Source organism: Montipora foliosa, chromosome 8 (genome assembly GCF_036669935.1).
Source record: "Montipora foliosa isolate CH-2021 chromosome 8, ASM3666993v2, whole genome shotgun sequence".
Taxonomy (NCBI): Eukaryota; Metazoa; Cnidaria; class Anthozoa; order Scleractinia; family Acroporidae; genus Montipora; species Montipora foliosa.
The window spans coordinates 3,618,866-3,690,286 of NC_090876.1; the positions used below are offsets into that span (position 1 = coordinate 3,618,866).

The window sequence follows — 71,421 nt, forward strand, 5'->3', positions numbered from 1 at the left end:
GGAGGCGAGTGTCCTCACTAGTCAGTACACCATCCTCGTACCCTACAACGTAAGCGACACTTGTGACTGCCTAGTGCTTTTTTTCATTTTGTGGAATTAGTAGTAGCCAAATTTTGAGCGCTAAACCCTAAGTTATCAAAATAGTAATTCCTTCCATTATTTCCTTCAACGTATTTTACAAACACCCTACTCTTCTTTGCCTTGCAGGTGAATTTTCAAACAAGCCAACAACATTGTTGGAAAGTAAACAAAAACAAGAGGAACATTAATTGACTCAAAATGTGGATTTTTTTCTGGATGTATAAAATAAGATAGAATCAAATTAATGAAATATCATCTATTTATGTGGTCATAGTCCAATGATGGAAAAATCATTGGTACTACAAAATTGTGGAAGAAGGACATAGAAGATAAGGGGTAAAGTGGTTCATCCAAGGAATGCGCTAACAAACCAATATTAAAACGGTTGCAAGCAGCGAGATGAACCAATCAGAACCTGGTAAAACTCGCGCGTGTAAATGTACCAGTCTCAATCGGTTCATTATTTTGATCAACTGAAAATCGCTCTTGTATGGATGTATGGAATCATTTTCGAAAAAGTGCCTCAAAGTTGAAAAAGAATTGTGATCAAGTCATGGAAGTGAGGATAAAAGGAACAAGGGCAACGGTTGTAAAGCTTAAACAAACAGAATGCCTTGTGAAATTCTCGTTTTTTAATAATTCAGTAAAACAAACGTTTCAGTTAGGACTTTAGAATCCATCTCTTCATGCAAGAACAGGGATAAAAATCAGGTGAAAGATGCACAAATGGTCTTTCCCTGTTACTTATAGATTTAGCCAAAGCTAAAAGCGGAGCTCCCGGGTTATTTAGGGGTTTAGTTTCTTAGAAATTTGAACTAATCACTGAGTGAAGTAATGCAAAACCAAAGCAATTCGCTAATTACTTTCGACACTCAATTGAAAACAGCTCTACTACAAACTCGGTCGACATATCACGCAAAGTCAGGGAATCGAACCCGGGAAAATTATGCAAAGCGATTTCTCTCAATGTTGCGCCAACCCTGGTTTCTTCTTCACGTAATAATCAAACCTGGTTTTATTGGTGGCTTTTTAAAGCGGCCAGTTCAACCAGTTTAAGGATTATAAAGCTGTTACTCTGAGTACTCTAAAATTGAGCAGCTTTTAGTTACTTAAAAGTATTGTAAAACTAAAACTTAATTTACTCCAAATTGAGCAGCTTTTAGTTATTTATTGCTAGGAAGATGAAGATATTTTGTTTGAAATAAATAAATTTTATTAATTCTTTGATGTGTTGGTGTTTATTGCCAACTCATTCTCGACACTCTTTATAGGGAAGTGCTTCGCATGGAAACCCGCGTCCCGTTCGCACCCCGTCCGCCCTTTTGGGTCTTCGTTTTATGGTATTAAGTGCTACTGTTGTGTGTTTCTTTTTTTTTTTTTGGAAGTCAAACCCAATAAAGCTGTTAAAAAAACAAAAAAAAGTCACTGCTATATACGATTATCATTATTTCATGACATTGACAGTTGGAAAGGAATTCTGGGAATTGAACATTTTTCTTTTAAAATTCAACCCAGATCTTGGAACGCGAAGCTACGATTATTAGCTTATATTACCCGTCACCGCTCCTAACCACTCAACCACCGAGTCACCGCTTGCTTCAATAAAGTCTTACACACAATGATCGGGCTGTAAACGTGCGCAAACACTCGCTAGCAAATATTTTACACAACTAACAAGAAGGTCAGGCCACACTTAAAAGAAAGCTAACCATTTTGAAATCAGCGCTTAGGCTTCATCATTGAGTTATAGTGTTCCTATTCTTGATGCCAGGTAACAAATATTACAGAAACTTGTCCTTGTTGTGGTCAAGTGAATAGAAGCTGTTCCCATAAGCCGTGAAGCCGCGTTACGTGTTCAAATCCTGTCCAGGGACTACTTTTCTTGTTTTTTCTTTTTATTTGCTACCACAAGTCCTGGAACTTAGTCCAGTGTAAAAGACATGTAATAGACCAATTTCGATATTAAAATTCAGTTCTAAACAAAAGACATCATCTCGAGGCTCTGGGGAATTAACTCATACAAATCCTTACATTTATTCCCCAGAGCCTCGAGCTGATGCCTATTGTTTAGGACTGAATTTTAATCTATCAAAATTGGTCTATTATGATTATCATATATTCAACACTGGGTGATATTATAAGATTATCAGTAATTCCACTCTCGAGAGCATGTTTTTATAGACTGGGAATTTTTGTGGATATGGACCACAAAGCCTGGACCCAGTCGTTCAAAGGGTGGATACCGCTGTCCAGTGGATAAGTCATACGGGAGCCTTAGCAATGGGAACGGCAACGAGAACGCCGTTATTGTACTCACTTCGAGACTATTCCAAGCTTTTTAGTTCACCATGAGAATTGTGTGGCAGTCCCTCAATAATGAAACCGATATGGGTCACGATTAATTCAGGGGAGAAAATTATGAAAATTTATCTCAAGTGCTGACTTTCTCCATAAAACCTCAAATGAACTAAAATGAAAAACGTACGTCCAGAGCGTGCAAAGCTATTGTTTTTTTTTTTTGCATTAAATATGCAAATTTGTGACGTTCCGTTGCCGTTGCCGTCGCCGTCGCCGTTGTCGTTGCTTGAATACCGTTTATCCGTTGAGTACTGCAAACGAGACTAATGTTTGTATGCCGGATAGGCGTTTAGTTTCTTTGGAACCGGGGTTCCGCGTCGGTGGGGAAGTGGACCACAGAAAAGGGTTTTATCAACGGATGAATGAAGGGGGTAGTTTCTAAAGAAACTTTGGTGCTGCGTCGGTGGGGAAGTAGAAAACAAAAAATTGGTTTTATCAACGGAGTTGATAATGTAAACTGGTCACCGTAAAGAGATTCTAAAAGCTAGCGTTTCGAGCGTTAGCCCTTCGTCAGAGCGAAGTTACATTATCAACTCCGTTGATAAAACCAAATTTTTATTAACGGAGTTGATGTACAAAATTAGAAAGCTCACGTTTTGAACGTTTGGTCTTCGTCAAAGTGAAATAGGGAAATTGATGGGTTGTTAGTGTTTTAAACAATGAAAGATGGAACTACACTGTTGATGGTGAGATAGATAGCTGACTATGTTTTGAGGGGTTCTATCCTCGGTGACTGGACTATCTCGTGTCAATAAAGATCCGCCTTGCGCAGTCGACCACCACGCCCTTCCCAGCTGACGCGTCTGTGTCACGTCACGATTCTTTTGGTAACATTTACGGAAAAAAGGGGCAATTACGCATGTGCAACTTCTTTGTTCAGTCGCTTGTTAAAGTCTGATCATTCAGTGTTGTCAACAGGGACCGGGTATTCTGTTCTCTTACTATTCCCAGATAAAATGAAAATGACTGAAAAAGACGGAAAATCCCAGGATCCCCAAGCGAACGCAAAAAGTTAAATGCCTTCCACTGTGTGTCTGGGTCGCGCTGGAAGACTGAGTTCCCAGTGATAGACATTTTGAACCACGGTTCAAGGAAGATAGAGAGAACGTAGCTGCTTCCCCATAGAAACTATCCCCGTGACTCGCATGAAGTGTCAAAGTGTCAACGAGAAAAAATCCATTGCAAACAAAATTTTAAATACGGAAATTTGAGATGCGGTGAAGTTTCTAAAAAAATTTTGGCGTCTTCTTAATCATGACCAAAATTCAGGCGGCAGAATAAAATTTTCTATCAAGAACTTAACTACAGATATCCGATTTCTAGCATTTTCATTAGCTCGCCGGATACTCCGGCTTGCTACTCCGGCTTGCTGGATATAGTATATCTATCACTTCATATCCAGCGCGTCCTCGTTGACTAATGATCGTTCATTATCCTGAACTTATTGCTTTCTAACTCCGGGTTTTGTTGCCCCTCAATAAAAGCAAAAACTTTTCTGACGACATGCATTCCTGGCCCTGGGTTTTATCGGGAAAGTGACTTTCAGTTTTTTTTTTGGTTGAACATTGGTAAAGGGGCAAGTGTGTTGATTTGTTCCATTCGCGTAAAAAAAGTACGTTGACAAAGCGATCGAGAAGGCAGTTGAATCCTTGGCTCCTTTCAGTGTCACAACTAATGAAATTCATTTGAATGTGTGGCGTTTAAAGTACACCAACCGGAAACATTTGTCAAATCTTGCAGGTGAATTAGTTTTTTCAATTGACTGACGCCTTTCGAGAACTGTCCGGTTGAAAATGGAAATCGACTTGCACGAATAAGTAACGTGCTTTCGTGATAGATATATGTTATACTGGCTCGATGTTTCAATCAAGTTCTCCAGCTCCGGCTAACCATTTAAACCATAAAACAGTTTATTTTGAAATTGTAAAATAACTTGACTCCGGTAATTATAAAACTTTCAAACACGACCGACAGACAGTCACACGGAATGAGTCAAAGACACAAATAAACTTGAGGAATTGCAAATTTACAAACTTAAACGCATATTGGGATTAGGCCATCTCCTTTTATTTTTGGTTAATGTCGAATGCGTTTCCTGATATTAGGTCGGTCGGTCGGATTGAAAAAAAAATTAACCTAAAAAAAAATCTCGGAATTGGAGGCCTGGTACCCCAGAAACCAGGAAAACAACAAGACGTGAACCCAAAATCAATATGGCGGAAAAGTTGGTGGATGTTGTTGCAAAATTATGACAGCGTGGGAAAAAGGATCAACCACCGAAACACCTATGCGACAAAAAAATGGTCTAAAAACATCGTTACCTTTTTATTTTCTTTTTGAAAATGCCAAAAAATTTGGGTCGGTCGGACGACGCTAAACGGAGAAAAAAGAGGGGATGGCCTTACAGAGGAATAAATATAAGAACCTCAGCCGAACAGCCGAAGTCTCTTTATTGCTGCTAAGATTTCCAGATTATTGCAGGTATAAACGTTTCCTACGAAGTTGCTCTTGTGTGTTATTTCTTACGCAGTTACTCTTGTCTATTATACAAATTTGTAGGTTAGATCCACAAGGTTCCGGTGCTTTTCCTTTGTGCAGTTGGCCCATGCAGAGAAAGTGACAGTTTTAGAATTAATTGCGACCGGGGAAATATTCAAATTTAAAGGAAACTTCCGGTTGGTTTCAACCGAAATGACGGAATTACTTCGAAACGCAATCCTAATTTTTTTGAGGTTGAGAGTCTCCTCAGTTGTGAATGCTTCATTAGCAGAAGCGAAAAGAACTTTCACCCCAAATTTTCGACTGAAAATCTGCTTGGGGTTCAAGCATCCACTGGCACGGGTCAGTCGTCGAGAGAATCTCATCTAACTTCTCATCTAAATCAATCTAAATCAAAAGATGGGTTAAAATATCTCTCACTTTTATTTCGACAAAGAATGGACAATGCCCCGCTAAAAACAGAAATTTGAGCAAAATACAAGGCTCATTTCGGCTCTAATTCGGCCGTGCATCGTCGATTTCCCGCCACGTTTCTCAAGTCAATTCGTTTGTCTGTCAATCAAATTCACAGTTACCATAGCAATAATAATATTTTGGGGATTGTCTATGTAAATCTCGCATGTGATTGGTTGTTGTTGAAGTCGTGTTGTCGCAGTTGCAAAATGGCGTCTTTCTCGAATATGTGACCCGCCCCAATGCCCATGGCTGAAAAAAACACCAAAATGGAGAGGGGCCACTCACGCGGATATCTTGTTGTTATCTTGGCGATTTTTACTCGTTCCCGAACCAACGGAAAGTGTCTCAATTCTTCTTCTCAAAGGCTTGAATTAACAAGAAAATGCCTCCTCGTTTGGCTTGGAATAAATGGAACAGTGTTTTCAGAGAGTCGAGCAAGGTGTCATTCAATACGGTTTGGTACACCAAAAAAGGCCTCTTATAGGGTGTGCGAATTTCTCATTCGCTCATCACCGAGTGGTCGGCAGCTCAACGAAGCCACAATGGCGAATGTCTCGGAAGAACACTTCAGGAAGGACTTGTACGTCGATTTTTTTCTGTTAACTGAATGAAGAACCTCTCCGTTCTTCTTTATGGACGAAATACAAGGGAAACACGGCGCTTTCAAGTTTGTAACGAGAAGTTTTAACACAAGTACGTGCAAGCATTGTTTGTATAAACTAGTCGCATGGAAAATTGTATGCATATTTTAGCGTTCCTTTCACGTTTGAATCTGTTGAACAGGAAACTTCTGTCGTCGTTTGAGACGGTTGGAATGAGTTTCAAGCATCGTTTTCTATCATAGTCTTGTCGTGTTTACGGAATGGTGAAGGAATCAAGTAAATTTCCCTATTTGGGATATTGTAAATTCATGAAATTTGTTGATTAATATTCGATATTCTCTTGTCGTTTCTAATTTTCGGAAATGTATTCCTTTCGCAGTAAATGTTGATGCCAAGAAGGATTCAGCGAAATCTACGAACGTCATGTTTGAAGGAAAGAACATTCATTCTTCACCGTTGGATGGAAAATTACTGTGTAGTTACAGTGAAAAGCTTTGTAAGCAACGGAGGCTCAATGGCTACGCTTTCTGTATTCGTCATGTGTTGGAAGACAAAAATGCCCCGTTTAAACAGTGTCAGTTTGTGGCAAAATACAACGGACATCAGTGTACAAATCCCATACCATTCGCCGAGGAAAGAATGTAAGTTTTTGGAGCTGATGTTTTTCTTTCGCTTTTACTAAGATGCGTTCTCTAATGTTCGTTCTCAGAGATGGTTGATCTTTCTTGTGATGTGGCTGATTATTTTCTCGCTTTAACGACTCGATTTGACTATTTATACTTTAACAGATACTGCAACAGCCATTTACAAGTTCTGGGAATTGTTCCAAAGAAGACTCGACGGAAAAAACCAGAGGAAACTGGTGAAAGCGAATTGGATTCATCGCCCACTACTGCTGAATTGAAATTGCGGACAGATGTTTTAACGACTCCTTCTTCGACAAACATGTCCCTTCTTCCTCCCCAAATCTTTCCTTTTCGTTTAAAGAAGCCTAAAATCCAACCCCAGCCGATGAACTACACGAATATTCCTGATATAGAAGAGTTGAGAGAAAGTCGAAAGAAATGGCGTAAAGATAAAGGCGATTTATTCACAATTTATGGTAAGATTTTTCGTGGTTTTTTTCACCGTTCACGGTGATACGATTTTCGTGTTGTAAAATCAGTTTCCTCAGCATCTCCATAAAGTGTCGGAAGACAGAGAATTTAGATCATGTTACGAACGTTGGTAGAACCCTATTTTCGTCTGATTGCTTGCTATCCTTGGATATTTTAGTAGTTTATATCTTGACCATTTCAGATTTATTTGCCCCAACAAGCTAGAAATTTTGCGTAGGATTAGGGGAAAATTTGATGTGTATCCATATGTGTGGATCTTTTAGTCTTTTCATTTGATCCAATGTCAGTTAACGTGTTTTGATAGTGAGAGAATCCACCAGTTTTAATGCCACGTTTCTATTTTCCGTGAATAACAACACCGATATTCTTTAATCATTTCTCTTGGCTATTGTCTTCTTGACATTTCCTTTGCACTAGATAATTTCCGAAAATTCATGTGACATTCACGAATTTTTCATAAAATGTTGATTCACTGTTTTCCACTGTGTTCATTGTTTTTCACTGGAAGGCCAAGGGTCCAGTAGATAACCTTAAATGTTTTGAATTCTGAATTTCACAAGGTTTCCTTTCTTTGCGGGAAGGATTATCTGAGGCTTGTTCTTGTAAAATCCATCAATACTGTTGTTGAAATCAAGCCATGCCTTAGGATGTACCTTGAATCTTTCAATGCAAGGACTTTTTCTCTCTCGTTGTGTTTTTGTTGATTCTGGATGGTGTAAAATTTTCACACTCCAAGCTTGTGAAGCAGAATTATTGAGTTCTTCAGGATTGATCGATTTCCAAATAGTACCAACATTTCAAATCTTCTTACAGTTTTTAGCAACTTCACTGTGTGGACTGTGATCATGTAAAACAAAGATGTGTGTACCCAAAGGACACTCAGTGATATTCTTTTTTTCTGACTTCATGCAGACATGACTATATTGAAACCATAGGTCTAAGTCATTATTTGCCTTTTTTTTTAAAAGACATGTACAGTTCAGACGGAGAAAGTTCAAGTGAGGGTGATGAAATGCCTTGGCAACAAATGTGGCTTTCTACGGACAGTGATCTTGATTTTGATGCTTTTAGGGGAGAGAACAACTGGTAAGTGTCTTGTGACTGTGGAAAAGGTGGTGGTATTTGCCTGGTGCAAAGCTACCAGAACAGAGGGAGATGTGATACAAGCTTATCACAGTGACTTTGTTAAAAATTATCCCCAATTAAGCATCCTGGTAATGTTCTTGTGGGATCAACTGTTCCAATGGCAACCTTTGTGTTTAAGTTTTCCTGGAGAGCACCATTCTAATCACTTTTGGTCAAGACACAGGTAATTCTGGAAAGAGACATCTTTGGCTTTACATGTTCAGTGACCATGGATCTGATTTAAAAAGTTAACAAAATTGACTGAGATTACTACCTTTCCTTTTCCACCTGGTCAAAAGGGTTGATTGACCAAGTCAAACAAAAACGGCTTTCCCAAAAGAAAAGGAAAGAAAGAGTACACGGTTCTCTAGGCCTCCGTTTTTTTGGTCAGCAGTGAGGGTAACAGTCTCTGGTTGGGGTTGTGAATCATGGACTTCCAAGGCCTCTACACACTTTGGGTAATCTGAAACAATGGTTGCTAGTGGTAAAAAAAGCAAACTTAATAATGACTGTGGATGTTTCTCAACTAGTCTGCCTTGATGCTGAAAAAGAAAACCAACAATCCAACAACCTTAAACGGTAAAACCTTAAGAGAACACCACCTCGTACCCTTGCCTCACTGCAGCTTGAAGTTTGTAAGTAAAGTGGTTAGTCTCTAGGGGTACAGTAGTTTCTTCCTTTGAGTAAAAACTATTGCAAATATTTCAGTAAAATTGAAGAATGCTGAATATGTTTTTTCAGCTTGGAATCTGACATAAGAACAGCAAAGATTTCAAGACTGAGTACACAGTTACGTCGGCAACTTCATCAGCTCAGGCGAACTCTACGGATACGTGGACGGTATCATAAGGATGTGGTGGCATGTGGTAGTGTTTTGGTGAAGGCTATTCACAGCAACAGCTCTGCTTGTGTGGATTCCTTGCTTGAAAACAGCAAGAGATCCAGAAAAACTAGGTTAGAATTAAGCAATTCTTGGTTCTTTTTTGACCATTTGATGTTTTCAGATTTTAAGTCAGTTGAATGCATTCTACCACCTTGTGGCATCGGCCTCAAAATAGTTGATTTTTCATTGGAGTAATTACGCCAATTTCTGCAAAAATCCTCAGTAATGTAGCAGTTCTTGTAACCTGCTCTTGTTTGGTATTGTAAGAAGCTTCTGTATCTTTTGAGTCTAAGTCATTGATGCAATTGTTTAGTCTTTTGTTTTGACTTGGGTTTCGAGCCAGTCACATACGTTATGAGAGTTGCTACCTGACTCATAATTCTATGCTTACCAGCACTCGTATTTGCTGCAAACTCAAATAGAGAAAACTGAAATGGAAAAAGGTGACTAGGATCAGTCAGATCTGGCCATGGAGCTACCTAAGGTTATGTGCAATGATAGTTGTCCCTGTAATCATTGCCCAGAGCATTTGGGGTTGTATCAAGCAATAGATTGACACATACGTGAGGATTCTACAGAATGCTTATTGAAAGAAAAGACATCTTGCAGAGAGTCCTAAGCATGTAATGCTGCTGTCTGCTGCTTGACTTTATAAAATGCTTTTGATGTCATGTACTTAAAAATGGTAAAGCATTAGGATATCTTGTATAAAGCATATAACAGTGAGTGGCTTTCAAACAATCTTCATTTTTTCTGTCCACAGAGCAAAGCCATCAAAGTGTCTGAAAAAAATCTGTGCATTTTCACTAGATGATGTCCAGTGTTCCAGTAAGGCTTTCCCGTACACTAAGTTCTGCAAGGATCGTATCTTTTTAACAATTCAGTACAGTGCAAGTACATTGCTAGAAATTAAAAAGAATTCCAGGTTGTCCCTGCAACAAAAGCCAGGAAACTAAACCCGTAAATTTGGTTGTCTTGATAAATGCTTGATTGCCCCATTAGGAAACCCCCAACAATTTAATACATGCTGTGTTAAGATGCAATCACATGGTGTTTGAGCTTGAGTATCCCATAGTTCTAAGTGTGTGCCTGTGGTTTATGTTGCTGAAGTGTGGGTTTCAGTTTTAGCATTGTCAAAATGGAGTCTAAGATCTCCATCGCCTACATGTTTGTGATATTGTCTCCTGCATTTTCCTATCTGACAATTTTTTGCAAAAACCACAGATATTCAAAACACGGGAAAATGCTCGACTGCAAAAAATCAATTATTATTAACTTAACCCTACTATCGGTCATTGCCACTAGAAAACTAATAAGGGAAACAAATTGTCTATTTTTTGGTTGTCCTTTTTTTTTTCTTTGGGCAACCAGGCTTTTCATTCTACCAAAAACTTGTCACCTAGTTAACTTTCTGGTTGTCTGGGATGGCCGGATGACTGCTAATTTTGAGCACTGCAAGTGAAATGCAATGCCAAGAAGAGAAGGGGTGAAACAATTGTTATATCAAAAAAGTCTAACCTAAAATTTCAATAACCGTTTAGATTTACAAAATTCACTTGCTAGCGTTTGGCAGTTTGGTTACTTTATTTTTTAAACCATTCACTCCTGAAACACCTCCGATTGACAAGTAAAAATTGTCTGGCATTTGACAGGATAAAATCTATCGAGTCTTAATCCTGGGAATCAGTAGGCTAAGGTGGGTGTGTCTAGAAAGTCATCCTCTAATTTCAGTTGTTTAGAAGATGTCCTTGTAATGAACCATCAATTTAAGTGGTATCAAAATACATTTACGTTGGTTGTGCATCAAATGCTGGTTAAGGCCAATCAAGCGTCAAACAACCTGGGCATGGCTGCTGATGTTTTATAGCATTATCCTATAGGTTTTATTTAACCTAAACACCTGCAGATAGGCGGCACCGTGAATTTAGCAGCTCAAATTTTGGAAAAGAGTTTTTTGAAAGAAATCAAAAGAAATCCAAAGTCGAGTCTTCTCCAGCCATTGTTCATCAAATGTAAACTCACTACTAACGTTGAAATAGAAAATACTTCAAAAGTCTTACCCACAATTTTAGCGCTTTAATATAACGAACATCGTTTCACCCTAACCTTAACTTTTCACCCTTGAAGTGGCTGTCGTTGATGATGGTCTCCTGAAAAGCAAATCAAGCAGTGAATTTTCTGTGTTTACCGACAACAGAAAGCTATGAAATCTGGTTCCAGGCTAAAATGAAGGGTGTTTGGAACAAAGAACCATCACAAGTGCTTGATATGTAGTAATATTATTCAGCTATTAGTGTGCATCTTTTTAACTCAAATCTTAATATTCCAAATGTTTGTTAATGGAGAGGACATAGTTTTTGACTGGCTTAACTCTTTGACACCCAAACTGGCCTAAACCGGCCATAGTTAGTATTTGACTCTGTCTAACGCCAGACGATTTTACTCGTCTGTGGAGAACCCCTGGGAGTCAATGGGTTAAGTAACCCGTTGACACTAAACTCCCTAGGATGCCCCTAGTTGATGAGTAAAATCTTCCGGTGTTAGGTAGAGTGAAATCTGTGAAGTCTCACTCCCAGGGGCTAATGGGTTAACTTTTGTCATGAGTGACATAATGTAGACCTGTGGACTTTGCAGTTGGTTTTTCTAAATTGAACTAACATTAGACATCATGAATGACGCCAAACAAGTTCTGTATGCTCAGTGCACTGCAAAGTGGCCTGGTGGACTCCAGTGTTCGGTGCCTGTATTTGATGTCATCCACGAAAGACCTCTTTGTGATGAGCATGCCAGGAAAAAGGTAAGCAAACAAAGTAGTGTGTTTACTTAACCTACAAAAAAAATCAATGTATTGATGTTATGTACACGGAGATCATCTTGTGAAAAGTTTACTGTTATACTCACTGTGGCTGATCATGATGTTTGAAACATCGAAATGTGTTCCTTACGCTCAAAATTGTGATTTTAGTTTTTTAATAATTATTATAATAGCAACAATATTATTGTGCTATCAAGACCATTTGGAAAATTAATGGAATAGCTGTCAGAACTTGGTTTCCTATTCAGAAAGGGGAATGCTTTCCTATTAATGGTCTGGATACAGCTTTGCAGCTAGTTCATTAGCTGTATACCATGTTGTACTAAAATATTGCCAAAGGTACTACAGTATTTTGTATATTTGGAGTAGAATTTCAGGGACACCCAGCGATAATCTTCTGCAAAATGTGTGTTCAGGAGAGTCAAACTGTTCTAAGAATTTCAGTTCTACGTTGTCAAACAGCTATAGAGATTTCTTTACTAAACAAAAGTAGTCCCTTACATTTTCAGAAAGGATATTTTTGCAATTTTTGGCACTTGAAAAGGTCACCTAGCAATTTTGGTTGAGCAAATCGTAGCAATCTCTGAAATGAAGATATTACTCCCTAAAATTTTCGGACACTTCAATTTTCAGCTAAGATATCTGAACAGGTCAAATTCTTCTAGGTGATAAAAACATATCTTTAGACAGTCTTTATATGTTACAAGTAGGCTAGAAATGTCTCTCAAAGGCTTTTGGCTTAAGGTGACTCAAACCAGTTTCAACAGTTGTGAGAAACGTTCTTTTTAGAAGGATTGACACTACAACACTATATCACTTAACAGCTATGTATAAATGGTATCATATCAAACTCTGATTATTGCTGAAAAAGATTCAGTCATTTTTGTGACTTAAAAAGTTACTTTGGGAATAGGAAAGCCCTGCAAAAACACCCCATATCGTTGTATATTTATCTCAAAATCAAACTTTGTGACCCCCATTTTTTATTTTTGAAATGTAATCAACATGCCAGGATGGCACTTTCTGCAAAGTTAAAAAAAATTATGTGGAGCGGGTTCAGAGCCTCCTTAAATCCTCTCCACAGAATTTCTTTAAACTTTGCAGAGAGTTGCATTTTGGCCTGCTGATCACTTTTGTGCAATAAAAAGTTTGGGTCACCAAGTTAGTTTTCCAGATATGAGCGTCTAAAGCTTAAATATAGGGTGTTTTTGCAAGGCTTTCCTGTTTCCATGGTTACTTGTTACGTCAAAAATATGACTGCATCTTGTTCAGCAATAATTGATGTTTCAGATGGTACCATAACATTGCTGTTACGAGATTAACTGTTGTAGTGTCAGTCCTTCTAATAACAAGGTCTCTTTCAAGTGTTGAAACTGGTTTGAACGACCTTAATTTATTCGTTGGGTGCCCTTGAAGTTTATTCTGTTAATTCTGTTCGTTTTGCTGTAGGGTGCAAAATCAGCAGTATGCATTTGCGTTCTTTCTAAAAACCAAAGAGGTCTTAAACGAATGCCTAGGTAACCCAAAATAATGCACATTGTTCGTATTCATGTTCCTGAATAGATTCTTAAGGATATGCCCTGAATTTCTGTGTAAATCTGAGCTTTACCATTGTTCTAACCTTCCTCTAGGAAAAGTACCAAGAAGCACAAGCTCAAGCACAAGCCGCTGCTGCAGCTGCAAAGTCATCTCAAGGAACACTGAAACCGCCAGCCAAAAAACAGCGGCGCAAACCACAGGCAAAGGCCCCATTATTTCAAAAGGTGGCTAAACAAGCTCGAAGGCCTGTCAACAGGAAGCCAGTCGTTCCAAGGTCAAACAAGAATAAAGTAACAAAGACCACAAACAATTCTCAAAGACATGTTGGTCTGGACAATACATTGAGTTCTGAAAACTCCTCTGGAATGTTGTCTCCAGATATTAGTTTATCAATATCATCAGATTATTCTCATGGAAGTGCTTCTTCACCAATGTCTCCAGCACTCGATGACTACCAAGAATATGGATCACCATTATTTGGGGCACAGCAAAGAGATCAGATTCTTCTTGGAGATCTTGAGGAGGAGGAGGTGGAGGAGGAGGAAAGTCTTGGAAGAGATTTCCCAATTGTATCCAATACTGGTAACAGCTCTTCGTTAAAGGGCCTGTATTCAACCAAAAGCCAACATGGTGTGCCAGCGTCTGTGATAACTCACACTCCGGGATTGATAAACAGTGGTGTAATACTTGATGCCATTCAAGGAAACATACCAACTGAATCCCCACTTCATAGCAAAAATAAACCAAATAGTTCCAAAGTGAGGGATGGAAAGAAACTGCAAGACACAAGTTGCCCATCTATGCACTCTGTCACAAGTATTCTCTCGTCACATGTTAATCGTAACAACTTGAAAGATGAGAACAAGAAAATTAATGAACTTACATTGAACAAAGACCCAATGTTTTCACCTCCACATGGACTTGGAAATGAAGTAAAGTCACAGAGCAATGGATTGAGCTCTGCTCGCCTTCATTCTCCACCAATGACAATGGATGCTATCTTGTCACCTACACAAAGGTCTTGGTCTGCAGTTGTCACTAACACATCACCAGCTTCATCGTCATTTACATCACCCCTTAATTCCACTCAAACTGGATTGTCCAGATTGGTTTCACCACCCTTTTCCCCACCGTCGATGTCCCCACACATCTCACCCCATACCACTCTTGGAAGTGTATTTACATTTGACAGAACTTCACACTTACAGCAGTCATCTCACCTAACTTCACCAACGTTAAGTCCTTCCAGCCCTTCATTCCTTCAAGGTCAATTAAAGCATGCCGGTCCACCTTACCAACGCCATAATGATCTTGACAACTCTGAGGATCCCTTTCTTTTCCCAGTTGACAGGGAACAATCTTTATTTGGTGTTCCTTTTAATCAGAATCATGATTCATCATTGGGTGACTTGCGTTTAAGGTAACTGGAGCCACGTTTTCAATGTTCAAGAGTTCATCTACGTGGACCTTTAGAGGAACAAAGGTAATATCTGTGATCACTGAAAAGATAGACTGGATTTATTATTTTAACTTAATTCATTGTGCTTCCAATCAAGTATCTGTTCTGCACTGTGCAAAAATATGATTATATGGTCACATGTACAAAATGGAAGGGACATTATTGTGTTATTTGTAAATAGACTTCACTGTAAAATACCAGTATGCCAACCTTGTCTGTGACAAATTTATGTCCAAGTGGAAACATGGAAGAAAGATTTGACGTCAAATTGTTTGGGTGAAATGAAGTGATTGATTGCCCGACATATATGGATGTTGTTAAGTCAGAAATAGTCACCATTTGCAGCTACTATGTACTCAATAGACGTTTGAACAGACGTTTTCAAAGGTTATTGAAAACTTCTATTTGAGCAGTAGTATTTAGTGGTTTTTGTGTTTTTGCATTTTTTTTCCCTTAAAATTTAATGGTCCTTGCTTTGAAGCAAGCTTGGATGGTTGTATGTGTAACCTATTGTAAGTGACTCATTTTTTGTTCTTTAAGTTCAGAGTATTTGTTGACTAAAAATTTTGCATGAAGTAAAATGGCCTTAGCCTATTTTAAATAATGCAATTTAGTAAAAAAGGGTTCAAATAGTTTTTAATGTGTGCAACAGTAACTTTCTTAACGGTATCTTTCCAGAAAGTTACAAACTCTGTTGCTTTAAAATTGGCTGTGATTTAACAAAGAAATACAAAAAGTTCACTTGCAATAATTAGGCATACTATACATCTCATCAACTCTTTTCCTGTTTGCCTTTAGCTCCTTTGCAAATGCTTAAAGCTCCGGCAACACGTTGTAACATTGTTGGAAGAACACGTCCCAACATTGTTATAAGAACGCTTCTAACAGTGTTGGATACTCATGTAATATTGTTGAAAGGGCGGTTACATGTTTTAACATTTGTAGCATGTTGGAGAAAATGTTTGATTGAAAGCAAAACATTCTTTCACAAAAAATGTTATGCATGGTACACCTTCTAACTTGTTGATCCAACAAATGTTTTGTAATTAACAAATATTATTATTCTACGGGGGCATGCTGGATAATATAAAGTGATAGATAAGCAATGAGGTGCGTAGCGCTAAGTTGGCTATATAATGCAGCAAGCCTGAGAAGAATAATCTTTTCAATGTGTTAAAAACTCCATGATGTTCCCGGGGCTAGTATTGTTGACTAAAGCATTGATTTCTGCCTCAGTCAGTTCCGGTCCAAAATGGTTTTTGTCGGCGTTATTGCTGACGCGTTCCTTGACCATATTAGGTACACCAGGTATATGAACTGATAGCCTGTGTCTGGCGAGCCAATGAAAATGCTGGAATTTGATATCCGTAGTTCAGTTTTTAATAACAATGTTTAAACGTGTAGCTGGGGCTTAAGTTGCGCCTTCGGCTGTGATGATCATACAATACAAGCTTCAGGCCATGGAAATTACAATATGAAATGTTCTGTTGATGAACTTTGAATCTCCTTTCCAACTCATGCCTTAAAGGTAGTTAATTCAATTGTCATATTTCAGGTTTTTTGAACATGTTTTGGTTTTAGACCAAAATATTTTTTTTAAATCTAGAAAATATTGTTTCAGTTCTGGTTATCTTTGTCAGATTACATTAGTCATTAACACTCCAGGGGCCACGGAGTATGTTTGAAAGCGGGGGGCTAAGTTTTAGTGTGGATCACGGAACTTTGAGGGGAGGTGGGGGGGAAATGTTTGGGAGAAAACAACTCCCTAGGAAAAAAGTGGGGGCTCCCCCAGCCCCTCCCTCTTCGTGGCCCCTACACTCAACTCAAAACCAGCCAGTCAGAGAGAATGAATGAACATCATCTTTTCATAACCAGAGTGCCCAAAACTTTTAAAGGACCTGCTGCTTTTGTTTTCTAATTTAAAATGACCAATATTTCCTTTTTGACCTTGGTGTGCATTTTGTTTGAAAGACTTTACAGTGCGACGCGCCTTACTGTGGCCACCTAACGATGTTTTTTTACACATTGTCCGCCAATCAGGATGTGTGAATTTGATTGACAGTCACGCCTCCTTGCAAAGGTCGCACAGTTGTAAGTTGAACACCGGCGCATGGGTTGTTGAGTTGACGTATTTACACGTAATTGTCAAATGAGAAAGTTTGTTGGGTGGCCACGGTAAGGCGCGTTGCACTGTAAGATGAGCCCTGTCTTGGCATTATTCTTTTTTGATAGCATTTTTAGATGTAAACTTCGAGCTCAAACAACACCTTTATTCTTACATGTAACTCATGTCATTGCAAAAGAATGTACATCAAATAGAATTAAATAAATATGAAAGGGTATATTGGCCCACTGAAATAACTAAAAAGTTAAAGAACTGGATAGCCAAAGCTGTCATCCTGCTGTTAATTAATACCGTGAAAATAACATTTCTTGCTTTTGGAGCAAACAAGTTTTAATTTATCAACGCTAGGCTTGTTTTTGAAAGCTTAAAGGGCTGGCTGATTTTTCTTTGCTAGTAAGTGCCAGTGTACCATAATTTCTTTGATGTTAAAGTAATACTCTATGTAATAGGGAACATTATTCACTGGACGAACAGACATTAAAATATATTTAATATGGAACATTTGTATAAAGAACAGTAATAAAGTATTTTCCGAGATGATGACCATCTATTCGTCAAATACAACCAGCAAGGAATCATTTACTTTTGGCTTCCTTTTCTTTCAAACACCTCCACCCCCTTCCGCGGAATTCAACCCCCCTGAAAATGAGCGTTCTTTTCTTATGAAATCTCATGGGTTCGAGGGCGATTAATTAGGCCCGTTGTAAACGTCGCATTAGGGAGTTTAAGATCTGCGACGCGACGGTAACGAAAACGTCATTTAAAATTCCAACTTCAGGTTAATTAATATTTTTCGTCATTATGTTGGCTTATCTAACTTTTAAAAACTAGTGTAACTTTCCAGGAACTGAATTAGGAGGTGCGGTGTTGAAGCTACGACAGAAAATTCAAATTCACTGCCTTGTGTTCACGTTCTCTGAAAAACTTTAGAATCGGTAATTTCACGTCGTAGATTTGCAGAAAACGTAAAAGAAATGTACAAAAATGAAAAATGTACGCGCAGAGCGTGCAAAGCTATTGTTTTTGCTCATTAAATATGCATAATTTGTGACGTTTTCGCTGCCGTCGCGTCGTAGATCTTAAACTCCCTATTTTACATGTGCCGAATCTAATGCAAATGAGAAATTTTATTGTTTTCGCGCATTTGCATTAGATTCGGCACATATCAAATGCGACGGTTAAAGCGGACCTAAGGATTAATTTCACGCTTATTTTCAAAGTTTTCACGAATTGCCCGAGTCGCGAAGCGATAAGGGCAATTTGGAAAACTAGATTACATGTACTTACATATACTTATCAACAGAACGCTGAGGGGTTATTTCAACTAACCTCTTAATTGTTCTGTTTATGAAACCGCAAAGTTTCTTTCCCTTCTCTTTCTCACCTCAAAGTAACTCTGTTAGAATTAATATCGAGAACCGTTCTTTTAAAGCGCCGACCTTTTAAAATATAAAGTGAAAGCAAAAGAACTTTGAAAAACAATGCCTTCAAAGACAAGAGTCAAAATTTGCATCTGGTCAGATTTCTTCTCTGTCCTTGTGTGGGTCCATTTCCATTAGTAGGGCTAGCGGTCACATGGTTCATGTGGGATACAAAACTAGCACTCCACATTACACTCCAATCCGTTAAGTCTGTTGAAACATAAGTGCTACACGGCCAACGTTTGTAAAAACGTAACCCTTTCTTGTACTTTACGAAATGTCGCCCGTGCGTTAAACAACTTTTACTGAAACTTAAGTCTAACTTCGCTTTTTCTCCTTGTTGAAAATTAACACGAGAACTCATAACTTGACAAGTTTGGTTATATTAAAAAAAGGAAAAATCTTCTGAAGCCTTGTCATCAAGTAAACTTCTAATAAGAACGCGTCTTCCAACCAAGAGGTGTTTCTTCAAAAAGTGGCATCTCCTTTGTGGAAGCGCCGCCCATTCAAACTATTAAATGGAAGAAAAAGCAACGCTTTACGAAAAAGCCTCAGCGCGTGCTTTCAACAACTTGAACTGAAGCGTAAGTCTGATTTTTTTTTCTCTTATTAAAAAGATAACACGACAATTCTATGAATTCCAAGTGCTTTATTGAAGCTTCTGTCAGGAAGGAGTCAAAATTTGCATCTACGAAAGGCCGCCGCGAATGCTTTTAAACAACAAATAAACTGATCTAAGTCGTTTCCTCAAGTTTTCCTGATCCAAAATGTAGCTCTGTATTGTTCTGGGGGTCCAAATTCGCTAGGACACAGTCCGCGTCTCTAAAACATGCGTGCTTAAGCTCCCTAATTTTTCCTCTTGCGCCAACAGTATCGCTAGCTACACAGGCTAACGCAAGCATCGAACGCAAACGCAAGTAAATTGCAATACGCACGCGCAATTGAGCACAGTATTCCCAAGATGGCGGACAAAATTTTCACCGTTATCTTGCGTTTGCGTTACACTGGTTCACACCAGAGGGTTTACACGTACCACGCATATGCAAACGCAAACGAAGTTCACACGTCCAATGCAAACTGAAGGGAAATAAGACACGCAGGCGCAGTTCAAGTTTTCTTTCCAAGATGGTGGATGCGGATGAAACCTTCAAGTGCACGAACTGCACTGAGTCGTGGAGACATGGAAACGATCTAACTTGTATGTGTTTTTTTTCACCTTGCGTTTGCGTTTCCCTGGTTCACACGTGTGAAATGCAAACGCAAGACAGGGGCACCCAACGAATCTGTTCCCCAGAGGAATCTTGCTGGCTGGCAAAAATACAGGTGTTTCGATGAGCTGGCTGGGAAATTTTGTTATTGATAAAGGTTTTGCCTGGGAATTAATGACTTTTTCTTGCATTTCAACCCGAGCTGGCTGTAGAAACTCTGAAGCCTGAGGACGACTAAAAGAGAACCCCTTCCCTCTCCCAGAGAATAGTCACAAAAATACGACGGCTGGTCAGAGTGATTGTGCTTGCGGAAAAAAACCTGTTTTGTCCCGCTTTTGTTCGGTCGTTTTGGATCGATGGATTTGAAAGCGCGCGGAATTCCTGGCTGGGAAACCCACCAATTTTATCTAGCTGGCTGGGAAATTTCTTGTGTGTCTTGCTGGGAAAAAGGAACAGATAATGTTTTCCCAGCAACACTGAAAAACACCTGAAAATGCCTTAATAACATTTATTTTCATTAACTGGGGTATAATAATACATTTTACAACAAATTGGTCGTTGGGTGCCCCTGGCAAGAAAATGAATATTTTTCCATTACTTGCGTTTTGCGTTGAGGTAGTTCACTCGTTTGCAGTTGTGTCGTACGTGTGAACCAGGCTCAAGAAATACCAAAGCAGGCGCAAGCAAATGGAAAATTGTCCATCATTGCGTTTGCGTTAGTTTGTAGTTCACATATGTATTTGGTTGCGCTTGCGTTTGCGTCGCTTGTGTGAACCACCGCAAAAGATGGTCAAAGATGCTCTTGATGAGGGTCGTGAAGGGATGGGGGGGGGGGGGGTGGGGGGTCCTAATCCCATTTCCCAGCAAATTGTTTTTTTCAAATCCCAGCTCAAGTCCCCCACAATCCCAGCCTGTGTTGCTCAAATTGAAATCCCATTCCCATTTTCTATTGTTTTTGTTTCATGTATCCCAGTCCCAGTGCACAAAATCCCATTTCCCAGCCTCTCAAAAAGGCAAATCCCAGCTCCTATTTTACCCCTTCACGACCCTCCTTGATGAATCGCCGTTTTGTATTCGAGACGCGATATAATCGGGTGGGGGCTAATTTGTGCAAGCGTCTGTTCTGAAAACGGGCAATAGCCGGATAATGGATCTTGAGCAACTCATCTTGTCTAACTAGTCTTCGAAAGCGCACTAATTAGAATAGTTTGTAAAAACGTATAATACGTTTTGTGCCCTTTATTCTAGACGATTTTCACAGGAGAATTAAAATTTGTACTCAAATTTGTGCTAGACTGATTGTGCGTCTGCCAAATTTGTCCTGTTTTTAAACCAGACGAGATGAGTCCAGAGGCATTGTGCTTCTGGGAAAGAAATCCGGGAATTATCTATCGCCGGATGGTCATAAATTCGTATTGCATGTAAACCAGCCGGCATGACGTCACTTAGCGTATTGTAAAGAAGTCCCACAATGCATTCTGGGTAACAATCATATTTAGAAAGATGGCGGGTCTTTCAAACAAATAAACAGTGCGGCTTCTCCTCGTGGTCAACATTAGTGTTACAGCAGCTTTGCTATGCCCAAAAACGTTTGTATCCTCGGAATTGTTAAAAGAAGAAACAACCTAAGTAAAGGTGAGTCTAAATTGTGTCAAAGCAGAAAAGTAAACATTGTGAATCGTAGACATTCAATGTCACCGTTCCTAGCTTCATGTGGCTTAGTAAGCTTACATCATCATCTCAAGCATCTTTCCTTCGAAATTGTCAGTTCCATTTTCACTCTCATCGAGCAGACTTCAAATTGTTTCGTCGTGATAGCGAAAACCTGATGAACAAAGTACGAACATATCGTAGATATTCACGTGCAAATTCAACGAATTCATTACAAGAGTGTTGTGGTGTCTACTGATTAGGTCTCAAAGCTTTAGTTTGATCAACATTTATAGTTGAACCGGTTACGTAGCCTTTTTCTTTCTCGCGTCAAAAGAGTGGTGGATTGAAATAAGCTTCTTTAAACTGTTAGTAAATTTTATCATCCCAAGATTAACTTTTATGCTTTTGTGACTACTGAACAATCACAATTTTATTACTCGATTGGTTGTCGAAGAACTTCAAAATTCCCTGTAGATCTCAATTTGCTTGCTGACACAGCATGCGAACCAGTGGTCATACAAGGTGGAGGTGCGGGTGGTCAAGTAATTTTATTTGTTTCATATTTAGTTTTTGTGGAACAAAGGTGTTGTTAATAAAGTTTGCGTATTGTATGCGGTGCTGAACACAGGCGCCCCAAGCTCATAACGCGATTTTGCAATGCATAACTTTTTTGTAGTAAAAGAGATAAATGGTGAAAAGAGTTAAAAATGAAGTTCAGTTGAAAAACTGAACGTATTTCTCTCGCAATAAACTTTCCCTACCTCAAATATGTTGTCCACTTTTGTTTTGTGTCGATTCATTAGCCATTGCTGATATAGTGAAATCACTACTCGTTTATACACTCTTAAGCGAGTAGTGATTTCACTATATCAGCAATGGCTAATGAATCGACACAAAACAAAAGTGGACAACATATTTAAGGTAGGGAAAGTTTATTGCGAGAGAAAGACGTTCAGTTTTTCAACTTGACTTCATTTTTTAACTCTTTTCACCATTTATCTCTTTTACTACAAAAAAGTTATGCATTGCAAAATCGCGTTATGAGCCTGGGGGGCCTGTGGGCTGAAGTGAGAGATTAAACCGGCAACGGTATAAAATTTGCTCCTTTTCACGATTTTTAAAGTTTTCCTGTACAAGTGATATATACGAATGTATAAGCGTTGTTGCCGTTGTTAAATGTCTAATGGTTCAAGACAAGGACGCCTTGCCAGTTCTGCAAGTTTGCAAGTCTTTTTACCAGACTTGCATTAAAAGTTTAGATTAAGGTGAAAAATGAAACTTAACACAGACAATCGTTGGTTCAGAACATTCTCCAGTCGTTCTCTGGAGTAACAGAAATTTGATGATGAAATACGTTTCGCAATGGTGAAAAGGAAATTCATCTCCACCCGGAAAATTTAGCTAGCGACAGGCAGTGCTTTTGTCTCAGCAGACTGAAATACTTGCTGTTGGTTTCCTTATTAACTTGACTCTTCAGACTTTGCGGTTTAATTCACGATATGTTCTCTTTGTATTTTACGTTAATTTTCTATATTGCTCTTGTCTACAACTCGAGTACCCACGCCTTATCTCTTTGTTTTCGGCTTCATTAACTTTCCTTAGTTTGAAAGCAATGTTAATGACACCCTGGAACCATTAGCAACGTCGATGTGATCAAAGAGCTTGAAAAAAAGCTTTCCAAAAACTGATTCTTGTATGTGGCCGAGGACATTTTCTACGAGAAGTTTTGTCTCAGTGCCGACTAATGCCAAGTCCTCGACGGAAATTTCTGGTTAAATGTTCCCAACCGTCTTCACGGGGTAAGCCGATTAGTTAGATCAGTTGCGAATTGTGTTGCGGAAATACTACCTCCGCACTACTGACATCAAATTCTTGGCAATTGTGGTCCAAAAAAACATTTTTAAAACTTCCTTGTTAAACTCGTTGTTTTCCTTAGGAACAAATGCGCCTCTTTGTTTAAGGGTTGTAACAGTTTTTAGTCTTGTATGCCCTAGTTAGATAAGTCTCGAAGAAAATGAAGGTTAGAAGTACCAGCGCAGCAACAGAGCAGATTTAATTATTTCCATAAAGAAATATAATACTTTGCCAATGACTTCTCTAAAGCAATGGTTATTCCTTGTAACCTATTCTTTTCAGCTGGAAATTTTGCAACTTAAAATGAGAACATGTATGATTCTGTTTCATTCTCTGAATCGAAGTTCGCCTTTGACAAAACAAGGAACATTTGTCAACAACTATATTCTTGTGCCTTTCCCAAGTTTATTCCGGATTTAGGTCGTTATTTTCCTGAAATAAATATTCCTTTGGGTTGATATGACAAAAATCAGCAATCTGAAATATACCAAATGGACGACGTACTTATACCGTGTTGTTTCTGATGGCATCACTCGCAAATTTTCAACCGATTGGTTTAGCGTATTAGGCACATAGCAAAGACGTAGACTCGCTTACCTGTCAAACTATTGTTTCTCCAGTTGACTTTTAACGGCGTTTCCGTTAACTGCCTTCGTGAATTTGAAAAGTAGATGTCATTAGCTTATGGCGCATTTTACGTTTTAACGATGTTAAGTTTGTAAAATCACAATTAGCGGGCGACGTCATTATCAGCCTGAAGATACGGTTTTGTACGACAACTTTGAAATGACTATTTTCTGACTTGAATTCAAATAAGTTGTGGGAAGTAGCTAAGTAAACGGATTTTATCGTGGAAAAAGTTGCTAGACATTCACTTGCGACCGGGCGGTTTTGCTGGATGCGGAACCTCTGCATTGAACCGTAGAACAAGTTATCATAAATTCTTATTTGCCACACTATTAACCATTCCATAAAAAATAGAAGTTTCATGTTGTATCGGTGATGGTGTTTCTATGGCATAACAGGAAATCGCTGTCAGTTATCAAGGCTATCATGTGATTTGATTTTTGAGACGACTGGCGCACGACCACGCAATGGACCAACTGATCTCGAAATCATGAATGGACCCACACTAGTTCGGTCAGAACGACAATCATGCATGGGAGTCCTGCCGAAGCTTTGATTTTTCTCCATTCAGCTCTCAATTTTAGCGATTCAGTATATTATCTGCTTTTGTTTCTTCTGAAAATTATGATAAAAAAATTCGGAAGCTTTTGTACTTAATCATGTTTCAATGATAGTCGTTATCGTTATCTTTGCATGGGTGCCACCTTAGCCATTTCCGAGTTCATGTCTGTCTCCTCTTGAAAATGAGTCTAAGAGCAAATTTTTTGTGATGTTAATTAGTTTTACTTTAGATATGAATGAAAAGTAATTTTCATAACATAAACTTCCCACTTAGACTCGCTTGAAGAGGACGCAGACATGAACTCGAAAATGGCCTATTTTTAGGAAAGGAACTAGGCGTTCCAGCGCTGGAGCACTAATTGGGGACACTGTAAACTGAAATCAGGGATTACGGCAAAACAAGTCAAATGGAAAACCGGGGAATTCGGAGAAAAACCTCACGGTGCAAAATAGAGAATCAACAGACTCAACCCACATATGACGCCGAGGTTGGGAATCGAACCCAGGCCACGTTGGTCGGAGGGGAGTTCACTGCGCCACCCCGGCGCCATCTCTGCACTCCAAAATAAAAACGATAGAATGAACAACGAATATCCTTTCATTGTTAAATCATTTTTATTCTTTGTTTAAATTGTGATCCGGTGAACCGATTCACGAGATGTGAGCATTTAGGCTGAGCTTTATATTTGGATGTTAGCTCAGTTGGTCGAGTTGTGTAACTGCGGCTATCGCACTGTCACGGGTTTGAATCCTGTTCGAACCTGGATTTTTTCAGGCTCCCAGTTTCATTTCATTTCATGTCGTGTAAAGGTAGACAACTGACAAACGGAAATAGCTTTAGTCATCACACTTTTTATTAATCACACAACAAATGATAGTTTTATTTCCTTCTTACGTCGTACTGGCTTAATTAGATAACGACGCCTTTGCGGTCCCTATTTTCTGGTCACGTAGCGATTATGCACCTGTCACTGTAAACCCCCGCCCCGGGGAAACATGGGGCATGGGTGGAGCTTTGTGGGGTCTTTGGCTCTTTGCCTTGCCCGAGGGGGTGAGGGATTAATGCATTTTTTTTTTTTTGCGTTGCCTTCCCAGAGAGGTGGGGGATTAGTACATTTTGGCTTTGCTTTTCCCTTTGGGGTGGGGGGTTAGTACATTTTAGTCTGTTGCCTTGCTCGAGCAAGAGGGAGTAAGGACACTTCAATAACCCTGTTGGAAAGGGGTCAGAATATGCACAGTAGGAAGTAGCAAAGATTGACAGGCCTACACAACTCTTTAACGGTTGAGACTTTTGTAGCGTATTTTCGGTCTTTGACCTCTTTAAAGCTTTGCTCCACGAGCATGTCTTTTAGGGATTTTTCCCTTTCAAAAGATATGAGTGGTGACTCTTTGAAAATTAGCCGTAGCGAAGGGTGTTTTTGTATGAAGTGCCAATTTTTTTAATAAAGTATGTTTAAGGTTTGGCACTGCCGGGTGATACTGTGTCACAAAGGGCAAGATATCTTTAGGGCTTTCAATCCTTCGCTTCAGCTCAGCGCTGATTCCCTTTCTGTGAATTTGATGTCTGATAGGAGTGCCTCAATCACACGTTTTGGATAGCCTCTAGCACGGAGACGTGATTTGAATTTGTAAATGTTCTCTTCAAAAGTTGTTCTTGAAGAATTAAAATCCTTTTTTGACACCTGGTGCATGGGTGGCTGGAGGAAAAAATGAGTGTACTGAAAGGTTTCAGTCGGCTTGAAATGTGTTTTTATATCCAGAATGGATTAATTTTGAAAGCGTTTGCCTTTGTATACAACAGTGTCTTCAGTGTTTGAGATCTCAGCTGTAAATTTGATGGTAGGTGGTTGTGAGTTTGCTTGTGTGATCAGGTTTGCTCACAACCCACAACGAAAAAATGTCGTCAATGTATCGTTTCCAAATCATTGGCTTTATGACGCTTTTGATAAGAATCCGTGTCTCAAGATCGGCCATAAAGATATTTGCAAAGGCATCGGCCATTTCAGTACCCATGGCAGTACCGTGAATTTGTAGATAGTTCCGGTTTCCGTTGAACGGCAAAGAATTCTCTTTGAGTATGAGTCTTAGCATTTCTTTGATATAGTTTGTGGGGATTGGAGGGTTATTTTGGTGAAAGTTTTCGTATGCTTTGCACCCTGTAGTGATAATTACCCTCTTCCTGTGGTATATTTGTATATAGACTTGTGACGTCCATCGATATCGATACAAGGAAAGGTCGTTTTTACTGTGAATTTCCTGCCGGAAAAGTTGAAGACATAATGGACTGCTTTGTCTCCTTTTATAATGATGTGTCCTGAATGAAGCTAGAAAATTTGGCACTTGTTCCAATGTGAAAACGTGTTGACCAAACGTTGAAGTATTCAAAAATGTTAAAATGTCAATCACACTTCTGAAAGTAATGCTGCGAGTTTAGACAAGGAGTTTTTTGTCCCCTTTATGTGGGGAATTATCCTCATTTTTTAGCTTGTAGGGGAAATTTGATTATAACCCGCTATTGGAAGGCCAATATATAAGTCGATATAGTCCTTGTACAAATTGTTTTACTCTTTAAATTGGAGAAGTCCGGCTCGTAATCCCCTTAAGGTTTTCCTTTCAATATTTAAAATTAACATGAAGTGACAAAAATCTTCCTCAAATATTATGAATTGCTTCTCATACATGGGGCTATATAAAATGAGCATTAAATGAGCTTCCTCTCAGATATAATATCGTGGCATCTATTGACCTGTACGTGGTCATGATTTGGATCAGCAAACCAAACCAGTTTTGGCCGATAGCCACAAACAAAAGCACCTAACCTTAGATTAGGATTGATCTAATTTAAATTCCTACACAAACCTACAGTAGAAGCCAATCTTCTGTCTCTATGATTTAAAGATATATTTTAAAATCAACCAGTGAATTGTTACTCTGAGGTGTTCTGCAGTTACAATCAACACGCCCTTTTTTGTGTAGCGACTGTTTTCTACGGCAGGCACAAATGCAGGGGAGACACTTTTGGTAACTTTTAGAACTTGCTAAGCTGCAAAAAAATAGGTAATGTTGACAGATGATTTGAACGTGTTGGGTTTTTTTCTGTTTTGGAAGCGTTAGCCAACAGAGATACTACAATCTTGGACAGAATAAAATGGAACAGCAAACCCCCATTTCTCCCCAAAGCAAGGATGAAGCCACGCAAAAGCCAAAACGCGCCATTTTCCCAACCTTGATTTGGGGGGGGGGGAGGTGCAAATTTCCCATCTATTTTGTCCAAGATTGTAGATTCAACTGAAAAATGTATGATACGAGTCAAGTCCGGCTCATGGACGCATCCTATAATCGGGAATTATCCCACGTAAAGAATTCAATTCAAGCGCTCAATTTTGAGGTACAATTATTATTTGACAAGTGCACAAAGCTTGAACAAGAAAGTCTGATTAAGATAATGTGGATTAATGTATTTTAAGGATAAAGATTGACGTTTTAAAGTGAATTGTTTTTCTTTTCGAGCTTTGAATAAACATCGCTCGGTTTCTGCAGCATTCCCGAATAAATAATGTTTACCTTATCTTAAAAGAAATGAACAGAAGAGTGGCTTAAAAGGTGATAAACAGGGGAAGCTCTGTCGGAAACTTGACACTTGGTTTTCTCAAGTTGTAAGAGATCATGATCCCTGTAATTTGTAATTATAAGCACAGATGTTCTTGGGAAAGAGATTTTTCGTTGCCTTGAAACAAGTTCCAATAAACAGACATATATTTTTTTCCTATCCAAGGAATCCTTCAGGATCAAACTGGCACAACCCTTAGGGAAACAGGCACCTATTTCCCCATTGTTTTACGTCTTTCTGTGATTACAGCTTCCGTCGACGAACAAACCTAACACGAACCCCTGCTGTTTAGTTTGACCCCGGTGCAACTGTTTGTACTTTTAGAAACCTCGTACCACGTGGGAAGCTGTCGATTAGGCTCTATCTCTTTTCATAAAAGTTTAAAATGTTCTTTGTTTGGATCAAATTAAATTACCTTCCTGGTCATATTATTTTAAGGCTCGTTTTGTTTGGAAACGTTTCGCAACCGCAACTATTATGAAACAATTCACCCCCTCAGTTCCTTTATTGAAATGTTTGTTGTAGCGCTCAATTACAACCCGTGTCAAAATTTGTCATGAATTTTTCCGCAGTCTCGTCGAACCACCTGCAAACCAATCAGCGCGTGTTTTGCACTGATGCTTTTCTTCAACTCCTGTCGAACCGTGTCGGAATTGTTTTGAAATCTTTGACTCCAGTGCCAGTCTGCGCCGATCGATCGCGTTGAAGCATTGCGTGTTCGAGCCTTTAGCCACAGAATTTTTGCGCGCGTGATGCCGCCGTATCAAAGCTAATTGACTTTACACTGCTACGTAGTAAAAGTGTGCTTGGTTTAATCCTGTCCTCTGTTGCTCAAAGCATCAGTGATGAGCTCAGGTACAAACAGATGTTTGCTGTTCTTTTCACTCTTCGTCGGTGGAAGTTGTCTAACAGTCGCGAAGACAGCCGATCCGTGCTTCCAAGATTCCTTCTGTTTTCATCTCAGCGGTATGTTTTCAGCTTTTGTAATGCTCAGCTTAATTTGTCGTTTACAGGACTGAAAGGAAAGCTGTTCGGTGGAGTTAAGGTGAAGAGAGCTCGGTCGTTTTCTGGAAGAGAAAAACAGAAATGGTCTCCAAGCAAGGACATTAAAGAAGGTAAGTTAGCAAGTTTAACATTTTCAGCGTGTTATCTTTCAACAATTTTCTCTGCGATGGACTACCATAGTATATAAAGTTGGTGAAATGGCTGTTCCATTTTCTGAATTTTTTACAGCTGGCAATGCTCATTGTCACGTCCCGATTCTCGATCTATGCGTCTATTCGATATTTCCTTTTTTTCGCGGATGTTATAAATTTATAAGAAAAATGTTGAAAACGCCCTAGGCAGAGATGCTATTTAATATCGTCATGCGAGTCACCCCGTGCTGTGGCGAACCGAAAGTCATCGTCTATTTTCTGGCTTTTCTGTTTTGTCGAAAAACCCATGTTTGAAGTTATTCGAGACTACTGTCACGTAATCCAAGGAAGGTTTAAGCAAATTTAAATAATGATAAAACTTACTCAGCTGTGTCAAGTTTCGCTTGAATCGTTAAGTTGAAATAAAACGAACAAAGACCAGGTTAAGCTCAATTAATGAAGCAGGCTAAAATGCACGGCTAGCAAAAGATCTGTTTATAACAACTGGTAATTGTGACACTTTCGTGTTAAATATGTCTCCCCTAAAAAACGCGGCGTTCGTCTGCTTGATTTTTTACTCACAGCATGGTCTCCCAGAAGACAGCTTTTTTCGTGGATCAAAAAGAGCAGGCAATCACGCGCGAAATAACGCGCGCGTTTTGCGTTGAGTGAGGAGTGATTTGTGCATTGTTGCTTGACTGTTGATAAGGAGCTTTTAATTTTAAGCGTCTTGAGTTTACTGACCGCAGAGCTTAACCGTATCTTCCGCAAACATAAAAGCTAAACAAAAACTTATCTTTAATTTGGTGCACTCTATTAGAGATTGTGGGGGAAACACAAAGGTTACATTTTTTTATTTCCTTGACTCAGGCATTTCAAATAATGTACCTCTCCATTCCTCATTAGACAATAACTTTCCATATACCTATCACTGGAAAATTATAAGAGGAGGCGCATACGAATTTTTCTTTTAATTTTCAATTGTAGTTTTACTATTTATGTAAACTAAAGTGCACATTCGTCGTGATTCTTCGCTCATTCTTGCTCTGATTTTGTGACTTGGAGCGGTTACAACAACAGACATGCGCTAATTGGGTTCAATGATTGAATGCGAGAAAAACCTTGTCAATTTCATGTCGATTTGCAGAGCAACCAGTGCGAGATTTTTTTTTTTTCAGATTAAGGTATCATCTACAGATTAATCCTTCCCACAAAGCTGGCCTTTGGTGGGAACTGTACCACACTGAACGCTGTGATTTGTTTGGCCGCACGAAACTTAAATACTGGTATTGTGGATTGCCGCGCATCTCGTCAGTAAATATTATTTTTTGCTTCTCGGATTGCTCCGGGCAGTTCTCACCACCAGCCAACGAAAATGGCTGCCCTTTCTACTCCGGGCTAATGTCAACTTATTTCAGTGATGGGAGACAGTCAAACCTTCCTCGTACGCTATACTAAACGTCAAAAATGTAAGTGATTGCAAATTTGCGACTTCAATTAGCTTTTAGAAGCGAAGATCTGTTGATGGTTCGAGAACTTGCCTGCGCACACACTAAGTTGGTTGTAAATGTTAAAATTAAGCTTCATGTTTTATTTCGCGGCAAACACTAATCTTTGAAATTGATCATTGCGATTTGGTTTTTCTTTCAGCCGAGTGTAATTAAGCTAAAACGTCTCTACTACCGTTTGCCCAATTGGTATTTCAAAAATTTAGCTTCGTTTTTTTTGTGAAAAATAAAAGTTTTCAAGGCGGGAAGTATTACTAAGTACTGCTGTTCGCGTTGTTTTCATGGCCGAGATCAGTTTGATATCTTACGACAGTGAAGTGCTGCATTTATATATATTTCGGCAATCATTTCATGATTGTTTATATCGCAAAGCAAAGGGTCCCTTATCGGTCTTTTTTCAACCTACTTTTCATGAAATATTAAGTCTACAGAATCGTAGTGTGTGTTCCACGCAATGACAGGTTTGGCATGAAACGGTTGTTGTTTCTGGGAAACCTGTAGTTATGTACAGTCCTCCCGCAGTACTTTTGACACATCAACATTGGTCTCTGCCAAGAATACTGTGGAATTAATTTTCGTTTTTACCACTTGCCATTTGATGCCGTTTGATTGAAATTTAATCTCCAAAGTTACATTTTGCCCCAAAAACTCTTATCAAGCTTCGTATTTACATATAAGCGAGGTGACTGCAAGTTGTTTCAAAAGAAATTTATTCTTGTCAAGTTAAGAGAATCGATCGCCATTGAAAAGTTTTCCATAATACATTCGCTAACCCCATCATTTATATTTTCTTTTCAATTTGTGCTTAGATCAAGCTTTAACACTGTCCCTTAAGTATTTTTCAGACAATAATGTTTTGTGTGAAGAAATAAATCGCAATACTTGACCACTTCGTTTGTGTTGACGTGAAGCAAGATTTTGCTTTTGGAGCCAGTTACTTGGTTTCCTCTGGATGTGCAGAGCATTGCATTTTTACAGTAACGAATGCTTATCCGACAATTTTTCTTTTCGGTTTGGTCCTTGGTTACGCATTGAAGCGAATTCAGTACAACAATGAAACACCCTGTATTTTAATTAATACATGTACTATCCCATTCACGGTCCCTGAAGCGTTGGTGGAGACGAGTTGGAGATATTTTGAGTAGCGGTATCGTAAGCGTTGACAGGTAAACAGACTTCCTACATATTTTTCTCTGGCATTGCCAAAACCCTTTGTCGGACTTCCTCGCAGTTTTCAAAACATTCCTTTGAGTTGTCAATTTCATGCTCGTTTCAGCAATTAATTGAGCTTTCCATGCTTCCCATTGTTTGTTAAAGATCTGAAGTTCAGTCACTTTTGCGCTGGAGCTATAGCGTTGAAATACATGTAACCTCAAAGTACTCTCCTTTCCATGCCAAAGACTTCTGTTGTTTTATTTTATTACCGAGTCACGAGTTCCTTGTTTTGGCAACTGATGCCAAGTACCGTAATATCTGCTTTGAGAATAGACGCTTTTTATTTTTGAGATAAGTTCTTATAATATGCTCAATCCAAAAATAACATGATTTCTGAGAAAGGTGAGCTGTGCGTAATATTCATGTTATGAACAAAACCCTCTTGACTCTTGGGGTTTAATATTAAATCCTTTTATACATTACCTCCAAAAGGAGTTGTGCAGTTGTTGTAGTTATTTTTTTAATTGCAAATTCCCACGCAAAGGCCTTATCTGAAAATATAAACATTGCGTGACCTTTTTATCTGAAACTTTCTAGAGGCAGTTCAAGCCGAAGTCTGGTTATCTGCATCTTAGAGTCAGTTTAACTGATTAATGGTTCAAGTTATCACTTAAAAGTTCTACAGGCTGTTTTGCAAAGTGCTCCTCCTCCAAGCCCATCGATTGTGATTTTCTGGAAGCTCTTTTTACCAAAATCATGTTAGAACTAATAGGCTGCTGTTAGTGCCAAGAATTATTATTTCTTTGAGTGTTAAATATTTTTGTGCTAGTCATGCTGGCTATATTTAAAGTCAATGTTTTGGATACTTCAAATTTAACAACTAAAAAATTCTAGTGGTTATTCTTGAACCACTGAAAAGGACTGGCCTTTTGGAAATAAATTATTCTGCAGAGTTGAAGAATGAAGTCAGAAACAGATATTTCTAGTTCAACCAATCAGTAGTTTGTCCAAGACACCACTTATCATTGTGCTGTTAACTTCCTTACTTTATAATTCTTGACAATTCATGCGTGAAATCCTCTTATGCCGAGCAACCAGCAACTATGTTGTATCACTTTCTGAGTGAATATAATTATTTACATGAAGAGCTAAAAACAAATTGAAGTGGACACTTATTTACCTTAAATGAACAAGTGTGGCTCTTTTAAAGTGAAAATACACAGTATGTGGAAATATCTTCCTTATCAAAAGAATACCACTCCTCCTCCGGAATACCAAAAGGCAGACATGGAAATGTTCCTGAAAGTGGCAATTTGGTCATCCGTTTGACTTGTCTGTGGTGCACTGAAAACAGCAAAGCATTAGAAATGCAGTCTGAGCATTCTCATCTCAAGTGAATTTATTGATGGGTGCCCAAGCTATAAAGCAGAATCCACTTCTTATCACAAGAAAAGTGCAGCCAACGTCCTTCCAACCCAGTGTCACAGGGCAAAACTCTACCCAGAAAAGAGGGAAGGGGGGGAGGGGGGAGTTTTTATAATGGAGGGGACTGGGCAAGTGAAAACTGATCTAGGCGAGTGTGATTTAAAGATCACTCACCCAGATGGCAAGTGTTTTCCAATCCTGGTTTTATTGAGATTGTGTAAATACATATAATCTGCGTGTCATATGATGTCATTGATATTTCTTTGTGTCTTAAATTTAACCGAACATAAGCAATAATGTTAAAAAGCGAAGCTGAAAGTGACAGTTTCTCACTGTTTGTCCCTTGTATGCTCACCGGAGGGTTCTTGGCCTTGATTAATTCTTTTTTGAATAGAGGTAGATATAATGGACCAGAAAAAGTCTCTCCCCACTGAATTGAAGAAACAATTTGGAACAGGTGATTAGCAGTCGTTTTTAATTCAATAATCAGGATTCGTACGCGTCTTGAAAAACCTTGAAAACCCTTGAATTTTGAGAGTGCATTTTCAAGGCCTTGAAAATCCTTAAAAATCTCTGCTCTTCATTCCTGGTCCTTGAAAGTCCTTGAATTTTTTTCTGACCGGCATTTTTAATCTTACATTATTTTCACGCATGTACATGTACGTTATGGAAAATGAGGAAGCATTGTACTGTCAGACCATTTCTATGGGTAAATTCATCGACGTAAATAAAAAAGAGGTCCTTGAAATTTCAAAATTTGGCCCTTGAAAGTCCTTGAAAAGTCCTTGAATTTTTGGTCTGAAAAAGTGTGCGAACCCTGAATAATAATCCAAAAATTTATTTAAAAGAGTTGAAGAATATGGTGTGCTGCCAGCTGATGGGCTGCAGCAAAAAGAAACTTTGACAAGGTTCAAGCATGTACCACCATTAACAATAAATATAAGTTTTGATTCCTGGCCTTTGCGATACCAGAATTTGTTTTAAATTAAAAATTGGAAGTTTCTAACCTTTTAAATCATTTTTTTTTACCTCTTCATTTTTATTGCTACAACAAGTTGCAAAATTGTTGAGACACTCCTGTTAAAAAAAACACCTTTTCTAGCTTCCAATACCTGTCGTATATGGAATTTCAACCTTTTAATTAATTATATTAATGTTGACTGTTTAAGTTTTCAGAATTTGTTGTCTTGCTAGCAACATTAGAGAGCTTTAGCAACCACCATAGGAACAGCAACGAGAACATCATCACAAAATGTAAATTCTCATTATTGTAATCACTTCACAACTATTCCAAGTTTTTTAATGTGAGAAAGGTATTGCAGACCCTCAGAAATGAAAACGCTATGATGGGCGCTTTATTTAGTGGAGAAAATGAAAATTATTTATCTTCAAATACTGACATCCTTCATAAAACCTCAAATTTGGTCATTTCACGTTGTTGTTTTTCTGACGACGGCAAAGAAATAGACAAAAATGAAAAACGCAGGTGTAGAGCGTGCAAAGGTATTGTCTTTGGCCACTAAATGTGCAAATTTGTGACGTTCTCGTTGACGTGGCCGTTGTCCTTGCTAAAGCTCCCTATTGATAAGGGGGGAGGGGGTCTACTGTGTGGGAAATGATAGGTAAATTACGCCCCAAGTAGGTGAAGTGTCTCCACTAATTTTGCAACTTGTTGTAGCGGTATTATATTAATGAGGGTGCACGCTGGGCTGACCCAGTGGTGAGAGAACTTGCCTCCCACCAATGTAGCCCTGGTTCGATTCCCAGACTCAGTGTTATGTGTGTTGATTTTTTTGACTTTCTATTCTGCACCGAGAGGTTTTTCTCTGGATACTCTGGTTTTCCCCTGTCCTCAAAATCCAACGTTTGATTGGATTTGATTTGCCTTAAGTAATTTGTTGATTTCAGTTTACAGTGTCCCCAATTAGTGCTACAGTGCTAGAAGACTAGACACTTATTAATACTATATAACTTCTTTCCTTTCTTTTCCCAAATTACTTCAATTGATCATTTTTACCCCTGGGGCAATTTTACACCAAACATTGTTGCTGTTTCTTTATCTTTGAAGTCATAATGATCCTGCAGTTTTTTATTTTCCAGTTTGTGTTTCGTTCTTTTTATTTCAGAGTTCTTTTTTCATTGTCAAGTGAAGATGCAATAGTACAGCAGCTAAATATCTGATAAAACTGTTTAACAGATGCTCTTTCACTGCACTTTCAAATTTTATCTATAAATTTACAAAGGCTAGCTAACTTAAGAATACTAAAAAATAGACTGAATGAATCTCTTAAAAGGCAACACACAAGCAACTCTGATTACCTTGATAGGAAAGTTTTACATTGACAGCTTCAAGGAGTAACATTTAATAAATTTTGCTTTAATTAATTAGCAAATGTGAAATTATTTCACTAAATTTAGAAGCAAATTAAATCACCTTTAGCCTAATTTGACAGGTAATTACGTATGTCCTTTGCTGATTAGAATTATCGACAGCAATTACCTATATAATTCTTGTTTTTCATTACTTTTGTTAGCATATGTTCCAGATGTTTCTATTCTATATTATTTGTATCTTTCATGTCTTTAATATTGTATTTTGTTGACAAGTATGATAGTTTGTAAAGTCTGCTAATTGTACATGTACTTCATTGTAGTTATTTCAGACAATACAGTAGATTTTCATCTGGCTTGCAAGCTCATGATAAGCTAGAAATGGTTCAATCTTTGAAATGTTGTAACTAATTAATTATTGATCAGTGATGCATTATAATTCAGTGTCAATATTCCTGTCTGTTTTTTGCAAAGATTCCGTCAAGTCTTGACTGTGCAAGAGGTATTTCATGTTAAATACCTTTTATGCAAAGTGCTTATAAATTTGGTATGTTTGCAGTTTTTTTGAAGTGTATTTTAGAAAGCATGATTTTGGGGGAATTTAAGGGAAAATATGAAAAAGAAAACTGGCTAAAGTTTTATAAGGTTGAACAGGAAAACATTAGAGAATTTATATGAGAGAGATGTTTACCTTTTGTACTATTAATAATTGAGAGATTTACGTCAAAGGCACATGCTTATTTAGCAATTCTAATAAGTTCAAAATTTGGTTGGAGCGAAAGCTGATTCTTGTCACCCTGAAGTGAGTATTCAAGGAAGTTGAATAATTTTGTGTGGAGTTTTGTAGAAAGATATTTTTAGCCAACCTAGTGATTCCAAACCTCCTTTATATAACCTTTCATTGCAAAACAGATCATGAAAGTATGCTTTTAACTGGTTTAATCAAAAGTGTGGAGCAGTATTCTCCTCTTGTGTCATTTACAACAATGGTCATGTTAATATTAAAAGGTGACTTGTAAAATTAAGCTACCGAACAGTACTTTCTTGTGGTAAAGTTTTGTATGTTTTACAGGCTATTTCAGTTATTTGAAAGTTACTCAGGGGCATTTGGTGCAAAGTTCTTCCTGCTGTCTTCTTTTGATGTGTAAATGAAAATGAGTTTATGAATAATGTTTTCAATATGGTTTTGGGTCATTTGTTTATGGATAAAATCTTTCCCTGATTTTCTCATTCAGATAGATACAAGCTTTAAATATTCTTTATTATAAATTTGTGTATTTTGGGTGATGAGGTGAACATGTGAGTTTGCCCTTATCGTTGATTTCCATAATTATATACTAGAATATAGTTTGGCTTTTGAGTTAACTTAATTCTTTGAAAACTTCAATTAAAATTATATATTAATAATTCATTTTATTAAAAAAATGAAAATATGTATGTTTCTATTTAATGTAGTTTTGGCGTCCTTGTTGCATGTTAGTCTCAGCTCTTTGATCTGTTGAGGTCTAGTTTAATTTAACCAAAAAATAAATGATGAGGTTTCATTAGATTATTGTTGAAAAAATAGTTCTAAAAACTTTTTAGCTATTTGTAAGGCTGCAATTTGCTTCAGCAAGTTGAGAGCGTACAGGAACCACATTGTCGCAAGATTTCATGCACGTCGTTCTTCTGAAGATACATACAAAATTATATTAAATAATCCAAAAGAAGTGCACCCGTTGTAGTTGTTTAGAATTGACACTTGATAATTTACTGTCAAACCCCAGAAATTTTACTTGATAATGGGGAGCCCCTGATGGGTGAAAGGGTTTATACTAAAACTGTGGATAGCGCTGAACTTGCACGCTGATTGGCTACTTAAACTCTGGATATCTTTGCTCTTCACCTCCGAGCAACCCTCCGAGCAATTCAAGTGGAATTTGGGCCTGAAAATGTTGTAATCTTTGCAGGAATTTAAATCATCTTTTTGTGCTCACCTCAGTGTCTGTGGTTAGTGGTGGATATTTACTAAGCCACGAAATGGCGAGGTAAATATCCACCATTAGCCACCTCCACTTCGGTAAATAGTTGCTAATTATTACTGGTTTAAAGTTACATGTATCGCAGGGCTTGCTAAGTTCAAGACTTAACTGATGAAGATGACGACTTTTGTAGCCATTGAAATAATATTTTTTGCTGTGGCCCAGGCTGTAGATGAATTTGCGATTATTTGGCGTTAAGATTTGGTTCTACAGTACATAGTTTTGGTCAACGTTGGACCTCTGATTTTTTTTTATTACTATCTCTTTAGACACGGCTACTACTGTCAGTGATTCGGAGGCCAAGGGCCATGGGCGTCGACCCAGAAGACGCACAACGTCAGATGTTGGAGAGGATGTGGAAAAGGCAAAAAGATTGCAACAACAAGGACACTCAAGTGAACATGACACACAAGCTGCCCAGACACTATCTCGTCAGCAAATAATATCTATGGTAAAGAAGCGTTTTGGACTTAAACCAGAAGAGAATGGCAGGAATAAACCAAATGGGATGCAAGAGGATGAAGTGGTAAGCTGAGTGGTCAAACTCCAACATTACAATTTTGGCTGCATTGAAAATTTAAATGCTCTTTACAGTAAGTGTTGTGAATTTGGAGTTTTCAATTGTTGAGTTTTTGTTTTGTTTAATTCGTCAAAACACAACAAAATCTCAAGTTGGAAATGACAGCTAACTTATGCAATGAACTGCTTAAGATTAAAAAATAGGGAGAAAAAACATTGCGCGATACCTTCTTCTGTGCATAAAACATCCATTTCAATGTTACAAGGAACATCATACTGGGAGTACATTTCAGTAACTTTCACTTGGATGAGTGATAGTCAGTTCATGCTCAGGAAATTGAGTTAAAATTAAAACTGATGGTGAAAAAAAGAGATTGTTAGAAAACATGGATGCATTGTGTTTTTTCTGTTCTTAAAAGTTTCATTGTGAGAAACTTTAATCCTCTTAAAAATAAGATTTCATTTTAATCTAACCACATGTGAAGCTAAGAACTGCAGGACGTTATTACTTGTAACCGAGATCATTAGCATAAAGTTTATTGAAACGCTGAATACAATGTAGTGAAGGGAACATGTAACATACTGTTAAATTTAGTCTTTCCAAGCTCTTGAATTATTGTTTATACCCAAAAGGGAACACAGATGCCCAAGTCTAGGGTTTGAACTTGGTTTATTTGCTATTTAAATTACGTTAAAAACATTATTTTATTTCATACAATTTCTAAATGTGATGAACATTTGAAGGTTATAAGCACTCTCAAACTTCAACCACACCTGAGTCAGATTTATCCTTTAACCTGTTATGCTAACAGTTCTTTAAATTTTAACATTTTTTCTCCTATTTTTTATTTTCTTGCCTTGAATGTTGAGTTTAACTTTAGATGCTAACTTTTCAAGGAAGGTAGACTGCTAATTATTCAACCATGGTTTTGTAGTGTTAGTTGTTATCAAGTTTTAAAGAGGCTATGTCAGTGCAAAATGATTTAATTATTATTATTGTATGACACCCAAAATGCCCAAAAAATGCAATGAAACATTGCAATAGCCACTTTAAACTGTTGAACAATATTTATAAAAGAAATACAGCAAAAGAAAAGAGAAACTTGGATGGACACAAACAGACAAGATTAAAAAGAGATCAAGCATTTGGGTAATCTTGAAAAAAGTTGGCCCAACATTTTTCAAGTTTATGGCAAATTGCCTAGACAAAGGTCGTTTTTGCTCTGAATCTTCTTTTTTGTGATGTAACGATAGTTTTATCATTAAATTGGAATTCCACATTACCATTTTTGAGTTTTAAACTCATGATTAACTAAAGGTTGCTCCCCCTAAACACCTGAAAATAATGTCACATAACCCCTTTAAGTAGCCATCTTTTCTCACTGCAATAGCTCTTAATTTTTTGATGACAACATCCTTGTATGTGAATTTGTCAAAATAACTAAACAGATTGTTATTGTTCATTTGACAGCCAGCTGTTCCCCCACCTCCAGTGTTGTCTTCTTCTCCGAAACAGCAGCGTTACCAGCTGCTGTTGGACAAACCTGGAACGTACCCTACAATGCCACGAAAAGAGGAAAATCATGTATCACACACTACTACCTCAACACCTGGTACCTAATAGATTCTGACTCAATCAAGTGTTCCTGTTTTGATGTTGTTATTCATGCCTCATTTTGGTTAATGCCTTGCCATCTCTAGACTAAAAAGTAACAAAATTTCTGTGAATCTTGAACTAATGGGTCAGGCTGGTTATTTAAAATCTTTTTCACGTAACTTTCTTTGTGGTGATGATAAAGTAAGTAAACAATCTCAAAAGGACATCATTTAAGCCACTACCAGCAGATGTCTGCCATTTTACTATTGCTTGCAAGGAGCCTTTCATTTGGTGCCTTGCATGAGGTGCTGCTATCATTTGATGTTGAGCAGTATTCAAGAACAAAGAGGGGAAGTAAAAATGGTGGCTAATATGTAGAAAGGGGTACAAAAGTATATACCTGTATGCCAACATCAAAATCAAAAATATTTTGTAAGCTTTTTTCAGAAAGACCTGTTTTGTGAGTCTTGAATTAATTTTTTATTTGTGCTTTTGTCTTCTCAGGGGTGGTGTATTTACAGTTTGGGGATGAGATTAAACGGGCCATGTTGCCAGCTGGTCTGGATGACATGTCACAGGTGCAAACACTGTTTAATCAAACATTCTCTGACAAGATCAAGGAACATGGAGGCAATCGCAGGACCATATATATCAAGGATAATTCCTGTGGTGTATTTTATGAACTGGACAATGTCAGGTAGTATGCTAAAATCTTTTTAGTATCACCCAACTAGTGGACTAATGCAAATCCTGCATTTTGATTGGCTACGCTACTGGAGGACTATTTAATTAGTAATAGTCCTCGAGTAGCGAAAAGCGTGATGCTTTCTTTCATTTAATTCCCAATTAAATATTTCTTTGACTTGCATTTGCTAACTTTATTATTGCCTTTTCTGTCCGACTAGTTTGGTGATACTAAAACAATTAGACCCTTCGCCCTTGCGGGCCACGGGTCAATAGCCCATTCGGCGTCGCCTCGTGGGCTATTGACCCATAGCCTGCAAGGGCTAATTGTTAAGTAGTCTTGGCATGTATAGAATTGTGAAAGTTACAGAAGTTAAAACAAAAAAAAATATTTTTTTCTTCATTCCTTTTGGCACTGTGTTTTTCTGAAAGCAACGATAGATGACAACCGTTTCCCATCCACAATGTAAAAATTGTTATTCACTTTTTCCTTGGTCTAATCCTCCCTTTTGCAGTGCTCATTCATGGACAATGTTGTTTTCCATACTCACAGAACTTTCTCATTTATTGTGTGCCCCTTGCACCATTGCCAAATACCGGTAATTACCTCAAGGAAAAGTCACCTATTAATTTTGTGGAAACCTGTTTTGTATTAACAGCCGTAGGAGGCTTTCGAATTCTCTACTTGTTCATCATTTTTCAGTGATCTGTCAAACAAGTCTCATCTCAAAGTCTTGGAGACTAGGCCTTTCCAGAATGGTCCATTGTCTCATCCAGTAAGCAGCCCTACAGCTGTCCATACTGGTGCTCAAGTAACAAGCACTCCTTTACCAAATCACAGCTATGTGCCTCCTGCCAATGCCATCCATGGTGGCAGCGGCATCAAGTATACCCGGACAACCACAATGACGCGACAGCCGGTGAATGGAGGTCCAAGTGTAACTACTGTTACAAGGGTCGTTAACAATGGTGTTGGTGAAAATGCAGTTGCACGCACGGCAGTGTCTGAAGGATCACTAATGGATAGGAAAAAAGTTCCGCTGCCTGGACTTGGTACAATGCTTAAACCAAGAAGGTAACTAAAATAACCCTAAACTTGGAAAACCTGAAGACACGTGAAGTCTTCATAGGAATGTTGAGTGTGTATTCACCAGGCATGGAAAAGATCATTATATTCCAACCAAAAAATGACAGTTTTTTACCCTGGGAAAAACTAACATTCCATTGTTTCTAGTGTTTAAGGGTTTTCTGAGTTGTCATAAAGTAAACATGTAAAGTATGGAGGAGTAGAAAAATCGTCTCTGTGTTGACAAAAAATCTACGTTTTAAAGAAACTCTGGTACTGCGTCGGTGGTGGTAATTCGACCTTTAGTTTTGCCCATTTGAAAACTTTAAGTTGATACTTGCACAATATAAATGAATAAAGTTAAAGTTAAGTTAGGTCTTAATCAACTCGTTTCAATTGATAAAACCAGAGTTTCTTTGTGTTGAGTGAAATGCTCGAATTTTCTTGAAAATTAAATCCAAAACACTTTGAATTACGAAACTTTTTTGCAAATTAAATTATTGTAATAATAATTTTTGTTACTGTAATTACTGTAGCCTAGATGGCCTAACTGCATAAGTTACTTTGCAAGAGGTCATGAGTATAATCCAACACTTGAGAGAAAGTACTGCTTTAGCGTTGACAACTTCAGAATGGTTTGTCTTTCTTTTCTCCTCAAGAGGAGACGTTACAGCCCCATCTCCATCGCTTGTCCCTCGCTTGTTATCCACCAGAAGAAAGATTTGCGAGCGGCTGGATTTAAGCTTCAGCCCTTCTCAGAGCTCTAACAAAGGGTTTAAAAGCAAAGCATCAGCTCAGAAATTTTCCTTTAGTGGTTAATTTACCTTTTCCAGAGGTGTGATCTGCCTTTGTTTATGCCATCCACCAACTCTGCTTCAAACTGCCATTGTTATGTTAAAAAAGTCATCAGTGGTGAATGAAATCTTATTGGACAATTTAGTGTGTAGTATCATGGGATATTTTTGCGAGTCTCGTGGTATTTTGGTGAGCCAGTAGTGCAAGTCAAAATACAAGAGACTAGTAAAAATCTCCCACAATACTACACACTAAATCGCCCAATAAGCTATTTATTATCCAACTTTTTCACACCATATTTTTAGCAAATGAATTGTAAACAACCGAGAATGTGTGACAGATTTCTATGTGAAAAGCATGGGGCAACGTCAGCGTGTCAACTAGTCAAACCAGTTAAATTCTGCTGTGCAAATAACTAACTGTACAAATATCATGGAATATTTGTACTCATCTTGTGCATTTTCAGTACAATAACTAAATAAATACAGTTGGATAATAGTAGGTGATGCTATCATCAATTAACGCCCGCGTCGCCAGTGGAGGGTAGGTGCCCAGGAAGCCTGGGGGCTGAAACCGAAGTCACATCCCCAAGGCGCTAGAACACCCGACTGGCCTGCCCAACCCGCAACCAAGCCACGAGCCCCCCGCGCCAGGCCCCCATAAGGCACCCGTCACACTTGAGCCAGATAGCTCAGTGGAAACAAAAATAAATAAATAAAGAAAGAAAATACAAAAAAAAAAGAACAACACACAAAAAAAAAGAATACAAAAAAAAAAAAGAATACAAAAAAAGAAGGAATACAAAAAAAAAGAACAACACACACAAAAAAAAAAAGAATACAAAAAAAAAGGGGGGGATAGGGAGGGAACTCCGAGAACCACTAAACTCCTAATCTGACTCACAACGCCACGCCAACAGAGCAACAAACACGCTGCAAGCACATTGGACAACAACGCATGCACTAAGCAGGAATACCGCTGAACCATGTCAGCCCCAGGGCTCCCACAACCTAAAGAGTGCTGCAAACGCTACGAAAAACGCTAACAAACGCTAACAAACGCCTGCAAGGCGCTACTGACCGGACTAGCTCCTGGTCGTGAACCATGTAACTATAACAAACACTACAGAACGCACCAAAATGCTGAACAACGCTACCAGACGGCCAAGACACTAACAACGGCCTGCAAAACACTACTGACCAGACTAGCTCCTAGTCGTTAACTATGTTAAATTTCATTTAACTATATATAAAAGCAAAAGTAAGATAATGTTTTTTTTTGTGCAGACAGTCGCATGATCCAGTTGAGGATCAACTGGAAACACTTACCAGCATGTTGCAAGATGCCCTCAAAACAGGAAGCCAGGACAGCTTACCTGGCAAAAGCACAGAAGAGGAAAGTGCATCGAGCTCTCAGAGCAGTGTTATTGATCATGTTTCCACAGAAGGTAAGGTTAAACCAAGTAGGTTTTGGGCAGTTAGATTATTATCATGCAGGGCTCGAAATTAACATTTTTAGTAAGGCGCCAATTGGCGACTGATCCAAAAATTTTGGTCGCCAGATCTTAACTTTTAGTCGCCATTTTTTTCACTGATATCATTTTTCTGATGATCATGTACACATGCAATCTTCTTCATAGTCCTAAGTTTAGGTACACTTAAGCTTCTAAGACTGAGATACTAAAACTTAAAAGGAAGCCAGGGCTCGTAAAACATATCATTACGCATTACGAGGTAAATGATCAATGTGAAAGCAGCTTTAGTCACGTTTCCTGTGCTTCCTCCGCTTTTGTTAAGTTTCCATGTAACATCGAGTCTATAGCTTACATAAATAGACGAACCTGAACTTAAACAATCACCAGTTTTCCATATTTTCAGCGCTAAAAAGCCAAGGCTTCGTTGTGAACTTCACGCTTCAATGTTTGCACGTGTTGTTTAGTGCGCCCGCAATACCAGCTGCTGAATCAAACATGGCGCTCGATTATGAAACATGGAGATCGAAGAGCCAGAAGAGTCGTGGGTTTGTTTTGTTATTTCTGTGCGCATAAATCGTGCATTTTATCCAAAACTACGGTTGATTTGCCTTTGAGGTTAAAAGGATGAAGGAAAAAGGTGAAGGTTAGTCGCACACTGGCGACTAGCTCTAAAAATCTAGTCGCCAACGCTTGATTTTTGGTCGCATTGGCGACCAGTGAGTCGCAATGTCGAGCCCTGTCATGGTCCAAGAGGGCTTTTGGAATTGTCTCCCTGTCGTCTACGTTTAGCTCCACTCATTTGGCAGTCAAAGATGCTCTTAATGACTTTTTGTTTTTATCATTCACAGCACTTTACTTCTGTGTGCATCATATAGTTTCCTTCTTTTCATTTTGCAAAATAATGTACTGTGGGAAAAAAAGAAAGATGTCCCCTTTTTCAGCATAATGAGGTAGATCTTTCCGTGCAAAACTTTAGCACAGTATAGTAAATCTGTTGAGAATTGGATTTCATTTTGCCAAATGACCCAAAACATGTAAAATTGTTGAGGAAGTTTTTTTACAACAACTCTTAAAGTGCTATAACTGATCAAATTTTTTATCCCTTGAATTTTTAGGTTTATCACATAGAATTCCAAGAAAGATTAAAAATGCTGTTTACTATTTGGAAATATCTGCAAAATGTGTAAAATATGCAAATGAGAGGACTGATGATGTCATTCACTTGACCCAATATTACATCAAAGTATATAAATACAGCTACCTCAGTCAATTTGCAGCAGAAACCATTGAAACTTGTAGGCCAATTGTTCTACAGGGAACACACCTATGGCTAGAAAGAAATTGGTTCCCATGGCAACTCAGTCTTTTAAAATAAGAATTTTAGTAGGCAGCAAAAACTGAGGAGTAGGCAGAGAATAGAAAAAACTCTAAAGTAGCATGACATAGCCCACGTAAGGCTCCTTTGCATTCTTTTCAGATGCGTGCAATGCATTTCATCTGTCGTAACTGAAAAGACCTTTTGCGAATGCTTAAAATGTAGTTAGCAAGTCAGGCAGTTTACACCAAGTACTAGACTGCTAGACCACTGCCTCAAAAACGTGTGTGCTCGATCCTCAAACACCTCCTTTTACATGGACAGGAAACTGAATCGCCACCAAATCTCCTTTGTTTTTCATGAACAAACAAGGCTGTTGCCTAACAGGAGCCCGGTAGCCTGGGGCTCCCAAAGAATAGCTCTGGGCGCCTTAATTTTTCACAGCAACACCTTTCACTTCATATGTTGGGCTCCTAAGTTCTCAGCGTTTAGCTCTGAGGACCCCTTTAAAATTTTCTTAGGCAGCAGCCTTGACAAATCCTTACCAATCTAAGCTAAGGCTCGTGTTTTGTGTGAATGTTTCTCGTGTTATTCGTAAAATTTGGGGTAATATCCAAGGAAAAGTAGGTGGCAAGTTCATGTGCTGCTGGCTCTTATTGAAAACCCTGACATTTTAAAAACTTGAATATCTCTGGAACAAAAAGAGATACTTGAAAATAGTAAACAGGGTCCTTCTTCTCGTACAGACTACAAGCTTATGTCTTAAAATGGTCATGATAGCTAGTAGTCTTCATTTGAATTTCTTATACCATCTGGTTCCTTAAACATGTTGTATAAGTTCTTTACAAATAATAATTATTATAATTTATTTGTACTCTCTGCTCAACAGCAAAATCTAAACAAATCCCAGCCCCACCTCCAAGAGCTTCCAGTCACACAGTATCAAGGGAATCTTCTCTAAAATATAGTCATACTTTGCAAAGAGATTCCCCACGAGGGACAAAGAGAGACATGAGTCAACAGTTTCAAACACAGACGCTTCCATTACCGACATCCAAGCAAAAACAGAGAGCATTAGCAGACAGCCCGACACCATTATCCTCGAACAGCTCAACATCATCTGGAAGTCATGCATCGGTCAGATATGAAGGTTTGTTTGCCTGCCTGTTTGTGAATGACTTCTGTTAACACAAGGATTGAATGGTTCAGAGTTTTTTGAAATTAATTTCACTTCATGTTTGATCAATGGGGTGAATTTCAAATTGGTGGGGTAAATGCAATAAAGTCTTGACAAAGTGAATGTCTATTTTATACAGCTCAAGTTGCAAGAAAATCATCTCATGGGGTGCCCTTTTTAGTTTCTCCAATTGCTGCTTGAAAAGTTAATCCAGCATGTCGTGAGTAAGGTGGACTTTGTGAATCTCAGTGTTTCCTTCGGCTGCGCCTCGGGAAAACATTGAGATTTTCGGGGAACAAAATGAACTGTTTCCCAAGAGACCAGTCATTAAGTGATTTGTTATATAGCACAAAAAGAAAAACATGCAACCACAACATTAACGGCGGTCAACATTCAGTCAACATTCACGGGTTACAGTGCACTGTTACCCTCTGACGTCATAGATTTTGCATTGTTGCCCGCTCAGAGACTTTTGGCGGCAAACAGTTTTATTGTTAGATGTCATGTGACCTTGAAGTAACCAATCAGAGCATGTGCTGCTGGGGGGAAAAACTCAGCTATATAATAATGAATGTTGTTTCAAGCTGTTCTAATGTTTGCACAATTAAGTTTACAAATGCCTGGAGACTTCAGCATAGTAAGGGTCTGTGGCTGTCTTTGAATTGTTACAAGCTTTTGCCTTGAGGCATTGCAGTAGCTTGAATGAATTTACTGTATGGAAAGTTTGTTTTCAAGATCTATTTAACTAACACAGTATGGGTTGAATATTGTATTTGTAGGCCGTGTAAAAGACAGACAGGCTCTTGAGGTCAGAGCATCCACGTTACGTGGGGATGTACGAATGCTGAGAGCTGACTTAAACCAGCTGAAGCAGTTTCAAACCTTTCAAGCCCAACAGTTTGATGAGCTAATAAGACATGCAAAAGAGCAAATTGTACAACAAGTTACCAGAATAAGTAAAGGTATTAAGATTTTTTTATTAAAATTGTTAATAGTGTTATGATGACATAGGAGGGTTGTTGTTTCATTGATTAGACATCACTCTCTATCTCTCTCTTTATTTATTGATTTGTTTATTTATTTTCAATCCCATCATCACATTATGTGGGCTAAGTGTGTCGCCTCTTTAACCTACTCCAAGAGGTTTCTATCCAGTTACTTTGGTTCCAGATTTTTGTGGTAAGGGTAAACAAGCATGTAGTGCATAACATAATAAATTATCACTTTACAGAAATATTACTGTCAGTACTTATTTTAACATTTTTAATTCCTGTTATACGTAAACGTTTGATCCACTTTCTCACCTCTGATGCCATGTCTTTTAAAAGCCACGAGAAGTGACTATTATTTTTGAAATATTTCTTTAGCTGAAGCATCTTCAGGGAATTCTTGTACACAGAAGATCCAAATGGATGAGATGGCGTATGTAAGAAGCAAGAATAATATTAACAGACAAATAAGGTACAACATAAAATGCCTTTTTAACACTCACTTTGAATTATTTTAAGTCTTTGGGTCACCAGTTGTGCTGCATACATAACTTGGTGTAACAAGGTCCATTGTTATATAGCTGATTTTTTCCCCCCAGCAGTACGTGCCCTCATTGGTTACTTCAAGGTCACATGACATCTCACAATAAAACTGTTTCCCGCCAAAAGTGTCTGAGCAGGCAACAGTGCAAAATCTATGACGTCAGAGGGTAACAGTGCACTGTTACCCACGAATGTTGACTGACGACCTCCGTTGCTGTTACCGTTGCACGTTTTTCATTTTGTGCTATATAACAAATCACTTAATTGACTGGTCCCTCGGGAAACAGTTCATTTTGTTTCCCTCAAATTTCAATGTTTCCCTGCACATCGGGGAAACATTGAGATTCTTGGGAAACAAAATGAACTGTTTCCCGAGGGACCAGTCATCAAGTGTTTAATATTGCCCTTGCTGTGCCACATTCACAAGACATGATTCTTGAAAAAGAACATGCTCTAGATAACAAAAGTTATCAATTGACGTTGTTATCAAGGACTTTGCCCTTGACTGAAAGAGTGGATTTTTAGTTGTTCAGAAGAGGTAAAGCGTTCTCCAAGCGGCACCTCAAACTTCTGAGACCAAGGTACACTGTATCAGAAATTAATGGTCAGCCTTCAGGTCAAGTTATTTGACTTCAGGGTTTTGGGAAAATTAAGGAAAAAAAATGTTTGGAGCTCTTGATTTTTTTCAGGTTTCACAGGAGTTATCCTGTTTTCCCTTCTCCTCAAAAACCAACATTTGATTTGATTTGCCTTAAATGTTGATTTCGATTTACATTGTCCCCAATTAGTGCTCCAGTACTAGAACGACTAGGCACTTTTTCCTTTCCCTTCCTTTTTTCATCGGAAAGGAAAATTATAAAAAACTGTTTTGCTTGTGATTTAGTGAACTGGAAAGTGAAGTGGAGATGGTCCGTTTGGATGTTGTTCAGAAACGATGTATTGGAAACCCTGCTGAAGTTGACAGTCTCAACAATCAGTTGTCAATCATAAGCCGTCAAGTTTCTGATCTAAAGAGTAGGTGATCCTCCAACCCCATATTTATTGTGTTGTTGTCTTTGGTTATTGGCAAAGTAACAATGGAGTGACTTGACTAGTCAAATTTTTGTGTGCTGATAAAATTAATTTTAACCTTAGACAGTAGAGTCTTGGGAAGACTTTGGCACACATCCTTAGTTAAATCCCAGAGGTTATGTTATTGTTGTAATTGCAATTTATTGAAATCGAGTTATCGTTTACTCTCTGTTTCATAAAAGTGGATTGAAGGCTGCATGTTATAGAAAACCACAAACCAAACTTTAGGCAGTGAAGGTGTTTTTTAATGTTAGTTTGCCTTGTCCATTCATTGGTGCAGCTGAAATAACAGAAATACAAACTTGTAATTAAAACTAAAGAGATGTTGAATTACAGCAGAAAGCAAAGCGAACAAGCGACTGAAAACAATGCCTTATGGTATTTTTTGGGAATGTTTAGTCCTCATGTACAACAGTGGAAGGCGACAGGAAAACAAACCCGCAGATAAACTATCCAACTTTGCTTCTCAACATCCAAGCTGCAAAGAGCACCACTGATGTCACATGACCCACACAAGGGGGGTACAGAAGGGCGTGGGGCAAAAAAACTGCCCCTAGCACTGCTTACCATAATTGGTAAATTGCATATTGTTATTTGTAGGAAAAACACTGATGAATTACCATACTTACTCGAGAATAAGTCGACCTTTTATAACCCAATGTAGCTCTAGTCTTAAGCGTATTGGTCTTGGCTTGTTTCAAAACTAAATTTGTACTACCTGAGCTGAGGGAGTACTCATGCAAATTTGTTGCGGCACTTGGACGAAGAACGGACCGCTGCGGTTCCTGTTCGCGGGCAAGCTCTACAAATTTCTGACAAGCATCTCTCCGACGCAAGGAGAGAGTGTCAAGGCTTGACGCTATCAAGGCTTCACAGTAGCTCAGGTCAGGTAGTATGTATGAAGGTATATCTATGACAAAATTCAATGATCAGTATTTGAAATAAAATCGTCCAAATCATAAATGCATCCATCCAAAGCTGAATGGCAACAAGCCGATTCTGAAAATGGCCATCACGGAAAGAGGCATAACGTAAGGAGGCATAACACAAACAGCCATAACGCGAAAAGGCATAACGCAAAGAGGCATAACGCAAAGAGGCATAACGCAAAAAGGCATAAGAGGCATAACGCAAAGAGGCATAACGCAAAAAGGCATAAGAGGCATAACGCAAAGAGGCATAACGCAAATAGCCATAACGCAAAAAAGCATAACGCAAAGAGGCGTAACGCAAAGAGGCATAACACAAAGAGGCATAACGCAAATAGCCATAACGCGAAAAGGCATAACGCAAAGAGGCATAACGCAAAGAGGCATAACGCAAAGAGGCATAACGCAAAAAGGCATAACGCAAAAAGGCATAAGAGGCATAACGCAAAGAGGCATAACGCAAAAAGGCATAAGAGGCATAACGCAAAGAGGCATAACGCAAAAAGGCATAAGAGGCATAACGCAAAGAGGCATAACGCAAATAGCCATAACGCAAAAAAGCATAACGCAAAGAGGCGTAACGCAAAGAGGCATAACACAAAGAGGCATAACGCAAAGAGGCATAATGCGAATAGGCATAACGTAAAGAGGCATAACGCAAAGAGGCATAATGCAGATAGACATCGCGAAATAGCATCTCTCAGAGAGAGGGAGGAGAGGGATGGGTATGTTGTCGGAATTGGGGGAGGGGTCGGTAATTGCTGCTGAAAGCAAGACAAAACTGGCGCCCGCAGATACTCATGCCGCTCGGCTCAGATAGCACCATTTTGAACATGGCTGCAAATCGTGCAGGCTCTGCTTCACAGCAGACAGTATCTTCCCTTTTAAACGAGGCAATTCGGCGTCTGAGCGACGAGAGAACGACCGAAGATCACTCCAACCAAGAAAGAGTGCGTTCTGAAAGGGTAGCGGCGAATTTCAGGTGAGGATCTCGAAGCACAGTATCAAAGGCTCACGTGCACACGGCTGATATTTTGATACCGATAGTTTTGGGACTGTGTTTTAATTCTTTTACATCATATTTACTCCACACTCCAAGATCAAGAGTCTTATCTGCATATTCCCTATTTGTTAGGAATCATTCCTTTCCCGGAAAATAGCCAAAATCCAAAGACTTGAGTTCTCTTTACAGTAGCACTTCACAAATAATAAATAATGAACCATCCCTAAATACTTCTTAATGAGCCACAGTTCCCTATACGATCGTTTTTTATCGAAGATGAATGATGGGGACATACTTAGCACATTGGCCTGCTAAACTGATATGATAAACAATCACAAGATTCACCACTGAACATTTTCGCTCCAATTATTTGTGAAGTGCTACTGTAAAGAGAACTCAAGTCTTTGGATTTTGGCTATTTTCGGGGAAAGGAGTGATTCCTAACAAATAGGGAATATGCAGATAAGACTCTTGATCTTCGAGTGTGGAGTAAATATGATGTAAAAGAATTAAAATACAGTCCCAAAACTATCGGTATCAAAATATCAGCCGTGTGCACGTGAGCCTTTGATACTGTGCTTCTAGATCCTCACCTGAAATTCGCCGCTACCCTTTCAGTACGCACTTTTTCTAGGTCGGATTGATGTTCCGTCGTTCTCTCGTCGCTCAGACGCCGAATTGCCTCGTTTAATAGGGAAGACACTGTCTGCTGTGAAGTAGAGCCTGCACGATTTGCAGCCATGTTCAAAATGGTGCTATCTGAGCCGAGCGGCACGAGTATCTGCGGGCGCTAGTTTTGTCATGCATTCAGCAGCAATTACCGACCCCTCCCTCAATTCCGACAACATACCTATCCCTCTCCTCCCTCTCTTTGAGAGATGCTATTTCGCGATATGTCTATCTGCGTTATGCCTCTTTGCGTTACGCCTCTTTGTGTTATGCTTCTTTCCGTTACGCCTCTTTGTGTTATGCCTCTTTGCGTTACGCCTCTTTGCGTTATGCCTCTTCGCGTTATGCCTTTTCGCGTTATACCTTTTTGCGTTATGGCTATTTGCGTTATGGCTATTTGCGTTATGCCTCTTTCCGTGATGGCCATTTTCAGAATCGGCTTGTTGCCATTGAGCTTTGGATTGATGCATTTATGATTTGGACGATTTTATTTTAAATTTTGTCATAGATATACCTTCATAAGTATGATACGGAGTGCTCACTTTTGCAACCCCTCTATTACACCATCCAAATAGTCGGGCAGGGCGGCCCAGTCAGGGGACACATATTCCAAAACTGATCTTATTAGCATGAGGTCTTTAACAGGCACTTTTGATTTCCTAAGTAACCTGGGGCCCGTTTCTTGAAAGTTGCGAAACTTTACGGGCCATTTTTCGGGTGTCACAATTCCCTTTGTATCTCAAAAACAGAGAGGATTTAAGTCGTCAAATGCCAAAGGCATTTTTCTTTTTGTTACCTTGAAAATATGTTAAAAGATCGGCTTTCCAAAACAAACTGATGGCATTTTCAGAAAATAATGGCTTTCTGGTCTTTCAAGAAATGGGCCTCTGAGAGCCGACTCCCACATGGAACAGACGGGGATGCTTGTCGGAAATTTTGAATTTAACCCCTAAAGGAGACCATCTGGGCGTGGCTCAAGCTTTTTGTGACCCCTAAAGGAGACCAATCTGGGCGTGTCTTAAGCAAATTTTGACCCCTAAAAACAAGTTAAAAAGAAAATTTGACTTCTGTTTCTCGTCGCGTAGTTCTGTGTTTCTTCGCGGAACCCTAAACGAGACCTTGGCGACTTAGAATATTGGCGCTTTGCCCGGAACACCCTAAGTGAGACCAAGATCCAAAATTTACACCCCTAAGCGAGACGACGAGCATACCCGTCTGTTTCATATGGGGGTTCCCCCCCCCCCCCCCCGGGCTATTTGTGCGGAATCAAAACAGTTTCCGACTGAAAGAAATGTGTAGAAAGTCTGTATTTTTTTAAGCAAAATCAATGCCATACAACACAATGATATGCTTACCTAAGCTTGTAGATGATGCAATATCCATTCCCTGTTTTTACGTTCTTCCTCCCGATGACAACAATCGGTTCAAATGAACCAGAGCAAATGTTGGCAATTTCTCGTCGCTTTCATGAATTCCACGTTCATTTTTTTCACATATTCACTTTTATAATTACGATGTTGACTTTCCATTTTCCAACTCCACAAAGGCATATTTTCTTTGAGGACAGAATGAATAAGTTTCAGAGTTAAACCAGTGCCATTAAATGAAAATTCTCTCCAAGACATACCGAGAACAGCACCTTTCTATTACCCCCTGAAGCCTTCCGCAGAAGTGCACATAACGATCCTGGGACAAAAGTAAAACTTAGCATGGGATGTACAGGAAAACTGTTTAATCGGACTTTAATAAATAGATTAATTGGAAAGAGTGAGTGCCATCAAGTCTACACTCCCTAAACCTCATCAATGAGTCAAGAATGGGGGGTCGACTTGTACACAAGTTCTACTTATACATGAGTAAATACGGTGCATTTGAAGCAGTGAACAAATAAAAAAATCAAAAGGTCCTATTCAAGTTATTTAATGTAATTATTTCATATCTCAGGTGAATTTGCTGAACTACATGACAAAATGAAATCAAACATGGCATCAGAACTGGAGGTCATTGTTCAGGGAGACAAGTAAGTGGCTGGATGGTATGCTTCTCACCATGAAGCATTGACTTGAAATGGCACTTAGATCCGCGTTATGCCAAATATTTTACTCAATATTGAGTGAGTGTAAAGTGCTACAATATTGGCCAGTGTTTGTATCCATTAACTCTTGCAATGTATCCTTTTGTCAACTTGTGGATGTTTTAAAATTGACACTGAGGTAAAATTAAAAGTTACAGCTTCGAGGAAAAGCTTCTGTCTTTCACCGTGCAGATGAGCTCCATGTGTGTGAAATGTCTTAATGAAAGGCAGGTACAAAAGTTGGACCGAATCAACTGAGATTGCTCACCTCGGATCAAGCAAAAAACGGTTCTGTAGCAAAACTATTTGACGTTTGTGCTGATTTCACCGAGGTAAGCTTAAAGATTAGGGCTAGGGCGATTTCTCAAGGCCTTATCATATATTTTTTTTTAACGTTGATCCAAGGGGAGCGATCCGAGTTGATCTGAGTTGATCTGGTCCAACTTTTGTACCTGCCTCTCAATGAAAATGTCTGTCCACAGATTTTTAAAAGAAGAGCCTTCCAAGCTTGAGAGCCTGGTCAGCAGGTGTAAACACATAACAGGAACATTATTTACACTACAAAAGTAAGATATTGGTTATTTTCAATAATTTTTTAATTACAGTGGCAAATTACTGGTGACATTTAATCCTTTCAGTCCTATGTAGCATCTCCATCCTAACATTAATTATCTCAAAGTAAAGTAGTGTGAGCCTGAGTGAGCCATTAGCGTCCTTAGCTAAAACTACCACTTACGGTGCGTTCGATTGACCGTATGAAGAATAGGAATACATGGAATAGAAGTTAGAAACCCTTCGTTTTTACGGAAATTAACATTAAAATTGTCAAACACCTGCTTAAATGCTATTTTAAACATATCTTTATTATCCTTGTTTCTTCAAAACGAAAGACATACCGTTTTAAATCATCACTCCACGTATTCTTATTCCGGAATACTGTCAATCAAATGCATCCTTATATTTGGTTTGGTTTAATTTAGACTTAACATTCTACGGCTAAGCATATTAAAAACTTATTTAAAGTGTCTCACACGTCAAGCTGGCAGATTTATCAGCAAGGTACGATGAATAACTCTAATTATTTAAAACTGGATCATTGGATAATGCAATTCAAGAGTTTTGATTGGCTAAGCCATCATGGGTTATGAGCCATTATACCATGATCTACAAACACGGCAAGCATATGCGTGATTTTTTGGGCCTTTTTATTTTTGTTGCAGTCTAGTTTTCTATATTTTGGGGGCGTTTTTAATAAAACAATTATTCCACTCACGCTTGTTGGATATCAGATGATTATAGCCAACTCGGCGCTACGCGTCTCGTTGGCTATCTATCATCTCATATCCAACGCGCGCTCATGGAATAATTGTTAAATAATGGCCAACCTAACCCAAATCTACAACTTTGGTCATAATTAGTTGTAACACTTCGCTAGAATGTAGCATGTAAATTGCATCCAAGCTATTAATAAGGTACATGTACCCCCTCCTCCCCCTCCCTCCCCTCCCTTTCTTTACCTTTTTTTGTATGATTTTTCAACTCAGACCCATAATCATCAACATTGAAAGGGAAGAGGGGGCAAATTTCCGTCTTTGTTACATCTTCATTGAGACAGTGAACTATTTAAAAAAATAACTTCAGATGAAAATCACAGCCTTCATGAAATTCTTCCAGATAAACATAACAGGGCTCTTCGTAAACATGAGCATGAATATATTCTACCCAGGGTCAAAACAGAACATTTCAAGAGAGCTTTTATAAATAGATGTCTTGATATTTATATCTAATTGTGTAAGTTCCAAGTCTTGTTATATTGTATATCTTAGCAGTGCTGATTTGCTGCACTGATTTATTTCAGTAAAGAGATATTCATTCATTCATTCATTCATTCAACATTTGTGACCGAAACTGTAACCCTAAACCTCATTATTTCAGGTTGTTTACTTCAAGCTCGTTCCCAGGGTATCTCTTCTCTGCCTCCATTGTCGTTGAATGAAGGCAGAGAAGAGAAACCCTGGGAACTATGTTGAGTTTACTTTGTAATTTTTGTCTTGCATGTATGACTTGCATGACTCACAAGTAATATTACTAACCCTTGCTTAAGTCTATCATTAAAGATGAAAGGTGAAAAGTCCTTGGTTTGCATTTAACTTAATGCCACAACTAGACACTTTATTCTTATAGGCAGGTTTTGGCCAGTAGCTAAGAGCCAAGAGTGTGTTTCTGGAAAGTCCCTAACTTTTTGGACCTCATTTGTTAAACCAGGATCCCCACGTTCTGAAAACCTGCTTTTTTGACACGTTTTCAGGATATAAAAAACAAAACGAAATTCATAGTTTCCTGGGTTGAATTGCCTTGACTGTGAATAAAGACAAGGGAATACTTGAAGGATTTCGGAAAATTTTACTGAAAAGGAAATGACCACATTTGTATTCTCGGTATTGGATTGGATCTAGCTCGCCATGGAGGCTAATGCAAATACTTTTTGATACAATATTCCCCGGCATAATAGCTTCCATTGCAAGCTACGTTGTAGTTCCAGTTCAATACTGAGAATACGAATATGGTGTATTCATTGATGTTTCTTCAGGCTACTTTCTGCGCAGCAACAAATGAAGAGTGAAAGCGAAGCATCATCATTTAGCTCTCTTGAGGTTTGCTATTGCTTTTGCTAGTTTCGTAATTTGTGTCCTCTTTTATGATAAAATTTTTTCCATTGTGTAAAGGTTATTCTTGGTTTACATCCATGTCATGCATGAAACGGCCATGTTGGTGACGCCGTAAGGTCAGATGCAAACCGTCAATTAAAAGGGCACTGCCATGCTAAATTTGCTGTTTTTTATGTCAAAAATGGGTAAAAATCTAAAATTACAGTTCATTAGCTCACACGTACAACATTGCTGACAACCCACTGACAAGATATGAAATATATTTTTACGGCACAAAAGACTATTCGCATTCACTCATGTCTCCAAACTTGAAAAAATTGGCCAGTTTTTTCAAGTTTCAATCCATTTCCATCCTCTCCATCCTTGGCTGCAAACAACAAAAAATAGCTTCAGTGCACTTCATTGGTCATTGGCAACAAAACTACAGCATTATTTTTCGGTTTACAGTACATTGATGCAAGGGCGTTTTTTGGTGTTTTGAAGTTTGACTAAAATAGCGTGACACTGCCCCTTCAATGTCATTTCTGGGTTATAGAAAACCTCTAATTTGCAAACAATTTTGTGTTAATTTGTCAGCCTTGTGGTTAACTTTTAAACAATGCCTCCAAAGAAGACAAAAGCAGTCCAAAGTGGCTTGGTTAGGGGTTCTCAAATCCCACCAATTTCTTTTACAGGATGTTGATAAAGAGATAATCGATAGTATACGATCCGTGCAAAGAGATTATCTACAACAAAGAGCCTCAGATCATTACAGCGAGGTAGAGTATACCACCTTTAATCGTAACTATTACAAAATTCTCGAATTTGATTGGGTATCAACACCCCTGATGTAACCGTTAATGGGACAGTTGTACGCGTCATCTAATGCACGCTAGTTGTACTTGGATCATTTTTTCCTCTTTGATCATGCAGTGATCAGCATGCTAATTTTCCTCACAATTTCAATGAAACGTCATTCGATAGGTATTGAGAATAAAGATACTGCTAACAGAATTATTGAAAATAATCTCGATATTTGTCCTTACCAATCCTTCACTCATTTTTTAAAGGAATCAAAGGCATCATCGCCAGGGAGAGGCCGCCAGAAAGTTCGTTTCTATGATGAGGTTACCCAGCTTCCGTAAATTTATTGTTGGAGGGAATGATTGTGGTATCTCCAATAATTTAAGTATTTCTTTTGCTTGTACATAAAGAGAAGACTGAAAAAGAAATGATTTTATATTTTAGAGTTTTTGGCTCAATGAGCTGGGAATTTCCTTTCTTCAGGACATCGTTAAGTGCTTAAGTTTTATTAATTTTTGTGATTAAGTTATATTGATCAATTTTTTACCACAGTTGCTCCGTCAGCAGAATGTGCTTTCTGATTAGTCCGAGTGAAGAATGAATTTATTTGTTTGTAATTTTTTAAAAACATCTTACTCTAGAAACTCCTTGAGGAGTTATTTAAAAGTACTTTTTTACCTTACTGTGCCCTGAAAGTTCAACTGAAAGATTCCAGTAACTTGTTTAGGAAACTAAAATTTTAACCAGATGATGTTTCCAAGTAGTTGAATGCATGGTGTTATGAACACCTGTTTTTAGTTATTGCCAGGTGTTGACCGTTGTTATAAAGAAGGGTATCATCTTTTAGAAGCAAATTCTACCATGGCACTCTCTTTATGAAAGTTTTTCAAAATACGTTTACTATTGTTAGGCCTGTTTCAAACGTCGTGCAAGTGTCGTGCTAAGTTGACACGGCTGTGGCACGACCTTAGCACAACTTGGTTTCAGGCGTCGAATTTGTTTCAATCGAACTATGAAAACGATTAAAGTAGACCAGCGGTTGTCCAGATAAGCTTACTGTGATCAAAATGGCGGAACCAGAAGTTGATTGTAATATATTTACATGGTATTTAATTTATCTCGGCACGGCAGTGGCGCGACATGGTTTTAAACATCGTGCTACTGCCGTGCTAAGAGCAATGAATTGAGTTCGGCACGGCAGTAGCACGACGTTTGAAACGGGTCTTAGTTTTTGTGACAGCAGTGATTACAAGTCATGTCATCTAGCACAGGAAATGGCAAAATTTGGATCTGACTGCAAACTTGCTCATCAGACTAATAAAAGAGAATATTTTAACAAATAAAAACAAGCTATATAAGACTCTTCTTTACTCCCATATACATGTGACAAACTTACTTTGTACAAGCCTGCATACTGCATAGCAAACATAGTAGAATTTGACACGCGCTTCCTCCGTCTTGCCTCAAGCATTGCCTTAGCCTCATGCCTCTGTCTTGCTCCTAGAATAAATACCTCTCACTGACCTTGTTTTTTTTCTTTTTTTTCGGGTGTACGGTAAGCTACAGCCCATGTATGCTGCAGTTTAATTTATGGCCCTCCGCATTTCGCAATAAATTTATGTTGATAAAAACACAGGGCTCTTACCTCTAATCCTAAAAGAAACGAGGTTAGTGAGATAAAAATAATAATAATAAATTATTATTATTATTATTATTATTATTATTATTATTATTATTATTATTATTATTATTTACCAACAAAAACAAACTCCTGAATTTAGTAAGCCATGCTGAAGAGCATAACTGGTGAAATTGACCTTTCCACGGTTTCTGACGCCATGTTGACAGGGGGGGCGCAAACACGGCTTAAATTACAGTGAATGTATGGGAATTTTGCCGACTTCGAACCATTATAAATCCTTTAACGTCTGACAGTTGTGGATAGCGAGAATACCTCTCAAGAAGCACTTCTATTGAGATGAATTTTGTGAAGTATGGCGATCAGAATCAAGCTATAACGACCGTAAACGAAATTGGTTAATTTCGTATAAACTATGCAAAATATGACGCGACATTAAGAGATTTCTAATATCCAATTTTCAGACTTTGCACCTTTTGCAATGATCTAATTTTCCGTTGAGTGAATGATATTAATAAAATGACTAAAATGTTAGAATTTTTGAAATCTGCGGCTTTGTAGCGGAGTTATAGTGGTTTGAATTCGACAAAAATCCCATGCATTCACTATAATTTTAAAAGCCGCATTTGCCCCCTAACTAATATGGCGTCAGAAACTGTGGAAAGGTCTATTGGCCATGCATATTACGCATACTATCTCAGAGATGTAATAAATACCTCTATTGCATGCCCCATAACCTTCTTTCATCAACACCAGAACTTGTGAATTGTGGGAAGGCGGGGTAAAATGAACTGCCAAAAGATGAAAGGAGACTGCAAAATGGCAATACTGTTGCCGTCAAATATCATTTTAAAGTGATAAATAAACAAGTAAATAAAGTAGTTTCTAATGATTGTGAGATGTTTTTTACATGTAAAAAATAGGAGGTAATAGTATTGTATCTTTTGTACTGTACCTTAAATTTGAAGATAGACATGAAACTGACAAGCAAGTAACCTTGATTCTTCGAATAAGCTTGTGCAGTATACAATGAATTTTGAATTGAAATAACATAATTAGGGGAGTTTTGGTCAAAATGAAAACCCTCTTATTTTAAAAACGAGATTTGTATAAAATTTAGGGTTCATAACATTTTGTACAGCTTTTTTAATTCATAAATAACTGGCTAAGGAAATCAAAAGAAATGTCACGTTATATTCAATGGCTATATCTGCTAAAAAGTTCTGAATTTATATTTTCATTTGATTTTGTTCTTTTAAACGCCTTGTACGACAACAGTAATTCAAGAGCACGTGTACTGAATGCTGACATGGAATAAGTAGTTTAAAAATTGTGGGCTTGTGTTCCAAACATTGTTTGACGATTATTCAAAAGTAAACCATTGCAATTATACATTATTTTTGTAAGTGTTCACAGCTAAGAATTTAATGAGGTTGAATATGGGTGAAAAGTTACATTTAATCGATTTCTACCCGAATAAAATTGATTGTAAAAATTGCTTTTTGATGGGCCTTTCCATCGTTTTTTTTATTTTTTAACAGGACCTTGATTTCAATAATGACTTTCTTTTTTTAACTGTATATCACCACAACAATATTGCCCCCTACAACAATAATTGTTGAACGGTGCATTAAGTCGGTATATGCTCAGTCGTTATTTTAAAACGCTGAGGAAATATTTGGTCTAAAGTAGCTTTTTACCAAGATCCAAAAAGGACAATGAGATTTCAAGGTACTGCAGTAAAATGCTGTTTTCAAAAAATGTCGAGGGGATTGATCAGGATTGGGTAAAATTTTGTTCCTTTGTTCTGAGTATAAAAAAATATTTTGCTGTAAAATATTAAGAGTAATATAATTAAGTGATCAAGTGAAGCTATGATCCTCGCAGTTTAACTACTTAGTTAATTATTAAAACTCCTTAACTTCAAGCAAACATTGTGTACTCAATTTAAATGTTTAATTACTGAACAAACCACTAAACGGTAAATGGAAAAAAGGAGTTTACGAGAGACCTTTTTAAGTCTTGAACAAAAGTAAAAAAAATATCCTTTGTGATAAAATTCTATTTATCTAATTAGTATTGTAAAACGGTACACCATAGAAATAAAGGAACCACTTTCATTTTCCAGTAGCTTTCTCATTGCTAAACTATTTTCCCGTACTATTGATCCTCCCTTTTCCACCAAAAATACCTGATTGGTGCAGAAGACATACTATGCATTAATACCGTTAATATGTTACTGTGTTTTAACACGTTATGTTAGAAAAAGTTAGGTGTCAACACTGATCATCTGGAATTAACTCTACGTCAAATCTGCTTTCACCGATTAAAGCACTAAACTGACGAAGGGATCTTCTCGGTATTCCGAACCCGGTCTTAATACCTGATACAGCGTTCTCTTCAGAGAACTATCAGAAGCACTGCATGGCCAACGTGAAAAAAGTGCATCTTTCCTGATACTCCTATGGTCGCCAACAGGAAAGACAAATTACTTTCTAGACTTTTTAGTCAGGACTTCCATTCCTCCTCCTCAAACTTGAAACCACCTAGCAAATCCTAGGAACGCACTGGTTTCCTGAACATTCAGCGGCAAAGCATTAAGGACTGAACCCTGGCTCACCTGCTATCTCCAAATTGCAAAATAGAAAGACCACCACAGCTCTTAGACCACTTCAAGTTGGAGCCCTATTTTTTTGCCTTTAAAAACCAAGCGGAGTTACGTACGGTAAGGAGGGTGACAATAGGGAACGTTTATACGAGAGAAAATAAGACGCGGCTTACTCTGGCCGCTGCTTACATAAGACGCGAACACTCCGTATAAATGGTACAAAATCTACGTTCACGGCTTTCTCAAGCTCAAGCTTCAACATTCCCCCCTTCCGGGAATACCCCGGGCATTTGACTCCTTTTCCTGCCCGGGGGGGGAGGGAATTTGATCATCTTAGTCTTCCCGGGGGCGGGGCATTTGATCACCAGCCATAGGGGGTGGGGAATTTGATCGCTAGCCTCGATTTCATGTTACCTTTCCACGTGGGTTGATAACTCATGGCGGAGAACTTAGATGCATTCAAAGGTAAAGATTCCGCTTTCGTGGTTGATTTCCTTCATAACTTGATAACGAGAATCATTGCGATGATTCTAACAAAAATAATCTAGCCGACATCTCCAGTGGCGGATCCATACCGATTTCCACTGTTTTACGGAAATGGCTCAGAAACACGGGAAAGGGGACTTTGGAGAGTTAAAGGGGCTGTGTCATGGATTGTTACAGTATAAATCTGGAAAGCAAAGGCGACCTGTTTACCAATGGCAAACTAAATTAATGGCTAAATTTTCTTAAAAGAGCTATTTTAGCTCGCAGAAACCATTTTTAAAGGGGCTAGGTCACGATATTTTAGGTAATTTTGTTTAATTTTGTTAATTATGAGCTCTAAACGTCAAATTGGCAGAGCAAGAACAACTGAGAATGATTTTCCAGCTTTGTAAATGACATTTTGATGTAGACTGATATTAATTTGAAAAAAGGTGGGCCGACGTTTTTCAAATTCACCCAAATTCAATCCATTTCAATCCTTTCCAGTTTTGTCCATCCATGTCCCTTCTTGGCTTCCCTGTGTTTTGTTAGAGTTGTTGTATAGTTTTGAACAGTTATTTTGATATTTTAGTTAATTCTATGACCATTCGAACAGTGCTGAAATTGCCTAAAATTGCGTGACGTAGCCCCTTTAAGTGTTTTTGATTATGCGTAGCCAAGTTAAAATGAATCCCAACTTGAAAACATCGGGTCGACGTTTTCAAGTTCTCCCCTTGCACGTCTTAGATGAACTCCGTAGTAACTTAGTGCGGCTCATTTTTCTTTTAAATTTAATCGATTTGTATCACACTGTGGTGATCCAGAAGCAATTTAAGAATGAAACAGTCACTGAAAATTGATTTAGTAAATTTATAGTGAGATTCGCATGACACTGCCCCTTTGCCATAAAAATCCCGTTTGAGCATGCCCTCGGACCCCCCTAGAAACTTTTTCGTTGTTTTGGAAACCGGTCATTATTACTGGGTTGCCAGTATGGCAATCGCAGTCGGAAAAAGGGTGGCATTTGTTGGGTGTTTTTTTTTTCTTTTTTTACGTGTCGGTAAAAGTCTTGCCTGTCACTCCCCTGCTAAGTGGTGTCTTTGTGCATAGAGCCTTCTGCGCGTATTTTCTTAGGATCGAGAGGGTAGTGGGAAATGCGTAGATTTCTCTGGTGGACACAGTAGAACGATTAACTTAACCGGCAATGGCGTCGAAAGTCATGTAACGCGAATGGCGTTTTAGTGGATCTTTGAACAAAATATACCCTTGTGAACCTCAATAATGGCAAGTCAATTGGATACTGAACAAGACAGGCGTTGGAATCTTAAAAGTGACGAGTAATGGACTTCGACAACAATCTGTCGCCCGTCGAGCCGTCTTTTACCAAGTGTGCTGTTATGTAGAACACTGAAGATTCGTAGGGCAGCGATAATGGTGAATTCAAAGTCTAGACCAGGTGGATTGGATGGAATTTCAAGCGTTAAAATCGCTGAAAATGTAAGATTATTTTTTGTAGCGATGCAATTGCGTGTCTTCACCACATGTTCCTTTGATCTCACATAATTGTGTTTTCCCTCAAAATATTCGCTTGTTTTCGCTTTCGCTCGAACATATTTACCTTTATTACATGTCCAGTGAATAGTTTTATCCTCTGGGATGAATTTTCCGTCGAAAAATCGGTTATTGTTATTTGGGTGGTTTTTGGCAAACAGAGGTTAATTATTCGTAATGCGATTGCTTCCGTTGCCGTTAGCAACGGGTCGCAAATTTGACACTTTTATCGCATTATCACATTACGCATTGATAGCTAATCCAATTATTCCTAAAAATCTAAAAGTATTCGTGCCTCATCAGTTTTCGGTCGAATTTATGTCCAAGAAAGCAGATAAATTGGAGAAAATTTTAGTTTTGCATCCAAAAATTCGTAATCAACGCTAAAATGACCAAATTTTGCCTGGAAAACATATTTTACTGTTATTTTTCTTAAATTTTTTCATTCAACTTTCGCTTTTATAAAATGTTTCAGTTGTCTGTAAATAAGTTATATGCTGTTGGAAAGCTTATTTTATTAGCTTTAAAATGATGTATTTTTTTCCCCCTAACTTTCAATATTTTTTGAGAAAAAAAAACTTTTTTTGGCGATGGCTGATTTACAGAGTTTCGAAGCAAGCAACCGTGGACAATTTTCCTATCGGTGTACGTTGGATCAGTGGCTTGATCTTATCGGCGTTATTTCAAGTTGAGAAACTAAATATTTTAAGCAAGAGCCGATACAACGTAGATTTGATTTTAGTGATGTACTATATTTCGGCTGATTTACCGCGGTTTTCTCGCGGTTGGGAAAGTAGGAAAAAGAGTACAGGCCGGTAGCCAGGTTTTTAACCTCAGAAAAGGATCTGTTTCGTCGTACGAACGTGTGAGGACCTGTGAGCCAAAAGGCCTTTCTGCTGGTATGACTTCTGGGTGACCCCTTAATAACTTCTTACTAACCCAGCGCGAGGGCCGTACTGGGGAATATTGTCCCGAGGTCGTGGCAGTACGGACCGAGCGCAGCGAGGTCCGTACAAAAACGACCGAGGGCCAATATTCCCAAGTACGGCTCGAGCTAGCTCGGTTAGTAAGTAGTTTATTATAAGGTTTTTAAATTATCTTTTGCTTTGTTTTTGCAAGCCCGTAATCGGCCCGTGGGCATTACAGGAGAATAATGCCCTACAATTCAGTCACAATTAGCCAATCAGAGCGCGCGTTATATCGGCTACAAACACAAGCCATATAATAAATGGCCTTAATGACCCCCCAACTTGAAAAAAATTGCCTGGAACGCTGCACGTACCACAGGTAACCCAGTGTCTAGTTTATCCTGGATCCGCCCCTGATCTCTACTGTATTTCTTTTTCTTTATTTTAGTTATAACTAAAAATGGAAAGTCATTTAAATGAGCCTTGCGAGTTAGAGACAAAGTGTTGGAAAATATTTTACTTGTGAGGTTACCGTAGAAACTGTTTATGTAGTGACATTTAGTTGCGTGACGAGCAATTCTAAATTCGGTATTTAACCATAAAGGAAATGATAAGAATGATTCATTGATTAGTTACAGTTATCAATAGGCCTTTTGACTGGTATTATTCAGCTTACAGTGTGGTTGTTCTCATAGTCGCTTTGTTTATTAAAGATTTCAATTTAGTACGCTTAATTAAAGTCGTTTTCGTTTAGAACAAAGAGGTGATTTACCGACCGCGTGGTCTGTTCGCTAATTTAGTGATCGGCTTATTTGTCTTCTTCATTTATTGTACTGCTCTTTTATTTTACGTGATCTTTTCTTTTAGAAACCTTACGACAGTAAGAAAGAAGTAGAGCCTTTTTACGTAAAACTAACGTTTTCTACAGTGATTTTTAAAACCGTTGTCATGATTTAGAAAGGCATGCTTAACATTTCAGATGGAAATAAACCAGAATCGGCACTGGAAACATTGATCATTTTACCGAAATAGGGAAATTCTGTAGTACCGACTTTCTTAATATTTTGTTTAAGTTGCACATACTTGTAAAATGAAAAAATCCTTGCGGTGGGCCAGGAAAATAAGACATTTTTGTTTCTTCAGAGTTTCTATCTTCTACAAGCCGAGAGTGATCGTAAAAGTTCATAGATACGTTTTTTTTTTTTAAATTAACTTCTCGAGTTTGCTTGGGGAACAAAAGAAAATAACTTTCGCAACAAAAGGCGTCGTGTTTTAAAACCTCGTCTCCATGCCGCGCGTGACAACACAAGGCTTGTCATAGAATTACTTTCAGTTTCATGCCATTGTAAATGCACTAAAAAACGTTCATTCTATCGTACCCAGGAGCCCGTTTCTCAAAAGTCCGGAAAACTTTTCGGGCCCGAAAAGCCATTTGTAAAACTGTCAACCGCTTGTTCTGGAAAGCCGATCTTTTACTAGTAACAGATTTCAACCAAGAGCCATAATCAGGGATTATGGCTCCTGATTTCAACAAAAAGCAAAATGGCTGTGAAGTTTGACGACTTAAATCCTCTCCGTTCTTGAGATACAAAGGGAATTGTGACACCCGAAAACAGCCCGTAAAGTTTCGGGACTTTCGAGAAACGGGCCCCTGGTCATTTATGGGTTTTGTATGCCTACACCTCCCTCGACCTACCCACCCACATTCCCACCCACGCGTCTCTCGAGTCCTCTCACGTGACTACACTTTAGATTGTTTTTTGCGCGAGCTTTTGTCCAATCATAGACAAGCATCGTAGGTCACATGTTAGATGAATGATAACAAATAAAATAGACGACGAACACTTGTCGTTCCAGTACTTGGCAGGGAATTGTATTGTTGTGTACTTTATTTACGAAGAGAAAGTGTAGGATATTACTCTCATCGAGAACGTAAAGCGTTCTTCTTTCAGTTTTGATAACGTAGAAATCATCTCCCAAACAGCACAGAGATAGAAAGGTCTACATTGTTTGGCTCAAATGACGGAACAAATTGATTCCTCGTCAACATCAGAACACAAGACGTGCACTACAATTACAGGCACTGGTCGAGCACAGAGCGCTTCTGTAGATCAAGATGGCAATGAAGGGGATGATGAACGGACAAGCGGACAGAGTGCAGGAGAAACAGCTGACGCAGAGGCTGAAATTGATGACAATGGCAAAGAACATGAAAGCAGCGAACCTGTCGTAAGAGAGCAGCCGTCGGATACAACAGGGTGGAAACCTTTGCCCATTCGCAAGAAACACCGTCGAGGGTCGAAACGTAATCACAACAAACCAGGGAAAAGGTATGTTCCATATTCAAAACTTTCCTGGGAAGAAAAAAGACAAAGGGATGAAAGAGATACGAAAAGAGCCAATAAACTACGCGAACAGTACTTTAACGCGAAAGGAAGACCAACTGCTCCTTACAACACTACACAGTATTTGATGGCGGAGCATGATTTGGCGGAACCCGATTTAGGTTCACATGTTCATATGCAGTCAGGGAGTGATCATGAAAGTGCTATGCGAAACAGACAACTTTCTAACTCCTGTGATGATTCAGACTTTGACGATGACTACAATGAATCACCTGAGGACGAAATTTACGAGCAGAAGTTCTTCGAGAAAGACTTCACAGAAGCTTACGAACAAGTTCATGTGGAGAATCTTCATTCAATGAGCAAAAGTGAACTTGTTCGTGAATTTATGATGCTTGAGGAGCGTGTGGAAAACATGGAAATAAGATTGAAAGAGTCTGAGGCAATCGGTAATGCTTACGCGAGAACTTCTAGCGGGGAAATCCCTAATGTCTTGAACGGAGAAGGCCACACTTTGGAATCTAGGACAAAAGAAGAGGTGTTGCTCATTGAACTAAACAAACTTCGTAAAGAAAACGAACGCCTGAGAAAAGAGAACGAGGACATGAAGAAAAGTTGCCTGAAATGTGTCGCTGCTAAAATCTCGTAGATCTTTTCCCCTGCGTTCTAAACAGCTGATGTATTTTTAACTTTTAACTTTTTCCACACAAACAAAAATCCTTCCAGTGATGGAAAGAGTGCACATTCCAAGATTTTGATTAATTAAACAAATTATTGTGGTTTTGGAGCCATGTTGTCGGGTCTAATATATAGCGTGTATAAATAGTAACAAAGGATTTTGTTTTAGAGAGATAAATTAAATCAGTTGTGTGTTCTCTCCGTACCTTTTCCTTGTATCATCTCAATTCATAAAGTGATAGCCTTTGTTTAGCTTGGTTTTTTTTTTTTTTTTTTTTTTTTTTGCGCGCCTGCTGCCATTGAAGGCTTGTTGCAATATTCTTCATATTGGTGTAATAACAACAACAATACAGGATCATAACTGCCTTCGTTGATTCGGAAAGCCACATCTCTGCATTCTTGAAAGCGGAACGTGAAAAAACCACAATTCAACTTTAGAAGCATACAGCCTCAGGAATCTCATTACTGAGGCTTGTATCTGTAATAGGGTGGAGTGCCTTGATTTAGGGTCAGTACTGGGGTCGACTTTGGGTACCAGTATCGAGAGAAATTTGATCCCATATTCATCGGTACAACAATCTATGGGGAGTCATTGTTTTTTTCATATTCAAGGCAGAGATAACCTAATGAACACAACACACCGTTTTCTCTGTAAGTTCACAACACAAAATTCAATACAGGTGGATTTTCAAATTTGTATTATCCAAGCCTTTTTGCAGAACCAACATAAACTGTCCACATTTTGGGTAGAAAGATTTAATGAAATTTCACCAAGGGATTGTTTACAGGTGAAGTGTTGTATCAGAGTGAGTTTCGCATACATGGGGACTTGTACATAATTATTGGTACAACATTTCCAGACAAGTTTGTCATAGTTCTCCTTACCATGATACCAGATTCGAAATCTTATAGTGATGTAAGTTTGTTCTTTCCTCCCGAATTGTATGTTATGAACTAAGCCGGAATCACATAAAGGCTTACAGGGATAACTGAGATGAACTCTCAGAGAAATTAAATTCTCATAGGAGTGTTGCCCGTAAAATCTGTTTTCACCTTGAATCCATTTTTACAAGGTTAAATTGGGGATCCTCATTTTACCTAGGTTGAATACGCACTCAGATAAATTGAAGAAACATTTTTGGAGCCTAAATTAAGCCTTAGGAAAAATTACCATCAGGTTAGGATTGCTTTTGGTTATTATTCATGAATATCAATATTGACTTATTATAGAAAAGTAAATAATGAAAAGAACTGTGTTGGGTTGAGCATGTCCATGGTTGTAATGTAGTGGTGAAGACCTGGAGGGTCCAAGTTTGAGTACTGGTAAGTTCACAGTACAGTTCTTTGTCCCCTTTTTATGTTGTAATGTTGAGACTGAATAGATAAGTGTGCAAATACAGAAACTGATAAGATGATATGAAACATTAACATGTGTTAGACAGAGCTGGAGGAAAGCGATAGGTGTTGCCAATCCTTTCTGTGGGGTTGATAGCTACTTTAAACTAGGTTGAGTGCACATTCAAGCCAGGTAAAATGAGCATAGCCAATTTAACCTAGGCAAAAACAGATTCAACCTGACAACAGATTTTACTGGGAACACATACACCCCCATAAAGAAGTGAAACTTCAAAATGTACTGCCCTTAAAATATAAATAAAGACAAAAGAATAGGTGTTGAGACTCAGCCAATGACCCTAAAATTTGGAAATTAAGGTGGCTTGCCATATCTTATGCTACGTGAAAATAATTTATTGGAAGGGCCCTGTTAAGTGAAATCAAGGACGGTAATGTGTCAGTGAAATAGCTGGTTATCCCTTCAGACATATACCGGTATGCAGATTTTCTGAAAGGCTGTTCAGGTAAGGAGCTTATTTTGGGCAAGAAGTGCTTGGGTATTCTATTTAATTGCCTGAGACAGCTGTGTTGTGCATACAGAAACTAAGAGCATTGGGGTTGTGTGATTTGCACTACAGCTTTGATTTTGTAGTGCTGTGCCAAATAAAACTGCTCTTTTTTAGTAAGGCCATAATAATTATACCAACATCAATTAACAAGAAATTGAAGTTCCATCTTAAAATGATATGTTAGCCCTAAATCTTGCAATTCTTTAAGTCATATTTTGTATTTAAAAAAAACCATTAGCATTATCTATGCCATTCAGAAAGAAAATATTTAGAAAGGAAGAAAGAAAAGGTTTACCAATGTGTGTTCGTAATGAAAGCGTAACAACGTAATTGTTTAAAATGATGTAAAAGGAAAGGAAAGGAACTTTATTTAAGTGTCAAGTCATTCTAGCGCTGGAGCACTAAATGGGAACACTGTGAACTGAAATTAATAGTCAACGTAAATCAAATCAAATGTTGGTTTTTGAGACCAGGGGAAAACCGTAGTAACCGCAGAAAAACCTCTCAGTGCAAAGAGGAGAACCAACAAACTCAGCCAACATACGACACAGAGTCTGGAATCGAACCCGGGCCACATTAGTGGGAGGCGAGTGCTCTCACCACTGCACCCTGTACTGACTCTATGAGAACAAGTGGATACTTTTCACTTGCTTTGGCACAAAAACATTGGCCAATTTGCCAAACAAGCATTTCAAAGTACCCTGAGGACCAGGAACAAGCTGAATCTTCCATCAGAGATTTTGCTATCTTGATTTGTTGTGAAATGAAACATCCTGGATGTTATAGATGTTGGATGTTCTACAGTAAGATGATCTTTCTCACTCTACATTTAACACAGCTGCACCATAGATAAGGAATTTTCACAGACTTTTTAATGTGTTAAAATGCACCTGGTGTCAAGATATGTTTGCTTGCATAAATTTCCCAAACAGGTGAAAATTATTTTGCCCTTTCTCCTCAAGACTTTCTTTAAAAAATAAACCATAAGAAAGAAATAGACACAGGTGATCATAGGCCTCAAACTGTTATTTTACACCTTTCTGACAATATTAAAACTAACTAAGAATTAAAGTATTTTAAGTTCCAAATTAAAGATGCTTCGTGTATTGCTGATATGTCTGAATGAGGGTCAACACCAGTCATGATCAATGCAATTTTGGTACCCAGTTAAGAGCCTTTGCCAAAGTTCATGGATGAATGTACAAATGTGCAAAATGATGTTTCAACTCAAAGTAACATCACTTGTTACACCAGTACACCAGATGGCAGAAACAAAACTGAGTTATTTTCCTGCCCTTGTGATCAAGACTTGCAACCTTCTTTAGAGTTGATTGACTTCTAGACTCTTGCTTCAAATCCATAAATATCTCACACCAAAATGTTTGGTTGAATTTGCATTGTAAGTACTAATCACTTTCTTCATCACTTTCTACAATCTGTCGAATCTTTTTCTTCTTTCTCTGTGACCCTCCTTCATCGACACTTGTCCTCTTTCCGCTTTCACTACCATCTTCCTCTGATTCAATGCCTTCCTTCGCATTCAGCAGTCTCTTCTTATCTTCTTCATCTTCATCACTTTCCAATCCTCCACTACCTTCACTTTCTTCTGCTTCTTCGGACTCACTACCAAAACCTATGAGATAGAGATTGTATTTGTTTTCATCAAAAAATAGGTTATCTCATAAATTAATTGCCATAATTAGGTAGGTAAAGCAAACACAGATAAATATTACAGAAAATATGGACATTCCTAAACAAAACAGCGAAACAAAGCACCAAAACACCATGTATGATCCCACCATACATTGAATACTAACTGACAAAGGTTGGATTTGAGATTAAATATTGTTTTAGGCCTAATTGTTCCTAATCTCAGTCTTAATCTGAATCCTAATTAATCTCAATCTCAGTGAATTAGGAGCAATAACGTTTTAGGCCAAATTACGCCTAAAACAATATTTAATCTCAAATCCAACCTTTGTTGGTTAGTATTCACTGTATGGTGGGGTCATACATGGTGTTTTGTTGCTTCGTTTCGGTGTTTCGTGGTTTAGTAATGCCCAGAAAATGTTAACTCAACCTACTCTACCAAGTCCCTACGTCGTCATTATGAAGAGTACATACAGCAAGGAAGGTGATAGTAATACTGCAATTCATGTAGTTAACAACTTTATAGAATGGTCAATCAATAATGGTATTAAATGTAATTTCTCTAAATGTAAAGAAATGGCTTTTCGAAAGAAAGGCTACAATAATGTACTAGAGACAGTACATAATATCCCACAACATCCAGAACTATGTATCTTAGGGGTTACATTTGAGGAAATTGTAGGTTCTCTATTCATGTCAAGAATAAGTCGGCTGCAGCTAATAAATGTCTACACACTCTAAGAACT

The 71,421-nt window shown here is 38.3% G+C and overlaps 5 protein-coding genes across 10 annotated transcripts in view; 4 read left to right on the top strand and 1 right to left on the bottom strand.

Annotated features, from left to right (window-relative positions):
• The window catches only part of LOC137967513 (endoplasmic reticulum junction formation protein lunapark-B-like), a 12,588-nt gene extending 11,280 nt beyond the window's left edge, over window positions 1-1,308 (top strand). For both annotated transcript variants that reach the window (XM_068814030.1, XM_068814031.1), the window contains exon 13: window positions 208-1,308. In XM_068814030.1, coding sequence (XP_068670131.1) covers window positions 208-269 — 62 coding nt within the window. In that variant the 3' untranslated portion in view covers window positions 270-1,308. The remainder of the gene's footprint in view (window positions 1-207) is intronic.
• A 4,341-nt stretch (window positions 1,309-5,649) lies between these two features.
• Window positions 5,650-16,914, top strand: LOC138012838 (INO80 complex subunit D-like). Of its 2 annotated transcripts, none has more exons than XM_068859748.1 (8): window positions 5,650-6,087; window positions 6,376-6,637; window positions 6,785-7,098; window positions 8,083-8,200; window positions 8,981-9,193; window positions 9,886-9,986; window positions 11,786-11,919; window positions 13,569-16,914. In XM_068859748.1, the coding sequence occupies exons 1-8, from the start codon at window positions 6,027-6,029 to the stop codon at window positions 14,898-14,900; spliced, it is 2,535 nt and encodes an 844-aa protein (XP_068715849.1). In that variant the 5' UTR covers window positions 5,650-6,026; the 3' UTR covers window positions 14,901-16,914. The 2 variants fall into 2 exon arrangements, with proteins under 2 accessions (XP_068715849.1, XP_068715850.1); XM_068859749.1 differs by lacking the exon at window positions 5,650-6,087 and adding an exon at window positions 6,131-6,272 and having other exon boundaries at window positions 13,569-15,039.
• Window positions 16,915-21,177: 4,263 nt separating this feature from the next.
• Window positions 21,178-60,670, top strand: LOC138012544 (coiled-coil domain-containing protein AGAP005037-like). Of its 4 annotated transcripts, none has more exons than XM_068859345.1 (16): window positions 21,178-21,324; window positions 29,008-29,109; window positions 37,840-38,096; window positions 39,561-39,702; window positions 40,191-40,383; window positions 41,074-41,445; window positions 43,518-43,678; window positions 45,910-46,170; window positions 46,977-47,159; window positions 47,565-47,658; window positions 48,613-48,743; window positions 53,346-53,421; window positions 53,958-54,041; window positions 56,066-56,129; window positions 56,819-56,902; window positions 57,194-60,670. In XM_068859345.1, exons 1-16 carry the CDS (start codon window positions 21,267-21,269, stop codon window positions 57,266-57,268), a joined length of 2,337 nt encoding a protein of 778 aa, XP_068715446.1. In that variant the 5' UTR covers window positions 21,178-21,266; the 3' UTR covers window positions 57,269-60,670. The 4 variants fall into 4 exon arrangements, with proteins under 4 accessions (XP_068715446.1, XP_068715447.1, XP_068715448.1 ...); XM_068859346.1 differs by lacking the exon at window positions 21,178-21,324 and adding an exon at window positions 22,960-23,141; XM_068859347.1 differs by lacking the exon at window positions 21,178-21,324 and adding an exon at window positions 28,512-28,849.
• Window positions 60,671-65,946: 5,276 nt separating this feature from the next.
• Window positions 65,947-67,373, top strand: LOC138013020 (protein HEXIM1-like). The gene has a single exon (XM_068859981.1). The coding sequence runs from the start codon at window positions 66,118-66,120 to the stop codon at window positions 67,090-67,092; it is 975 nt and encodes a 324-aa protein (XP_068716082.1). The 5' UTR covers window positions 65,947-66,117; the 3' UTR covers window positions 67,093-67,373.
• Window positions 67,374-69,875: 2,502 nt separating this feature from the next.
• Window positions 69,876-71,421, bottom strand: part of LOC138013019 (RNA polymerase-associated protein LEO1-like) — a 21,270-nt gene continuing 19,724 nt past the window's right edge. Inside the window, exon 8 of the mRNA XM_068859980.1 lies at window positions 69,876-70,658. Coding sequence (XP_068716081.1) covers window positions 70,432-70,658 — 227 coding nt within the window. The 3' untranslated portion in view covers window positions 69,876-70,431. The remainder of the gene's footprint in view (window positions 70,659-71,421) is intronic.

Coding starts and splice junctions, on each gene's coding strand:
- LOC138012838 (XM_068859748.1), top strand. CDS start 6,027: ATGGACGAAATACAAGGGAAACACGGCGCTTTCAAGTTTGTAACGAGA. Junction 6,088..6,375: donor AACGAGAAGTTTTAACACAA/GTACGTGCAAGC, acceptor TTCCTTTCGCAG/TAAATGTTGATGCCAAGAAG. Junction 11,920..13,568: donor ATGAGCATGCCAGGAAAAAG/GTAAGCAAACAA, acceptor ACCTTCCTCTAG/GAAAAGTACCAAGAAGCACA.
- LOC138012544 (XM_068859345.1), top strand. CDS start 21,267: ATGCCCAAAAACGTTTGTATCCTCGGAATTGTTAAAAGAAGAAACAAC. Junction 21,325..29,007: donor AAGAAACAACCTAAGTAAAG/GTGAGTCTAAAT, acceptor TGTCGTTTACAG/GACTGAAAGGAAAGCTGTTC. Junction 40,384..41,073: donor TATGAACTGGACAATGTCAG/GTAGTATGCTAA, acceptor ATCATTTTTCAG/TGATCTGTCAAACAAGTCTC.
- LOC138013020 (XM_068859981.1), top strand. CDS start 66,118: ATGACGGAACAAATTGATTCCTCGTCAACATCAGAACACAAGACGTGC.